The sequence below is a fragment of the Salvia miltiorrhiza genome, chromosome 8 (genome assembly GCF_028751815.1).
Source record: "Salvia miltiorrhiza cultivar Shanhuang (shh) chromosome 8, IMPLAD_Smil_shh, whole genome shotgun sequence".
NCBI lineage: Eukaryota > Viridiplantae > Streptophyta > Magnoliopsida > Lamiales > Lamiaceae > Salvia > Salvia miltiorrhiza.
This window is the reverse complement of record NC_080394.1, coordinates 14,655,696-14,709,431: the sequence shown is the minus strand read 5'-3', so window position 1 is coordinate 14,709,431 and position 53,736 is coordinate 14,655,696. Positions and strand designations below refer to the sequence as shown.

General features: G+C 36.0%; 5 protein-coding genes across 12 annotated transcripts; 2 read left to right on the top strand and 3 right to left on the bottom strand.

Moving 5' to 3' along the window:
- The first annotated feature begins 6,304 nt into the window (after positions 1 to 6,304).
- LOC130998109 (glycine-rich cell wall structural protein 1-like) lies at positions 6,305 to 12,777 on the top strand. The gene is made up of 2 exons (XM_057923543.1): positions 6,305 to 7,205; positions 12,773 to 12,777. The coding sequence occupies exons 1-2, from the start codon at positions 6,305 to 6,307 to the stop codon at positions 12,775 to 12,777; spliced, it is 906 nt and encodes a 301-aa protein (XP_057779526.1).
- Positions 12,778 to 15,630: 2,853 nt separating this feature from the next.
- Positions 15,631 to 17,526, bottom strand: LOC131001291 (F-box protein At2g02240-like). The gene is made up of 3 exons (XM_057927644.1): positions 17,038 to 17,526; positions 16,309 to 16,418; positions 15,631 to 16,214 (listed from the first exon to the last, which is right to left on the bottom strand). The coding sequence occupies exons 1-3, from the start codon at positions 17,296 to 17,298 to the stop codon at positions 15,818 to 15,820; spliced, it is 768 nt and encodes a 255-aa protein (XP_057783627.1). The 5' UTR covers positions 17,299 to 17,526; the 3' UTR covers positions 15,631 to 15,817.
- A 1,608-nt stretch (positions 17,527 to 19,134) lies between these two features.
- LOC130998108 (uncharacterized mitochondrial protein AtMg00310-like) lies at positions 19,135 to 20,077 on the top strand. Its single transcript, XM_057923542.1, has 3 exons — positions 19,135 to 19,149; positions 19,270 to 19,974; positions 20,072 to 20,077. The coding sequence occupies exons 1-3, from the start codon at positions 19,135 to 19,137 to the stop codon at positions 20,075 to 20,077; spliced, it is 726 nt and encodes a 241-aa protein (XP_057779525.1).
- Positions 20,078 to 21,264: 1,187 nt separating this feature from the next.
- LOC131001290 (glutathione reductase, chloroplastic-like) lies at positions 21,265 to 28,691 on the bottom strand. 7 transcript variants are annotated; one of them, XM_057927639.1, is made up of 17 exons: positions 28,415 to 28,687; positions 27,881 to 28,048; positions 27,234 to 27,298; positions 26,330 to 26,399; positions 25,554 to 25,625; positions 25,257 to 25,460; positions 24,885 to 24,958; positions 24,706 to 24,789; positions 23,736 to 23,823; positions 23,430 to 23,511; positions 23,102 to 23,178; positions 22,740 to 22,847; positions 22,552 to 22,616; positions 22,190 to 22,303; positions 22,000 to 22,099; positions 21,859 to 21,912; positions 21,265 to 21,576 (listed from the first exon to the last, which is right to left on the bottom strand). In XM_057927639.1, exons 2-17 carry the CDS (start codon positions 28,019 to 28,021, stop codon positions 21,481 to 21,483), a joined length of 1,494 nt encoding a protein of 497 aa, XP_057783622.1. In that variant the 5' UTR covers positions 28,022 to 28,048; positions 28,415 to 28,687; the 3' UTR covers positions 21,265 to 21,480. The 7 variants fall into 7 exon arrangements, with proteins under 7 accessions (XP_057783622.1, XP_057783621.1, XP_057783625.1 ...); XM_057927638.1 differs by having other exon boundaries at positions 27,881 to 28,031; XM_057927642.1 differs by lacking the exon at positions 28,415 to 28,687 and adding an exon at positions 28,272 to 28,398 and having other exon boundaries at positions 27,881 to 28,031.
- Positions 28,692 to 30,860: 2,169 nt separating this feature from the next.
- On the bottom strand, positions 30,861 to 39,186 carry LOC131001289 (uncharacterized). Of its 2 annotated transcripts, XR_009093897.1 has the most exons (19): positions 38,303 to 39,157; positions 37,402 to 37,512; positions 37,272 to 37,328; positions 37,106 to 37,182; positions 36,914 to 37,013; positions 36,301 to 36,374; positions 36,076 to 36,176; positions 35,874 to 35,977; positions 35,598 to 35,651; positions 35,449 to 35,504; positions 35,315 to 35,353; positions 34,641 to 34,782; positions 34,348 to 34,532; positions 34,032 to 34,099; positions 33,855 to 33,927; positions 33,437 to 33,498; positions 31,687 to 32,965; positions 31,276 to 31,612; positions 30,861 to 31,125 (listed from the first exon to the last, which is right to left on the bottom strand). XR_009093897.1 is itself a non-coding variant. In XM_057927636.1 (18 exons), the coding sequence occupies exons 1-18, from the start codon at positions 38,381 to 38,383 to the stop codon at positions 31,360 to 31,362; spliced, it is 2,916 nt and encodes a 971-aa protein (XP_057783619.1). In that variant the 5' UTR covers positions 38,384 to 39,186; the 3' UTR covers positions 31,127 to 31,359. The 2 variants fall into 2 exon arrangements, 1 of the variants encoding a protein (XP_057783619.1); XM_057927636.1 differs by lacking the exon at positions 30,861 to 31,125 and having other exon boundaries at positions 31,127 to 31,612; positions 38,303 to 39,186.
- Between the last annotated feature and the right edge of the window lie 14,550 nt (positions 39,187 to 53,736).

Here is a 53,736-nt window from a genome sequence, read left to right as displayed (position 1 = left end):
TTCTAAGAATGATGTGTAAAGTAAATTTATAATATAAAGTATTATTTTTGGATCAGACCATTATTAATGAAACAGACAAAAAAAAAATTTAGACATTATCAAAAGAAATTTTAAAAATCTTAATCATGAAATATTCACCCCTAGCTAATAATCAATTATTTAACTATAAAATTTGAAAAGAAAAAATAGAAACCTAAAAATAATTAAAAAAACCCATGATCTACCAAAAAACAATATAATACCCATGATCTACTTTATGCTCTCATATAATATGCATCAAAAAAATATATAAAATATTAGAAAGTGAAATTTATAATAAAATGAGAAAAAAATGACCTAGATATAAGGGACGACTGGTACGCACAAATGAGGTGGGAATGATAGAAGAAGGTGAATAGGAATCCTCATTCCTTTGGAATAATTCCATTAAGAAGAGATTAATGATTCCTCCTAGGGCTGAGCATTCCGGCGGTTTGGGTTAAAACCGAAACGAATAAAAAAAACTAGAACCCAAACCGTCCATAAAATTTAAAACCAAACCAAAAATATATATTTAATAATTTATTAAAAATATTTTTATTATAGATGATAAACTTAAAATTTCATGTGTAAAATCTGAATTTAATTATTAATTATTTAATAATTATTTATTTAAAAATATTTATTTAATAATTTATGAATAATATTTAATTCGGACGGGTTCGGGTTGAAAACTGCACCATTTTTTCAAAACCGAACCCAAATCGTAACTGTTCGAAATTTTCAATTCCAAACCGAACCGCACCAGGTCATGCATAAAAATCGAACCAAACCGCCATTTTCGGTTAGATTTGATTCGATTTGACGGTTTCTGTTCGATTTTGCTCAGCCTTAATTCCTCCCCTCCCCTCCCCTCCCCTTAGTATTACTTAATCATAATTGTCATGAATGGATTTTTTTTTTTTTTTTGATAAAATTAACCCTACTTATTTTTGTTATGATAAATATGTATCTTACAAATACAACTTTTAATTAAAATTCAATTTCAAAATTGTGCGACGATTTTGTGATTAGAATAAAATCAACAGTTATTTGTATATTTTATTTTTTTTTTATCTTTTTTCCTCTTTCCTATTAATCCATAAATTACCAACGTGGCCCTTGAGGAATGCAACAAATATTTTTCCTTTTATTTTATTTTTCTTTATATTTTTATTTTTTACTTATATTTTATTTTTATTTTTGAAAATTTTGAAATATAAAATATTAAAAATATACATATATATCAAATAAAATATCACGAGAGAGGAACTTTATTTTGATATAAATATTGAATAAAAAACGTAAAAATTAATATTTATTTAAAAATAAAAAATTCTTTCTTTCTTTCTCCTTTTTTAAACAAGTCCATTTTTCAATAATTTTTTATTTTTATTTTTATTTTCAATTTCATTTTGCTTTTTCATAATATTTGTTAGAGTATAGGTTATATTCTATATGTTATTGTCAGACAATACACTTGTATCTTCTGTGTGATGTACTAATTGGTGTTAGAACAACGTGATTCCTATTATCAACGAGCGGATTTTAGCAGCATATATATTTTAGAGTCTTTAGAGTTATCTATTCGAATCTTCTGCATTCACACGACTTCTTATCTCCAGATTATTGAAGTCATATTTGATTAAGATTACGGATAGGCTCATCCATCCTCAATAGAGTTCTTATCGAGTTAAAGCTCTTGGCCAGAACACGCCTATCTAAAGAGAAGAGCTGAAAGATTTTTTATTTATTTATAGGAAAAGAGAAGAAAGAATGTTGCTGCTGCATTTTATTAATATTCTTGTGTGTTTTCCAGAATATATTTCGTGACTCTTGAGATTATACTGTACAAATGATCACACATGTACAGTAAATATAAATAAAATATTTAGTAAATGTAGGTATTAGAGATGTAACAAATAGTGATAATGATGGTTATGCATCTATCGATGTCCTTGAGGATATACTCCCTCCGTCCCTAAACATTGAGACCCAAAGGAAATGACATAAGTTTTAAGAAAAAGTGTGGTAATTGTGTTTGAGTGGAGATTGGGTTCCACCCATTTTTATAAATAGTGAGAGGAAAAGTTTGTGAGGTTATTTTCAAATAAGGAAATGTACAATTTTCAGGGACATCCCGATATAATAAGAATGTCACAATTTTCAGGGACGTGAGAAGTATTTCTTAAATCATCTGAAGTTCTAATAAAAGATATAATTTCAACCACTTACCCATTCTATTCTTACAACATCCACAATAATTTTTTTTGAAAGAACGAATAATAATTATTCCTACCTATATATTGTACAACATAAATTTTTTAACATCCATATAATATTAAGGGTTAAAGGCATGTAATATCATGAACTTAAGTCAAATTCTAAATTTAGCACGGACTTCAAAAGTTCTAATTTATATGAATAACTATACTCCGTGTTCAATTTTAACGTCGTTTTTCCCCCCAAAATTGAATTTTACGTGTCAATGACGTGGCTTGCCGCACAAGTTTCTGGGCGGTGAGCAAAACGCTGCGTTTTGCTCACCGGATTCTGCTCTTCTCCTCCAACACCCCTTCCTCTTCCCGCCGGCGAGCTTCTCTCCTCCTCCAACACCCCTTTCTCTTCCCGCCGGCGAGCACCTCTCCTCCTCCAAGCACGACGCACAGCTCGCGTCGCCGACTCCCGCTTCGCGACCTCTGGCTACGACACAGCTCAAGATGTGCCTTTGCCCTTCGACCTCCCTTGTTCCTCACTGAAAACCCTTCCTTCTCTGGCTCTAATTTCGAACGGCAAAGGGGCCGCAGCCAATCGGAGCCCTAACTCCCCAAACTCACCGCCTCTACAAACCCTACCCCCAATTCAAGACGAGACAATTCCGGCGATTGTAATGCTGCCATTCGACGCCGCCTCTCTTATCACTCTCCCCTCTCAGTCTCACCAATAGCAAACACTCAAGTTCGATTTGTATAGCAATAAATCAAGTTCAATTTGTATAGCAATAAATCTTCTTCTTCTTCTTCTTCTTCGATTTTCTTCTCTTCCCAGAAAAACCCACCTTCTCCGACCATGCTCGTCTCTCTCTCTCTCTATTCGGTGCTAAAATTGAACATGGAGTAAAGTTACATATTTAAATTGAACACGAAGTAAAGTTACACATTTAAATTGGACGTTTTTAAGTTATAAATTATGACGTGTCATTTGGAAGACACGCCATTGCCACATGGTTCTGCCGAAAAACAAATCGATGTTAAATTGAACACGAGGTACGTATAGTTAGTCATATAAATTGAAATTTTTGAAGTCCTTGCTAAATTTGGAATTCGACTTAAGTTCATGATATTACATGCATTTAATCATAATATTAATAAATATTTGAATTTTAAATATAAAAACTACTTTAAAATAATATTTATTCTTAAAAATTAATGTCTTAAAATAATATTTATTATTAAAAATAATATCTCTATAGATATGGATTGGGCGTGGAAAGCCTATGCATGCATTTCGCCGACAGTTACTGCAGGCTCTTTGTTTCCAGTGGCAAAATATTGATTTTTTTTTTTGAGAAACAGCAAAATATTGATTTAATTAGGCTTGTATTTAGCAGTTCTGTCATGGAGTAAATTTTAATTTACAAAATTTGTCGCATTTCAAAATAATCCTTTTCGGATGCTCGCCTAATATTTAGGAGCGTTTATTTTGTATGATTGATTATATATATGATTAAATAGTCAAGTTAAACAGAGAATTATTATATATTTCATTTTGAACAAGTCTATATATTTTACGAACAGATCAATATAACTAACGAACAGACGTATTTAGTAAAAAAAGAGAAAAACTAGCCACCAACAGGATTCGAACCCGGGGCAAATTGCTGTTCATGCGGTACATTGATTTGTTCGTAAAAATTGTAGATTTGTTCGTTTTTATTTCACGAATTCTCTATTCTCTAAATATTTAACATTCTCTGTTTAACTTTTCTCTGATTAAATATTTATATATATAAGAATATGATATATCTAATCTCATCCTTTATAAAAGATAAGAATCAAGCAAAAGTAGCTTGAATGATAAAAATAATCAAGGACCTTGGGATATTCCAAAGATGCAATTCATCAAAGTAAACAAACAAGGGATTGACCTTACTATTTTTATCTATCAGGGCTAATCCTCCAAAGTAAACGCGTCCTTAGAGTTTAAAGAATTTAATTAAATGGATAATTTTTTTTCTTAGATGAGATTTGCTCTACAATTTATTTTGTTCCACTTTGTCGCACTCTTAGCCCATGTTTGGTTGGGTGTTTTTGGAGGTTGAAAAGTGATTCAATTAATTGCATTCATTACTTGTTGTTTGGTTTGGGTAATGAGTTAACCATTACCCTTACTTGAGGGTAACCCAATCACCCTATTTGTTTTGAGGAAAACAAAAGAAAGAGAATCTCTTACTAGTGATTCATTTCCATTGTCAAACCAAATACTCAATAAAAGTAATAGTTATTGTTACCATTCCACTCCTTTATTTGATTCTATTCCCTTTCCATTCCTCCACTTGGACCAAACGAGCACTTAATCTCTCTATTTTATAATTATTTATTACAGAAATAAAAAATATTATTATATAATAAACTCTAAAAAGTATTTATCACTAAAAATTAAAATTAAAAATTATATATTCTAGCTTTGAATTAATTAACCCAAATAATTCATTATTAATTTAAATATATATGAAAAAATAATTATAAATCCTAGATGAGTGAACCCTTAATTATCTTAAAATTATATTAAAACATACTCCTCCGTCCCTTTTATAACATCTCAATATTCTTTTGGAGTTGGTCCATTTATAATGTCCCAACCCAAAAAAAGAAATACTCCATTTTGGAGTAAATTATTTTATCCATTCTCTCTATCTCTTTTTTAATTTACTTTATATTCATTTATTTTTTCTACTATTCTCTCTATCTCTCATCAGTTACTTTATCTACATTTTTTTAAATTTTTGTGCTCCATTTTTTTGAGACGTTATAAATGAAACGGAGATGTTAAATTAAAATTAAAGAAAAAATAATTTAAAAATTATAACAAATTGAGGATGATCAGACACAATAAATCACATAAATTGTGGGACTGCTAAGTTTTTTAGATCACAACCATGTTGCTTTCCCTCTTACCATCAAAGATATATTGTAACATGTGACAGGTGAAAGCTCAGTGCTGATCAGCTACAAACATCATGCATTATTGGATAGTAGCTAGCTAGATATAACTGAGAGCTAGCTATGGCCGGAAACCGTAAAGAGCCAAATATTAAGATAATCACTTTGTTTAACTATATATTAATTCTAATCGTAAAATATAATAAGTATAACACTATTATCTAAATCACATTTTATGATTTTATTTTAATATTTATCAATAAGCTTTAGTTAAACAAAATGATTATTTAGATCTATTAACACTAATTTCAATTCTTCTAAAATTGGGATTAGATCTCTATCTCACGGTTTTCTATATCACAACAAATTATATACCCAAATAATAGAATAATAATTTCTAGAAATCACATATTATAAGTTGTTAGATGTTAAAAATAATTATAAATTCCAATTAATTGGATGGCTGAAGTCTAACAAATAATTGTAAAATTATTTAAACTATTAGTACTAAAGATTGAAAGTGGAGGGCAGAAAATGAAAAGGAGTTATGAACATACGAACAATTGATTGTGGAACACGATGGACGGGGCAGCCCTAAAATTTCACGGGCCCTAGCCTAGGCAAAAATATAAAAAGGAATTTTAATTGTTGCAGTGGTCTTTCATATTTGCATAACTTTAGTATAAAAGTGCAATAAGTAAAATATAATTTTATCAACTTTAATTTTGTAAAACTTATTTCTCTCTAAAGGTGACAAAAATATTTTATATAATAATAAAAATATTAGGAAAGCAATATAAAATTTGAACAAATTGAAGAAGTGAGATGAGAAAGCATAACGTGAAAGGCAAGCGTAGAAGGGTGTAGAAGTATGAGAGAGAGGCCCAAAAGTCAAATGAAGAATCATGATTCGAAGAAGTAAATTTGAGAAGAAAGAAGCAGCAGGGTGACAGTTGAAGCTAATAACTCAGTTGTCTCCGTCTCATGAACTACACACATTTAATTCATACGTAGCGCTGAACCTACCATGTGCCTAGCCTAGCTCCACCATTTTTATTTTTCTTATCCACTTCTATAAATAATGTGGGATTATGCATCACTTGTGCATGCATTGTGTTAAAATTATGAGTGCATTTTCGAGTATTTTTGTTGGTTTACTGGTGGTGGTTTTGGTTGTTGAAATTGTTCATGGCGATTTGAAAGGAGATGTGAGTGATGAGAAGTTGTTGCTTCGACGTCCTTTTCTTGGGAGGGGGATTGGAGGGTTTAAGCATGGGATTGGTGGAGGAATAGGTGCTGGTATTGGAGGCGGCGGTGGCCTAGGAGGGGGTTTGGGAGGCGGAGGAGGACTTGGGGGTGGTCTAGGAGGAGGAGGGGGTTTGGGAGGCGGAGGAGGTCTTGGGGGTGGTCTAGGAGGAGGAGGGGGTTTGGGAGGCGGAGGAGGACTTGGGGGTGGTCTAGGAGGAGGAGGGGGTTTGGGAGGCGGAGGAGGTCTTGGGGGTGGTCTAGGAGGAGGAGGGGGTTTGGGAGGCGGCGGAGGTCTTGGGGGTGGTCTAGGAGGAGGAGGGGGTTTGGGAGGCGGAGGAGGTCTTGGGGGTGGTCTAGGAGGAGGAGGGGGTTTGGGAGGCGGCGCTGGTGGTGGATTAGGTCATGGAGGAGGTCTAGGGGGTGGCATTGGACACGGTGGTGGTCTAGGAGGAGGGGGTGGAGCTGGTGGAGGGGGGGGTTTAGGAGGCGGCGCTGGTGGTGGATTAGGTCATGGAGGAGGTCTTGGAGGTGGCATTGGGCACGGTGGTGGTCTAGGAGGAGGAGCTGGTGGAGGCTTAGGTGGGGGAGCTGGCGGTGGACTTGGTGGTGGAGGTGGAGCAGGCGGAGGTGGTGGACTTGGTGGTGGAGGTGGTTTGGGAGGTGGCGCAGGTGGAGGCTTAGGTGGTGGGGGCGGATTAGGAGGGGGCGGCGGCTTAGGTGGTGGTGGTGGTGGCGGCGTTGGTGTTGGTGTCGGTGTTGGTGTTGGTGTTGGTGGAGGTTTTGGTGGTGGAGGAGGATTAGGAGGTGGAGGAGGAGGAGGTTTTGGTGGTGGTGGTGGTGCTGGTGGCGGCGGTGGCTTTGGTGGTGGCGCGGGGTTCGGAGGTGGCGGCGGCCACTAAACTTAGTCGGCATATATATGGCATTTGCAACAAGGGGTTGCAGTTGCATATTGCATGCATGTGTTTAAAATGACAAATTTCTGGTAATTATGTATGAATTTTCCCCTTCTTTTCTAAATATGTTAAGAACAGCAAATTCGAGGCTTTGCTGTTTGAATTAGTGTATTTGTTTCAACTGTTTCGAATTTCTTTGGAACATCATAAACTATTTAATTTTATAATTTCATGAATGGGGTGTTTGCCTTAAATGAAATCCATTAATTTTGGGTGAAAAAAACAGTAGTTGAATTAATTGTGGTCGATGCACAATTCTTCCCCCGTAACTAAAAACAAGAGCCGTTGGTATATGTATTTAATTGTATGTATTTATTATATATAGGGTGGAGAAATAGTAAAAGCGATTATATTGAAGACTTTCAAATACTCTATCTGTTTCATAAGACAATGTCATCATTTTTGATGGCATGATTTTAATAAATATTAGAGGAGCGTGTCGTAAGTGGGGGTAGGGATCCACTTTTATTATAGTATTATGATAGACAAACAACAAAATAGAGATGGTCTCTTGCACATCCGGACATACCATGCAGACGTACGGATTAACTCTATCTAGACCCGCGCTCATACCCATCGATCCAATTTGACCCGTCCATTTTTCCGCTCCAATTTTTTTCGATTAACATAAATGATATTTTTACTAACACAAATGACATTTTTATTTAAATATAAATGATACTTTGAAAATGATGTTTTTTTATAAACGCGACACTTTTAATAACATAAAATGATACTTTAAAGTTATGCAAATGATATTTTTGTAAATGACATTTTTTTATAAAATTAAATGGTATGGGACATATTTGACGCGATTTAACCAAACAAAAGGAAACCCAATTGTATTAAAATGCCTACTTTAAGAAACCCAATTAGAGCAAATTCAAAGAATCTAACATAAAAAAACGTAAAAGTTCAAGATTCTGAAAAAGTTTCGATATGCATCACGGGACTTCTTGATGTGCATATATATGAGGCAAACTCAAGAAGTATAGGAAGAGTTTTGACGACATTATTTATTTATTTTTCCATAGATTTAACATAGCCATCACATTCATACATCGCACGTAACAATATAGCGTCTTAGCTTTTACCGTATTTCATTTTTCCATGATATATAGAGAGGCAAGCATCAATAATTTGAATTTTACCTTAGTCATAATTATCAAATCATAAGGGGAGTTGGGACCCACCTCTTTATGCGACAAATGCACAAATCCACAAAAACATAACTTTAACTAGTACTATTCACTTCTCACTTTATGCATATCACTGAATCATTCACTGATTCTTCAAGCGCCCACCTCAATTATACACACAAATCCCAAAAAAATAAGATAAAATGCAAATTAATGAAAATGCTGTAATATATCATCATTTTGTAATAGTAACAACAACAGCAATACTATATATGTATATATATTAGAAAAATAATCGGAATTCGTTTAATTATCATCTTTGTGATATATGGCATGGAAATAAACATTCGGTTTAGAACGTGATCCGGGTAATTAAATACATTGTTTATTGTATATATATATGATAAAACCCTAATTATTGTATAAGAACATTAATATGCCCTCACCAAATCAACTAATTGGATTATCCTTTGTACAAACACACATGAAAATCAAATCAAAGCAACATATAATAAAAGATTTAAACACCACAACAAATATCCATAAACTATCCGAAACTAAACATATATGATATGCTATTACCTTGAAATTAAGAATCTGAATCTTGAGCAGCAGCCAATTGAAGCTCAATAATTTAATCCCCAAAGTAAGTTGAAGGATTCAATTGGACTCGGGATTGGGACCACTGGGAACTTCATGCGCAGCCGCACCATAGAAATCTTGATTTTTGTTGAAACTATTCTTGGAAGAAACGGTGGCAGTTGTAGCAGGAGCACTACTACTGTCTCTCTCATCACTCAGCCGCCTCATCATCATCGGAGAGAGAGTAGGCTTGTGCTTGTGGTCTGAAGCTTCCAAGAATGATGGAAGAGAGAGAAAGAGCAGGATTAGAAGGAGTGGGAATGGAGCATGAGATGCCATGAAAATGTGAGGAGAGAGAAAATCCAGCTGCACCCCCCAGTTGCCCACCAGAGATCAATATCCATGAACCAAATAGGCCTCTCAAGATTTGAACAAATAATTTTATTTTTTATCAAGATCGAAGCCAGATGGTTTTGATGCTGGGAGAAGGGTTTTCAAATGGCTAACTTAATCAAGCATGGAGATATGATGTTTCACCATTTCGTCTACTTTATTTATTTTTCTGCAAATTCAAATTAAATCTTTTACTTGATAATTGCACTAATATAGGTAACCTAAGTATACGTGAATGTCAAAGTTTCACATCTTTTGTCGACTATATTTCGTCGTCTTGTAATATTTTATATATGCCGCAACAATGGTTCGTATCTTTTTTCTTATGTCTTATCTTATCTTTTCAGTACTATGACAAAATAGATAAATCAATCCGTTGAAATCAGTGTAAAATTAGTTGGGGGTTTTACATTGCAACCAATTTTTAGTTACAATTTTTTTGAGTAAGTTACTTAGATTAATTCATGTACTCCCTCCGTCCCAAAGGAAATGTCCTCTTTCTTTTGGGCACGGTTATTAAGGATGCATAATCTGTCTAATCTAGTAGAAACTGAAATGATGCATAATCTGTCATTGAATCTTATATGCTACCTAATCTAGTAGAAACTGAAATTTCCTTAATATTCTACTAGATTAGGTAGATTATGCATCCTTAATAACCGTGCCCAAAAGAAGGAGGACATTTCCTTTGGGACGGAGGGAGTACTATATATCAAGATTTAAACGCGTATTAAATTTTATTGAGGATATTAACTACCTGATCATGAATAACTTGCTCAATTAATCTTCATTTAATGAAGTAATTAACAACCTAATAATTGACTTAGATTCGATATTTACACAAAAATAAAGAAAATTAAGAAAAGCTCCACTGGTAGAGTAGAAAGTTGAAATGACAGTACTATATTTTTCACAAATATATAACTAGGGTCAAGTTTGTGAAAAATATGAAAGTAAAGTAGGGGGAAAGTGGGTAAGAAAAGGGTGCAGAAAAAGACACCAACTTTAGCTTGTTGGACTATAGCCTCTCTTGTAATTTGACTTGGACTTTGCATTGGAAAATTACAAATTAAAAATGTTTTCTTATGTAGTATGGCGTGGCTGTCACATTTGTATGTTGTATATAAAATATACGCATATGTATATATAAAATAAAGCCATGCAGAAAGCGAAAAACAAAAGCAAAATCAAAGGCATGAGTGGGGTTAGGCTTGTGAAAATTTTCAGCACTTGTCTCCTTGATTGAATGCACACATCCCCACTACTTTCAAACTAAACGGGCTCACGTACCTGTATATATATGTATGTAATTAAGGTTCTAGTGTGTAACTCTTTTAATATATTTATATTGGATTGAGTTTTTGTAGTATCCAATATTTATATAGTATATAAATATTGATCGTTCATTTTATTCATGTGGCATATTAAAAAGGCGAGTAACTGAGGCTTTCAGTATTAAAAGTATGGAAGGATAAAACATAAATAGTAATTTCAGGCATAAAACGCGCAAGTCTATCATTAAATTCACGTAGATTTAGACTTATACATATTTGTGTTTAGCTATATGCATATTGTGTTCAAACAACTTTCTGTAAGACATTTTAATTTTTTGGTTTGGCCACCGGTGCATGGTGCTCGTACGAGTCCGGTGGCTTGCCACTGGCGCACTCCGTTGCCACATGTTCCTCATCTCTGTTCTTCGATCCGCTGAATAGCTCACGCCAACGACTGACTTAGTCGTCGTTGTCCGACGTCACTACCCCACCTCCGACTCACGGCCAACAATAGCCTAATGCTGCCTTCTACGTCATCACCACCCCAAATCCCTAATCGAAAAAGTGTCATTGTCACAAAATATAAATTGCCTATAACATAGTACTTTATTTTAACGATAATTTTACAAATAAAATATTATATATTTATAAGATATATTAATTTATTAAGTATTACACTAAATCTATTTGATATATATCTAGAGCTATTTAATAAGACTTGTAAATAAATATATATCCAATAAAATATATTTAAAATAATATATATATATATATATATATATATATTGATTCATGAGATATACATTAAAACTCTATCCGATTTTATAAAAGAATATATTAATTTATATATTTTTTTAATTTATCAATGATTAGATTTATATAAAAATTCTACTATTTGTTTTCACCTTCCATCGCTATGTTAAAAAATATATTTATGGTTTCGCTTCACTTTTCTACTAACAGAAATTAGATCCAACAATGCTATAACAACATATTAATTCATTAAATATACATTAAAAGTCTATCTTTATTTTATATTAACCATGAAAAGAATGATTTTCAAAAAAATTGATATATTAATTAAAATATTATATTAATATGAAGTTCATGTATTGTGTTCAATGCACACACTCTCTGCCAGTGCATATTAAAAATGCAAAAAAACCCTAAACAATTAAATTAATACATCTTCACATTTTTGTCTTGAAAAGTCTCCATCACATTTTGCATTTTTATATATCCACATAAAAATAATGTGTCATCCAAATTTAAAACTATATATATACTATGACTGCATGCTCTTGGATTCAATTAATCTAAATATGCCTTTTGTGGAGTATATGTTGGTAGGCCTATAGTGGAACAAAGGGGCTTCCCCTTCTGAAAATACATACATTTTCATCATCTTCTCCATTAAAATATAACTCCTGCGAAATATATCAAATTTCATTTACTTATTTCTTCATATTGTGGACCTATATCCAATCCAATTATATATATATATACTAATTAAATCTTCTCATAAAAAATGGGAATATGAGAATAATAATATACCTAGTTGTGACATAGTTCATATAGTATTATAAATTAAACGTTATGAAACTTCATATATAGGTATCTACACTATATATCCACTTTCTTATGTGTGTGCGTGTGATCGTATTTCAGAGAATAATATATGGTGTAAATGAACACCTATTTCGTTTAACAAAAATTAATAAAATATCCACATTAAAAAATACTATATAAGTTGAATGAACAAATTTACCTTTAACGAAAATGAAAATAAAACCCTAATAAAATTAATTAAAGTAAGAAATAATACAAAGCTGCAAGATTCGAGATCAAAATTTGACTTCAAGTTATCATTTGTATGTATCCGGAGTCCAAATCCTCAATTTCTTCTACCATAACTAGCTATAAAGATGACAAATTGTGATAAAGGTAAGTAAGTTATCAATTCATGATTCTGATAAACTATGATTTTTTGCATTCTTTTTTAGGGTGAATTTGATGTAAATTGTAGGAAAAAAAATCAGGTTTAAAACAAGCTGGAAGCTTAATTTTTTTAGAGCATCCACATCGTCAAGCTTTAAGCGCCAGACCGAGCCAACAGCTGTGGAGGGCCGCGCGTTGGCGAACCGAGGGGGCCCATGTTCGGTGCCTTTGTTGGTGCTGGGCACAAACGTGTTTTGGGTTAGGCGAGTGTTCAACACGTGCTTAATTCAAAAAAAATCTATTTTTTTTTTCAAATTTTGACAATTTGTGTTTGATTATTATTATTATTTTTCACCGTTGAAAATGGCAACAACTAGTGTAGATTTTTTTATTTTTAATTTTTCTAGTTTCCTTTCCTTCCTTTATATATAATACTTCTTTCTCCCTCAAATTTTTACAATTCTCTCTTCAAATCTCAATCTATCCTTTCAATTTTTATTTCAAAGTTTATTCTCTCAAATTTATTTGAAACAATGGATCACCAATTCGACGATTACTTGTAGAAATACGCAAAAGGCTCGGGTGTGCATACTACCAACCCGATGATGGGGTTCGCCCCTTTTTCTGAAGCTTCTAATGTTTTTGCTCCGAGCTATTTTCCAACCCTGGCGACGCCACCGCCCGTTATTGAAGTCAAAGAGGTGAAGCCAAAGTCTTCGAAGCACCGCCATCGGGTACACGAGCGCTAAGACAAAGCTCATATGCGTGTTATGGGTGGAGGCTACCCACAACTCAATTTTGGAAACGTCCCAAAAGACTCTCCAATATTGGGGAACTATTGCTAAGAGATTCAACACACTCAAACCAGAGGGAGCTCATGTTCGTGAGAATAGACATATCAAATCTCACTTTCAGCGCGTCCAAAAGAATGTTAAAGTGCGGAAGCAATATACGACAAATGCAAAGCCAATTAGGGTAGCGTGATGAATGACGAGCAAATAACTGAACAAGCACAAGAAATGTATGAGGCCAACAATGGAGTCAGATTCAAGCATTTTAAAGCTTGGATGATCTTGCACGACTGTCATAGATTTGCATCTCAGAGCGAGGATGTACACTCCTCGAAGAAGTCAAAGGGCTTCGAGGGATAAGCTACAACAACATCTTCGGAGCCAAGTATCACAACGAAGCCCCAAGGCCAGAAAGCGGCGAAGCGCGATAAAGGCAAGGGGAAGAAGGAAGAATCCTCGACGGAGAAGGCGCAATACTTTAAAGCACTGGACCGCACCGCAGACAACATTAAGGAACATGCCATCCAAACTAGTACCATCGCCGAAGCCAAAATAAAGGCTCAAGAGTTGAAAAAGGAGGCGATCGACGTAAAAATCCTCAATGCAGACACATCGAAGATGTCAGAGGCTCAATTGGCATTGCACAGGACCATGCTCCAAGATGCGCTTAAGCGTAGAAGATTGATGTAGGGTAGATTTAAATTATTGTAATTTTTTTAATTAATGTTGAATTTTGAATTTTAGGAATTTAAATTATTGTAATTTTTTATTTTAATTAATGTAATGTTGAATTTTTAACTTTAATGAAAAGTATAATTTTATAATACAAGAGTAAAAATGAGATTAAATGGAAATAGATATTATAGTGCCACTTATAGAGCCAATGTACTGTAGGTGAGGACCACCAATTAGCGTATGCCACTGTGGATGCTCTTATATTGTGAAATGTTGGATTGTTTTGGTGTAATTTCATAAAAAAAAAAAAGAGTTATACTCCCTCCGTCCCGCGAGTCTTGACACGTTTGGGTTCGGCACGAGAATTAAGGAGTTGTAGATTAGTGTTTTAAGTGTGTAATTAATAAAGTATAAAATTGATAAACTAGGAGAGAGAAGGTAATAAAAATGATAAAGCAGGAGAGAGAATATAATAAAGGTGATAAAGTAGGAGAGAGAAGGTAATAATTATTGCCAAAAAAAGGAAACGTGTCAAGATTCGTGGGACGGCCCAAAAAGGAAAACGTGTCAAGATTCGTGGGACGGAGGGAGTAATTAGGAAGAATGGTATGCATGAGAATTGAAATTCGGCTCGATATGAGTTTTTGGAAGGAAAAAGAAGGATAAAAAATCAAACTTTAATTGAAAATTAATATTATGGGATTTGTCTTTGAATTTCTATCTTTTTGTTTCGTTGATTATATTTTTTCTATGACTTGAGATTTATTTTAATTTTGAATATGTTTAGCTAAAATTCATTATTTTAGGGATTGGATTAGGTGGATTTGCGATGGATTAATTTTTGATTTAATCGATTACTTGTTGGGTTTATTACTTTTTCTTGTTCTTAGTTATTTTGTGTGTTTGAATGATTGATCAACGTTGAACATGTCTATTGTGTCAAGCTAAGATTCGAGAGATGAGGTTCGATACTAAAATAAGAACATGAAGCACATAGTTTCAAAAAATCGAAAAGTTGACAAGATGTGTGAGGGCTTTTAGACCTTGGTGCTTTTGGGAGTTAAATATTAAATGTCATTCTAAAGAAAAATAATATTAATTATCTCAGTTCAATAACGTTGGTTTAGGTTTATTTAAGTTAAAATAATTCCATTTGACTTTTTATTTTATTTTTTATTTTTTTATTTATATACAAACGGGCTTCTATTAAAGTCCAGTTAAACAAGTTCTGAATGGGCCGGGCCCTAGAAGCCCTCTACGATGATAAAGAACTCATGATATGATGTAACCATAAAAACACTCCTCTGCTTCTCTCTCTCCGGCTGTATAAATGGGCTCTACCGCTTTAGCCTTTAGCGTTGTAACTATATTCTACTTCTCATATAATCAATGAGACATCAATATGACATAATAGTTTTTAAACTTTGGTTAGTTAATACTTAATAATCTTCCAATACTTGTTAATTTGAACAATAATTTCAACATGAGTAAATTTTGCTACATATAATTACAACAAGATTTTGAGGGAGAATTGCCACAAAGAAACATTTAATCACATGGGAAATTCAAATAATGATGGAGACTTAAGTCTCCCATTTTCATGTAGCAGCACCACACTTGTATTGCTCTTTGACCATTCTATTTCTATAAAGGTCGGAACTCAATACCTTCGACTATAAATCCGGACTTGTCGTAGGGGCTATTGATCTCGGTGAGCCACGCCTCCACCTCACCGCCGTCGTCGTCGCCGTTGCCGTTGTAGAACCTTCCCATTTCTATCTCCAACCATCCATCTCCTCTCATGTTTCCTATTTTCCCAGTTTCTCTCGATTCAATACGCTCTTTTTTGCTACCATTACTCTTCGATTTATCATTCTGAATTAACCTTATTACTGTGTTTGATGATCTTAGGCCTTCCTTGCTTTCTAGCCAAAACACTAAATACGCTGCATAGCTTGTGTTTTTCGACAGGATTTCAGTTTTTATCTTGCCTTGAATGTGAATCCATCCTATGGATCTTAGCTTTGCCACTTCTGAGAATCTATTAATTTCAAAACAAAAAGTAGGAGGAATTTTATGAATTTATTTAAAAACTTAAGTTTGTTTAGTAAGAGTTTCAAGAAATTAAATTAAACCTGGACATTGGGTTTGGCATGAAATCCCAACAGCCTTTCCAAGAAATCATAAGCTCCCTTGCTCCAACCATGAAACACTTTCTTCCACTTGTTTTGTCGATGGAAAAGCTCTGTTTAGAATAAGTTCACAAAACATTGTTAGTATACACGTGAACGTGATGTGTATCAAAATCTCATATTAACGATGAAGTATTATCTCCGATATACTAAACCCGAATATAAAAATATATAGTATATTTTTTTATTAGGTGACTCACTACTCCCGGGTGTGAAATATGGATATGAGTATTAATCAAATAGCAAGTAACAAGTCGAGTCAATAAACTTGACTTTTTGAGTTGAATGGTACGACCATTTCACATAACATACCTAACTCAGGAAACTAGATTGACTCGAATTATTGGTGAGAACTTAATCAATATTGATAATGTTTTTAAATCTATGCAATTTGCAAAGTAAAATTTTGTACATGGACTAACAACTCCATTAGCCATCATAAGTGATAAGTTTTGGAAGCTACCAACACTTAACGATAATGAACAGTAAGATGAAGCTGAAAATGTGTTTGGAGTTGGTATTTCAGTTCAGAAGTGCACGATATGGTTGTATAAATGCTGCAGAATCGTAGGTAGAGTTAGATAAACGCCTTATTCCATATAATTCCGAAAAATATAGTTTAAGAAATTGGTGATTTTAGAGTTTTATTTGGTAATGAAAGGAAAGACTTACCATTTTGGGTTGATGAATGAGGATAGGGAAGTGGGAGAGGGTGAAATAGAGGTCTTTCTTGGTGGCGTATTTGAGAGGAGAAACTGCTTTGGAGATGATATCTTGGTAATCAAGCGGCAAGAATCTGTCCCAAACGAGGTCGTTTTGTGCTACAGAATTGAGCTCTTTCGACACAACCGATGATCTCGAAGCATCCAAAGCTGAAGTGTGTGACAGAATCTCTGATATGCAGCCCTCGGGCAATTTTGCAAACCAATCCATACTACCTAAACTCTCTCTAAATGGTGATCAACTATATATGTGTGTTTGGTTTTATATAGGAGCAGAACTAAAAACGGCCTTCACATTTTTCTTGCTAAAATTGAAAGAAAATTATCACACACGCGTAATTGTTTGGTTTGGTTTGGTCTGAAATTTCCAAGTCGCTTTCTTACCTAATTTTACTAGGCGGCACGGAAATTTTGATCGTGCCATGTACCAACATCTCAATATCATCATTCACTAATCATGCCATTTTATTTAGCTTCATACTTAAGCTACATGTATTGTAAAAATAATGGAATGAGATTAAGTACGGTAGCACACTTGATGTCCCATTTTTAATTTTATTTATTTTCTTATTTTTTCTTTAATTTCAATTTTGTATGCTTTAGTTTGATTTTGTGATTATTAACTAGGATTTATTCCATTAAATTAGGATATATAATTAATTTTTATCATTTAATTTCATTTTTATTAGCTAATAATAGGTTGATAAATTCAAAGTTATGGTATATACTTTTTTATAAAATTTATTTTTTTTCATAGTATTATACTCCCTCCGTCCCAATAGTAATGTCCCACTTTCTTTAATGGGACGTCCCAATACAAATGTCACATTTCATTTTTGGCAATATATTCTGTCTCTATACCTAATATTTAAATAATTTCCACCAACATATTTTATATACTTTTTTACACATTTCTTAATCTTTGTGCCCAAAAGTTATAAGACACTACTATTGGGATGGAGGGAGGGAGTAATAAATTTTATTTTTATGAAAAATATTTTTAAAATAATACTCCCTCCATCCACGAAAGAAATTCCTAGGAGGGAGTGACACGGATTTTAAGAAAAAAAGTTGTTTAGTGTATTGAGAGTGAAGAAAAAGTTATTGAGTGTATTAAAAGTAATAAAAATGTGTTATAATTAATATTGGGAGTTGTGAAAAAGTGAAAAGTAAAAGTAATTATAAGTGGTGGGATGTAGTCCAAAAATAAATAAAAAGATTTTTTATGGACGTCCTAAAAAAAAGGAAGTTCTTTCGTTGAATCCTCCCAAAAATAAATAGTAGAAGATACATTCCTATCTAGAGTGCATCCATTCGAATCAAATTTTTATTGTGATAAATCTTAAGTGAGAATCAATAAATTATGAGTAGTTAGGAATTAATAAAATTATTATTGAGGATTCATAAATCCTAATTATATTTAATTAAAGTGAATGCACCGTATATTTAGATGTACATACATTTTTGTCAAATAGTAATAACAGTGGTAAATTTTTTTGTTCTTTATCTTTTTTTAGTTACAACTCACACACACTCATGCATATTAGATGACTCGAATCCGATAATTTTATTCTTATCTAAATAATTATAGTTGGCTCTTGTCAATAATTATTAAACATTTTAATCAAACCCCAATTATGTTAACAATTACGTTAGCTTTAGTGAAACTAGTAATAATATAATAAAAGTTATATTCTTTCTGTCCCACTTTAATAGGTTCACTTCTTTTGAGTATGAAGATTAAGAAATTTATCTTTTAAGAGGAAAGTGGTAAGTACATTTTCTTTATTCAAAATAAAAAACGAGCATATTCTAGTGGGACGTCTCAAAAAGAAAAATGAGTCTATTATAGTAGAATAGAGGAAGTACTATTATTAAATAACAACAATTATATCACCCTTCTAAAATAAAACAACATTTGTATCGGTTAGTTGGAAAATGAAAAGTCCATTCAGCAACTGCGAATATTCATGCAGATAAATAATCATTCAACACTCCTGTAGAAGAGTAATTTTCAAAGTCAATATCGAAAATAATCATTTGAATCATGTGCAATTCCAAAGTAATAATTAATATACATTACACTTCATTCTTAGTATTTTCGAGGGGGTTTCCAAGAAAACGCCATTTTTGGATTTTAGTCATATAAAAAATAATACTCTATTTTATGCTTAATTCTTAGTGGTGGTGGGGTACTAAAGTGGGGGGGCGCAGCAATGGTGTTGGAGATTGGAAGTTTTTGGTTGAAAAAGTTTCAAACAAAGTGGCAAGCTGGAAGAAGAGACATCTTTCGCTGGCAGGACGAATTACTCTAGTCAAGTCGGTGTTGCAATCCATCCCGGTTTATCAATTATCCCTCGCTTTCATACCTAAAGCGGTGATTAAGGAACTTAATTCACTGTTCTCAAAATTTTTGTGGGGAGGAGGTACACAGACGTGCGGTATCACCTGGTTTAAGTGGAATGCCTTGTGCCTCAATAAGGATTCAGGTGGTCTGGGGTTTCGGAATATTGATTGGTTTAATCAGGTCCTGTTAAGTAAGTGGCTCTGGAGGTTTTTGGGGGAGGGGAAAGCTTTGTGGGTAAGGGTGATCAAATCGCTTTATGGGGAGCTAGTGTGGGGGGAAGGGGGAGAATGTTCGGTGGCGGGCAGAGGTGGACAGAAAGGGTGGTGGCAAAAAATTGTAGATAAGGGAGGAGGAATGAGAGATCGGTGGTTCATCAATAATTTGAGGCGAAGAGTTGGGGATGGGCTTGAGATTAGCTTCTGGGAGGATGTGTGGGTGGTAGACAAACCCCTTAAGTTTGTGTTTCCGAGATTGTATAATTTGAGCCTAAACAAGAAAAGGCTGGTTGGTGAAAGCGGGTTTTGGGAGGGAGGGTCGTGGGTATGGAGGTTGGAATGGAGGAGGGAGTTAAGAGAGAGGGAGAAAGGGCTTGAGGAGGATCTCCGGTTGGTGATTGCTGATTCTGTTCCTTGTGTAGGTGTAACAGACGGATGGAACTGGAAGGCGACAACAGATGGATGCTTCACAATCAAGTCGGCATATGAAATTGTGGCAAAAACAAGAATGGAGCAACAAGTTTTACCTTTGGAGATGGCAAAGGTTTGGAAGGCCCCAACACCAAATAAAGCCAAGGTGACGGCATGGAGATGTCTTAGAAACAGATTGGCAACATGTGATAATTTGAGTAGAAGAAATGTCCAGATCAGCGTGGAGGAGAGATGGTGCAATGCATGTGTTTCTAGTGAGGAAACGACGGAACACCTGTTCCTCCATTGTCCGAAAGCAGCGGCGGTGTGGGACCAGATCTTTCAATGGCTCGACATCAAAACGGCAAATCCGAGAGGTATCTTTCAACACTTCATTTCTTTCATTGCGGCTGGAAAAAATAAGAGAGAAAGAAGACTGCTTCAAGCTTTGTGGGTTGGAACAGTGTGGTTGCTCTGGGAAAGCAGGAATGGTAGTCGTTTTCAGGACAAGGCTTGGGATATTGATAGACTTGTATTACAGATTAAGGGGAGACTTTGGAGTTGGAACGAGGCCTACAAAATAGTGGAGTTAGGAATTTCTTTTACTTCTTGGTGTTCCAAAGACTTCAAACTTGTTTTATTGTTTTGATTGGCATTCCTGATGCCTTGATCCATTTTCTTTCAATAAAATTTTTACTTTACTGATCAAAAAAAAAATAATTGAAAATTTAAGTGAGGAAATGCGTCTAATAATCATCTCAACAACCCATCTTTTACCAAAGAAAAACAGCGACTTAAATAAATGCCAAGAAGTTGGAAAATGAAAAGTCCATTCAGCAACTGCGAATATTCATGCAGATAAATAATCATTCAACACTCCTGTAGAAGAGTAATTTTCAAAGTCAATATCGAAAATAATCATTTGAATCATGTGCAATTCCAAAGTAATAATTAATATACATTACACTTCATTCTTAGTATTTTCGAGGGGGTTTCCAAGAAAACGCCATTTTTGGATTTTAGTCATATAAAAAATAATACTCTATTTTATGCTTAATTCTTAGTGGTGGTGGTGGGGGGGGGGGGGGGGGGGGGGGGAAATTCAAGAAAAGGCCATTTTTGAATTCAAGTGGCAAAACATGTACAGATTGAAGATGATGGCATTTTTCATCATAAAGCCTCTCAAGATCACATTTTCACCAAATTTCCCCCCAAAATCCCAACTTAACAAAAATATCATAAAAGTTAAGGAAAATGGTTAGTATTATGAGATTCCAACTACAAAATGCAAAACCAAGTGCAATGGCCAATATGCTTCTGCTTACTTTTATATTATCTGCTATTTTTCCTTTTTACTGCAGAAAATATGATTTTGTTGTGTAACAGAGTATGAAGTATTGGATCACATATTCATCCGTGTCTATAGGTTAATAGTCTTGGGCTTGGTAGGAGAAACGCGCCTCGTCACAGACCGCATGGTCACGAACTCCTCTGCGGAAGAAGGGTGAATCCCAATCTAACACAATATAAACAATATGTTAGCAGCTCTGAGATGGTCACATGTCGTCTGCTTCGTGGAAGTTCAAGAAAACAGACATACCAAGTCGTAGAAAAGTTCAATCAACGAGGGTTATAAAAGGCATCCATAATCAGACAATCTATAGTTACTTGTGTATTGAATCAAATAGGAGATGGTTCTGCAATTTTTAAGGATAGGGATATCTGTGTAACATCGTTTGGTGTATTTTCTTGTGGATTGTGATGCAATTATATGTCTTTGAATATCTGTGTAACTCACCGTGCTGTCGAATTGTGCTTTTGTTGCTCCACACTTGAGTGCAACAGCAATTCCCTATATGGAGAGAGAGAGAGTCGTGATCAGGTCAGAAACAGAAGTCGCTGTGGAAAGACGAGAGACAGAGATAGAGGAAGAAGTTACCTGCATGATCTCAGGAGCATCAGGTCCACACATGGATGCTCCAAGAACCTTATCAGTCTCAGCATCAACCACCAGCTTCATGATTGTTTTCTCTTGTCGTCTGCACAACCATGGATGTCATCAAAAAACCATGTTTATTCAACTCTCTAGGATGACATTCAAACATACAATCAACTTTCCAAACGCATACCCAGAAATAGTGTTCTTCATTGAATTAAATGTAGACGTAAAAACCAAAATGTCACCCGTTGATTTCTCTAGAGCCTGTTCCTCACTCAGGCCGACTAAAGACAGTGGTGGTATGCTGTCAAGTAAGAAAACAACACCTTCAATGTCAATGGCTTAAGAAATCAGATGAAACAAATAAATGGACAACAGGAAGTACTTAATAATCATAAAAAGTTTCATAAAAGCAATAGACAATAAGGATGTATGAAGGATGCATTGGTAATCCATTTATTTACTATATTCGTCTAATATCCAATACCAGGATGGAAAAAATAAGTAAATAAAATTTGCAAAGTAAAACATCTGCTATGAAGATGGTAATACCAGAACACAGCACAAGGAACGTTGTCATAATCAGGTGTGGTAGGCTGTCCACCAAAGACGGTTTTCTACAACAGTAGAGTAAAGAACAAACATTTCTATCAATGATGACAAATTTAATTAGAGTATCATGATGTATCCGAATGTTAGTCGAACACATGGAACTTCAGGGTGAGAGAGAGAGAACATACGGCAAAACAGGTTCCTTCCATCAAAGCAACGGGAGTAAGATTCAATCTGTTTGTAACATCACCTATGGCCCATATGCTGGGTATGTTCGTGCAGGAGTAATCATCGACCTGGCATCTAAGGTTAAGTGAACTACAGAAAACCAAACACGAAAAACTACAAATAGCAGTTTCCTTAAACTACGACCAAGCTGTGAAATGAAATAGCCATAGTCAAGCCATTACTTTTAAACATCTGCAACGATCCAATGCAAAAGTTTGAGGATCCAACTTCTTGTTCAAATATATATTTAGTCAATAATTTTCAGAAGTCTTTACCAATAAAGAGAGAATTTCACGATTATGTGTAACAGATAAAAACTCACCTTCACAGCGCCAGTTGTACTATCAAGCTCAACTCCTACAGATTCCAGATTTAGCCTTTTAGTGTTTGGGACCCTTCCTGTAGCCAACGAGTAGAAAATCATCACCAACGTCTCATACAGGGAAAAAATTATACCAACATTAAGTTTATTTCCAAGAACATATGTATATTTCAACAAACTATACAATTTCAGAGCCACATGTTCAAGAGCAGGTTTCAACATAAAAAAGCTCAAGAAGCTACGTACATTGCAACCATATTATTAGCAGCATACCATAAATAAAGTTACCACCACCTCGTGCACATCAGTGACGATGTTCAGAAATTACCTGTGGCAAAGAGTACAACATCGGCCGTAATTTCTTCACCATGGCTGGTGAGAATTTTTATACCATCTTCTGTTTGAACAAGCTGAATCACCAATTAATTGTGTCACTATGGGAACAAATAGATAAGTCATTATCAATAACAGAATGAACTTAAATATCAAGCATACAATGTGAATACAACACATTTTTTTTTTTTAATTTTCAGTGTGTGTTTCCTTTGGCAAATTTCTTCCATTGCATTTCCTTTTCTCGCTATGTTTGTGATTTGATGAAATTGAGAAGTTGAGTGTACAAAATATGTGGCACCTCAGTTATTGTTGTCCAAGGATGCATGGTGATTCCCCTAGCTTCTAGATTTCTCGCAACCAGTGCTCGCATCTCATTATCGAAACCTCTGAAAAGATTTTAGCAAGAATGGCATGAGATCATCGTATCAAGTATAAGACCAAACACAAATACACACACACACACACACAAATAAAAGAAACAGAAAAGGATGATCAGATGGGGAGTTTTAATTGGATAACATGTCCACAACCATAATTAAAGAGAGAAACTACAAAATGGGACTTATCGGATCCCCTGACTAGTGGTGCACTAACACAAATCAACACAACAGTGAAGCATATCTATCAATTATTCCATATGAAGGAGAGGAAAGAAAGGGACGAAAGAACTCTGGCAACACTGCTTTTAGTTCCACCTAAATCTTCCTCTGATGTTAAGGGAAAGATAGAGTCTTCATCTAAATAAATGTGTTGATAATATCAAATTCCATTTGTACCATTGTGTCCTTACATATCAAATGATTCTCATCTCTAAAGTAATATTTTAGGTTAAATAGCCATACAATTTAGTACAAAAGTCATTCTAAGTAAGGGGCATGTTGGAATTATATTAAATTGCGATGACTCTCATCTGTGAAAGCTTAAACTCTTAGATGAAGGGAACAGTCTGCGCAATCTCTCCATAGATTTAAAGGTAAGTAAGCCAATGCAGTAACATGCTTGTATATATCAAGGGGGCGTTTACTTTGGAGGATTAACCTAGATAGATAATAAATAATTTAGGCTAGTCCATTGTTTACTAAGATGGACTCAGACTAAGGATATCCAAAGGTCCCTGATAATTACTATCATTTGAGCTAAGTTGCCTGATTCATTATCCCATTGAAAGGGTAGGATTGGAGAAATCCTAGTAATTAGGATATCCAGAAGCTTCACACCGGCAGGTAGCTAGAAATCACAGAAAAATGATTTAACAGAATTATTTTCACCTTAAAGGAAGTTCTTTTCTGAAACACAGATCAACAGCTACACCCATCCCTCGCCATATTGAAGCAAACTCAAGGGCAATATACCTGCATTAAGAATTTGAGATAAGTGATGGTCGTCACTTCGATTTCCATGCAGCCTATATGAATGTGTTAAAACAAAGTGTAACAGAGATAGTCACCCTCCACCAAGTATGACAGCTCGCTTAGGCAACTCTTCCAAGCTCAATGCCTCATCTGAAGTTATGGCTAATTCCTGCAGTGAACCACAAATACAGGTGTACATCATGGCAGTTCAGGCAAAGTTCGCCATAACAATATTATGAGAAAAAAGGGGCACTAAAACAAACAAACAGCTCGTGATCACCTAAAGTAATCTATATAACAAATACAAGTTTAAACGCAGCAAGTAAAAGTGAGTTTGTACTTTGTACTCTCTACAAATAAAAGAATCAGTGAAACAAATAGAGATAAATCCTTAAGATCAGGTTCGTGGACATGAATTGGAGTTAAGATTGAATGCACTTAATCATAATGACAACAGTTACACTCACCTGACCTGGAATATCTGGACGTTGAGCACGGCTTCCAGTTGAAATTAGGATATGCTTTGCAGAATATCTTAGTTTTGTCCCATCGATTTGAATCACTTCAACGTCATTAGGACCTGCAACCCTTCCCTCTCCTTCAAATAGCTTAACTCCAGCATTTGCAAGTAAACGCTTGTATGTTCCATTTAACCTAACTATTTCTTTTGTCTGCAAGTTGCAATAAAAGATCAACAAAATGCATGAGATAAAACTTGAAATCAATTTATTGAGTTTGAAGAATATCCAGTACGTTCCACATACCTTCTTGTGCAAGTGTTTTTTCCAATTAAAATCAATCCTCTCATTTAGCTCCCATCCATAATTCCTTGCGTCCTGCAAGCCCAATGAAGAATTAATTGAAAACATGCACTATTCAATAGGTCAAAAAACAAGATCAGATCAAATTCTTGATAATTGATTTAATGGATTGTGGGACCAAACCATACTAATTCAAGATTTCAAATAACTAGATCAGAATATTTGATTCTGGAATTCAAGATTTAGTATATCTTGAAATACTTGGCTATGCGGTAGTACAAAATTATAAAGGGAAATGTAAATATAAATGAAAAACAAAAGGTAATTTTTTTATCAGGAAGCTGAATTAGCAGTTTTTACATACACTTATAGTTGCATGACCAAAATAGATATGCAAATGCAAAGTACTAAAAGGTCAGATATAAAGCAAACAGGAGCAAGTAATAGACATAAATATGAAATAGGAAATCTGTAGATTCTATAAGAGTTTTTGAAAATGAAACTCCCATAACACACCAAATTCAGCAAGTAAGAGAACCTGAATAAAGAATGATAATTTACCTTTGACAAAGTTATTGGAATCAAAGTTCCCCGATTCTAAACTACCAACTCACTTTAGTCAAAGATAAAGAATTGGATAAGTAATGAATTACATAGATCACTCAAGGACCAAAATTATTATGAAAAACTAAAATAAATCGACTCTAATGATAACTCAGAAACTCTTACCAGAATACAGATTTTCTATAATTCATTCACATTACTCGGTCAAAACTCACCTCTAGATCAGACCCAAAAGAAGCACCATAAAATAAAATCTTTTTGGGAACACAACCACGAATGACACACCTGAAACACAAACAAATAGTTCTTTAGCTGCATTGCCAATCTCAAAGTTAATAACTTGTAGCTCATGTACATGAGACAAACTAATTAGATCAATGAATTGTAATTCATAAAACTTGACTACTTTATAAATGAATGCCATTCTTCATGCACAAGCAGTAAGGCCAACAATTTTGAACCAGCTTAACAATTATAGCTCGGATATGTCTAACAACATTTGCTGCAATAGATATCATCAATATAGTATCTGATCAGTTAGTATTATCTGATTAGTTAGATAGCTTAAATCAATACTCTCCCAGCACCAACATGCATACTTGTACCTTCAACTGAATATTATTCCTTTAACTTGGGAAGCTTGTCCGGAGCATTCTGAATGCAACTAATACTATACAAAATCCAAACTCAAAACGCAACTAAAGATGAGAATTTACAATTTGTTGTATAGAAAAGATCCAACTGGTTAAAACTAGGCAAGCGATCCTCACGATAGCATAACAAACATCTACCCTTATTCCGCTGCTATAAAATCAGAAATAACTGAAGAGTCGAACAGATTCATTAGCACATGACAGATCATATAACTACTTTTTAATGTAGTCTTCCTAAACATTACTATTTTCTAGATGATTGCCAGGAAATTGTGCACGTCTATCAACAGGCTGGATAATCATTTACAATAAAATTAAATTTTAAAGAGGATTTCTCATAGGTTTTGACCGACACCAAGGAAGTGAACTCCAAAAAATGCAGGAATTCAAGCAGATACTCTTTGTCAATCTATCATAACAATGCATCACGTCAAACCTAATGAATCTATTATATCTTTTGACTTACGTTCCGCCAACTCCTCCTATAACTTCAGAGCTGATAGGATGAAATGGAAGCTCACAGATCCCAACCTGTTACAGCATTTAAAGTCTTTGAGTGACAGATTACTTATAAAACATTGTGTTTATCAAAAGGACTTAACAGCTTAAAAAGAAGAACAACACTTGTATCTAAACAACCTTAAAAGATATAAACAAGGAAAGTAGATAAGTAGGAAAACACTCAACTATAACTAAGATATAGATCACACATCTCTGGCCCCATAGAGTTTGAAGAAAAACCGGCACCGCATTTCCCACAATCAATGAAACCACATTGATGCATAAACCGACACCACATTTCCCACAATCAAATGTATAACAGCCTATCAAGGCTTGCAGAAATGGAAGAACTTAACCGATTTGGCCGAGCTACAAGATTGTGAACACACTTACAACTAAAATCAGGATTATGATAAACAGGACAGGGGATAACATTAACATCTGCCTGAAGGAAGAAGAGATGTCTACTAAAGTTTTGTAGCATAATTATTGGATTTCACTAGGCAGTTTATTTTGTTGCACCATAAATGTAGACCTCAACACTAATGTGAACTGTCAGAATACGCAACATGTACAAACAGAAACTCATAGTTGCATTCTCATTGTTATTACCTTAGCTCCATACTGAGCAGAGAATCGCGAGGCACGAACTCCTCCACTTCCTGCCCCAATCACAAACAAATCGAAGTCGTAAAGAGCCTCCCCTTCATTAGATTCATCCAGATCCCCATCACCTAGCATCTTCCTCGTCATTTCCACAACACTACACACACGAAAAATCTATCAAGAATGACTAAGAAACCAGTAATGAAGTGAACAAAATGAGGATATGAGACCAAACCGACACCACAATCACATTCTGATAAACCTCAATGCCCCATCTTACACCGAAAAGTTTATTTCAGTTCTGGTGGAGAAACAAACCCCAAAAGCTAAAAAAAATGAAAAATGAAGCCCAGGAAAAAAATGCGGAGTTTGGAAGAATATGCAGTTAACGGATTACTTCAACTACTCATCTGCCTCTATCTCCTCTCGCATTCAGCGAAAGAAAGCACATTTGGATTGTAGTTGAAGCAAGTTATTCAAGGTTGCAACTTTTTGCACACATAAGCAAGAAACAAGTTAGAAATAGATCGGCCGACTCACATTGATTCCTCTTGCTCCAAAAGAGAACAATGTCCAATATTGATCTGGACAAATCTTGGGGAAAGAAATGGAACAAAGTATCAGATAATTAATGGGTTATTAAATAGAGTAAAACAGAGCATAAAGGTAACTTTGTGAGGCGCAAGTTTAGAATTTCATTAGCAAAATTGAATGTGATGACGACAGAAATGGGTATGACAGATGTTTGTTGATTTGTCCCACTGAAAGCTGTTGGCACTAATGCTACAAAGTAAGAGGAATGGAATAGAATGGATGGAGAGATACTGTCCGTAATTAATTACCGTTGTATTTAAATTTTTTATACTCCAATCATTCATCTGTATGACTAAATATAGACATGCTCTACTTTCATTTTTATTTGAAATTATGAAACTCTATTTCGATATACTCCTATTTGATTTAATAACTCTCATAAATATTGCCCCCAAGGGGACACACCAAACGGTGCCTACCAGATGGAGTTCACTCTTCTACAGTTTTGTGTGTATCACTGTGTACCACGCTGAATTTATCTATTTTATAATTGTTTTTTATAAAAATAAAAAATATTATTATGAACTCTAATTAATATTTATAACTAAAAATTGAATTTTTTAAAAATTATATACCCTAACTTTGAATTAATGAACCAAAATAATTAATTATTAATTCAAATAAATATAAAAAAAATAATTACAAATCATAATTGGATGAGTGAACCCTTGTTAATTATCTTTTTATAATATTAAAGCATAATAAATTAAAATTGAAGAATATAATTTAAAATTATAATAAATTTAGAGTGGTACATGGTGGTACACACAAAATAGTGGGACAGGGGATCTCATGAGGTGCGAACTCATGTCTACGAACAGTGGGATCTAGGGATCAAACCCCACCGCTCCTCCTCCCCCAAAGTAAAAATAAATAAAAATAAATAAATAGATAAATAACTCTCATAAATATGGTTCAGTGTAAACTACATAGTTATTACAACAAAGAAGTTTTTATTTAGAAATTATATTCTTTCGCAAAAAATCTGCAATTTACAAAATGATGACAATATTGAAATATATGGAAATACATCATACATCAACATTTTAGTGATACATAGACCTAAAACAATGGCACTTTTCTAGGTTTTATTACTTTAGCTGTAATGTCAATTACCATTTTGCTAATTTCGTCATTTTTAGAGGATTAGAATTTTAGCATTTTCGTATTTTATTTGACAATAAATAATTGAAGTTAAAAAAAAAAACAAAAACAAACCTGGTGTCGTATCATAACTTAACGCAAATCATCAATCCATCCTAACCAGCTAGGAAAATTTGAAGTCTAACAAGCTGGACTATGTAAAGTTCTTGCAAATTGCGCAAGACAATGAGCGCCACTATTTACCGAACGATACATGTGATTCACCCGTATTAGAAAATTCTCTCTGGCCACCTGAAGAATATCACAAATATCACTAGGAAGGTATCGATTATCTTCTTCTGGGGTCGCCATAGCACTTGCTGCTAGCATAGAGTCCGTGAAATTTTCAACACTCCTCAAATTAGACCCTATGATGATTTAATAAACTTTAATTTAATAATTGAAGTTTATTATATCATAGGGTCTATAACTATTTTAAATAATGATTTTTTTTTGAAATAATGTATTTTAGTATCATACATGAGTCATGACAGACTGAATATACAATACATAATTGAATATTTAAAATATTTACATGCTCTAACAAATTCAGGATGAAGAACAATCCAAATAAAAAAATTGAGAGACAAAATATCTCTCTTTAACGAAAATATCTTGGTTTTTTTTTTTTTTTTGGATAAGAGAAGGAATTTATTAAAAAGAAAAACGAAGGTACCAGCAGTACCAAAAGAAAATTACAACATCACAGGAGTTGGAACACCCGCAATCCAGCCATCAAAGCTCAAATCAGAATTAAGAAACCCGAAGATCTTACCCCAACCCCACATTCTCACCTTAATCTCCGAGACCACTTTGGAAATTTCCCATCCTTTTTCTTCGAATCTGCTCGCATTTCTACATCTCCAAACGACCCAAGCAACACAACACCACAGCGCCAATAGGAATTTCCAACTTTCTTTCCGGTTTCCAAAGTTGGTAAACAGAAGGAAGTGTGAAACCACGCTTTGTGGTTGCACGAAAGCCATCTAAAGATATCATCCCAAACTTTTTCAGTCTTTGGGCAGTGTAAAAGCATATGGTTAATCGTCTCCTCGCTATGAAAGCACGCATTACAGCCGGTATCAACTTCATTCAGCACAATGTTTCTTCTTCTAAGATTGGTCGCACGAAAATATCTTGGTTTGCCTTTCGCTTGTCTTCTTTGTTGGCGTTTTTACTCTGATTTTCAAAGTTTTTGGATCTGCTCGTGGTTTCGCTTGATTTTCACGTTGTAATTATTTGCCTCTCATGATAATAAACGAATACTTATTTTCCTCATACGGAATCTTTTCGTGGAGAGTTGTATACATACTCATATAATTCATTATATGTATCTTACATCTTAAAAAAATTGTTCAATAAATCGAAATATATAATAGATTCACATATTATTATGTATGTATATTTAGACTATGACAGAAACTCAACCCCTTGAAAAAGGCAGATTTTCAGTTGCTAAAACTCTGGACTCCGAAGCCATGCACAAAATTCCGGGTCCAATTCCTTGCAACATTCTTTCCACAAAGAAAATAATCTTTAATACGAAGAAGCCATAAATTATAGCATAAATTTGAAGTAGAATACAACTATACAATAAAAATGAATGAATTACAATAACGTCATACAAAATCCCCTGTTAAGAAACAGGAAGCATTAACAGTTACCTTAGACACTTCCCCTTGAATCCTCTTCTTCTGTTCCAAGAGAAAAGCAAATATAGATGAGATTAGTCATTCCCTGCCGGCCGATCAGCACGAACAGTGGAACACTGCGTTGCCAAAGCACCACGGCTTCTTCCCTATCTTGTTCTCGATGCAGGACGAATTTGCAGTATCGGAGGGTACGTGCAATCTGTCCATCGCCATGACCGTGGGGGCTTTCAGGAGCGTCTTGGACGTGGACAGCGCCCACTGCATCGCCCATATGGCCAGCGGTCTCATGTATATGAGGGAACGGAAATGCCCGCCTGTCGTCCACCCTTCTGGCGTCTGAAAAGCGTACCTGCTCGAGCAAAGACTGGATTAGTCCAATCCTCACCTCGTAGACACAAATGCAAAAGTGAACGCATAGCTTACCCATATCCCTCATCCGACCAGCCGGCGAGGAATATGCCCTTCGCGGTGGTGAAAGCCTGCTCCGTCATTCCAGCGTGGATCATGGTGGCAGCCGCGGCATACGTTACACCGGTCCATACTTCACGAGACTGCATGCAACTTTCATCTACCTTACCACTCGGATGCATCCCGTTGACCGCCCCGATTCTGCCTCCTTTCACTTTCATGACATTGAAATCGTGGATTTTCTGGAGCGCGCTTCGAATCTTGCGCTCATCGAAAAGATCGGGTAAGCCCGACGCGGCCGTGTACCACTGCCCCGCGAGTTGATCGGCTTGGATGGATTTACTGTTACTGCTAGACCCGCTGTCGTAGTTGAAATACGACCCATTCCATAGTTTCTCCTCGAATACGGCTTTCGCCTTTACGAATTTGTTCTTGCACTTGTCGGCGAAGGCTTGGTCGCCTAGCTGGACAGCCATTGTCGCAGCAGATTGAAGTGCGGCGAGCCATAAGGCGCCACAGTAAGCACTTATGCCGTGAACGGTCCAAGCGTCGTATGTTTGATCCGGGAACCCGTCGTTCTCAATCATACCATCGTCATCCCTATCAAATTGGTCCATGTAGTCGATTGCAGCGCAGACGGCAGGCCAGACATCCGCTCCAAAAGAAAGATCTCCTGTCGCAGCGAAGTCTCTGTACACCTGAAGAACAAACTTGGGGTTGAGATCCTTCCATCTGCTCGTGTCGTGTATGTTGTACGCGTTCATCTCATGCCACGGATCGTGAGTTCCAAGATCATGAGGAACGGCTCCTTTCACCTTGCGGATCCCATAATTCCCCTCCGCTAAAAACTTGACTTTTCTTCTATCCTCAAACAGCACGGCATTGGCAAAGTCCCGCTGAATGCTGAGCTCGATCTTAGGAAACAGCTCGAGAAGCGCGAAAGACGCATAGAAGTGGACATCGTATGTGCACCACATGATATATTCCACGCCTTCCAAATACAGAAACTTGCCTACATCATCCTCATCATTAACGGGCTTTCCCAACTTAATAGGGGAAGTCGTAAGGGAGTTCTCTCCACCGCCACTCCCACAAGAGCTCGATTCTTCTTCGTCCGAAGATTCTCTACCCCTGTTTCGATCAACATCAACAGAGGCATCGGAATCTTGAACAGCAGTCTCCTTTACAAGCCCGGCTGATTTGTGAACTATTCTCACTTGTTTCTTGTTGGATCTTTTGTCGTTAGTAATCACAGACTTAATACCAACTGATTCCTCAACTGGTAAGCTCGAGTCTACACAAATAGTTACAGGAAGAACAGCAGAGATGTTAATACGAAAGATGGAACTCGCTCTCGCAAATGAAATTGCTTCTTCATATATATATATATATATATATATAGGGTGTGGTTTTAGAGAGAGAAACATTATTTGTGAGAACGTGAGAACCATCAAATCTAATGCATCCACTGTAAAAATTAATGCATTCGCTGTTAAAATTAATGCACTAAAAAAAATAAAAAAAAATTGCTCCTGATGCATCCACCGTAGATCTTAATGATCAAATGACTGAAAATGGTTCTCCGTTCTTCTTTTATTTAGTGGTTCTTTCTTGAACATCTCCCTATATATATATATAACTTATTACTTATTTCTTATGGAACTTGCTCTTGCAAATGAAATCTCTTTTTCGTATATATATAACTTATTACTTTAGCTTTCACATGTAAAAAAGTACGTAAAGGGAGTTCAGGAAGAATATATACCAATCCAAACTGTTCCACCGGCAACTAGAAAATAGAGCTCATTGAACAGAGTAAACTTGTACCTGCAAACAAATGCATGACATTCAGACCATTGAGTTGAAGACCAATCACAAGCCATATAGCAAATTCTCTTGAACGAGCACTTGGAAAGAGATATCGTCCACAGGGAAATAGTGGACGAAAATTTTCATAGGACTATCTCAGCAGCAGGAATGCTATTTTATGTCATGACAGAGGGAAAAGGCGGAATCTCGGAATAGTTAAGAGGAATTTGAATGTCTATATGCTAACATTGTGTCTGTTAACTGTTATGCACCGTTGGTCCGTTATACAATGAAAATGTGTAGAGAAGAAAAATACTCATATGAGAAACTTGAGGGCCTGAGGCACTAACAAAAGAAGTTTGACCGTTGCTTACCATTCCGGCAGTTTCTCATCTTTAAGAATAGGGTTTTGCCATTTTTCAATCTCTTCTTCCCACAGCATATATTCTAAAACAGTACCAAACGAAATAAAAGGTTAATTATTCCAATGAGTCAAGTACACATTTCAACAATTTTGAAGTGAATGATAATTGAGGTAATGAATCACTCACTTGTTAGAGAGTCGTGGACCAGGTCCTTAGCTGCATTTTTCGAAGTGCCGTAGTATTTAGTGTACCTCCTGGTCCATGGAACAAAAGAAGAAAGGAAAGGTAAGAATATGCAACAATGTGACTGGATTTCTTGAAAATCCACGTATTTGATCTCACTAGTAAAAAAGTAAGAAGGATATAAAAAAGAATGCCAACTCAAAAATAGAAATAAAGCAAAACTACGGTACTGCAGCTGAATACCGCAGACAATGAAGATAAGAACCTTTACATGTAAGCAAGCAAACATGTAAATAACATAAAAATTGACTGCAATTACCTATGATAGGACTTCCCCTTGCAAAATTTAACTTTAGGAGACGACCAAGAAACAGCAAATGCAACTGTGCACTTTCCATGAGGTTCAACCCATGTAGAAGCAGAAACTGCAGCACAATGGGTCTCCCCAGGTGAGGACGGCATGCTAGGCCCATTGCTCGAGTTCTCTTGATCAAAGTGCCCATCCTAAGTATGAAGATGAATAAAAAGTATATGAATTAAATCTAAGCCAACTGTTAGGTAAGCGGAATTAAGCAAATAAAAATCGAAGCAATATGTAACAAATTGGCATACCTGCACCATTTTACCCCACATATCTTTTGCAGTTACGCAGCTTCCTTCGTTTAGGCCAAAACAGGGCAAAACTGAGACGCTCACATTCTGGGTTTCACAGGCAGCAATCGCATAAGTCACAGGAGGGTTATCTTTTGCCGTCCTGAAAGTGATAAATATTACAATCATAGACGTATTAGTCATTGTCCATTTAGTTAAAAATGGAGAACATCGTGTGCACATACATAAGTTTACATCATTACTACTTTACATTTGAAGGGTTTATTCATTCACGTTTAATGAAGCAGTCATGCATAAGTCCAAATATAAAGCAGAAAATAATTTGAAGACAATGTGCACATAAATTCAATCAAGAACTCTCAAAATCATTAGATAGCACTGTTTCCAAATTTAACTGCAGTAATACCATACTAACATAATAGAACTCTCTATCTCAGAAAACACTAAAGAGCCCAAAACTTGCTTTCCAATAAAGCTCCAGCCCCAAATTTACTAAACTTGATATTCCCTTAGTTAACAGTTAACTCATCGATCTTCCAGAAAATAAATTGACTTTGTTTTAGATTAAAATCATAAATTTCTTTATTGGGGAAAGAATCTGAAAGTTTCACTCCAACATCTAAGAAATTATTCCAGCCAACCATCACATTTAAATAAAAGGTACAATGACTTGCTTGTGATGTAGCAGCACGCCTGATACTCCATCTTCACCACTATAAAAAAAAAAAAAACAGAGGAAAAACAAGCCAAATGTCAAAATACAACCAATATTTGAATGATTAAACAATACACCATAAGATAGACTTACATAAATGGCTCATTGACATGATCTCCCGTTAGATGAGAGGTGCCTCCAATAGAATTCTGCATTGAAGAGAGAGATTTTGCTAAGTACTCAAACTCAGCCGCACCGATAATGCCAGAACTTCAACTACTATCAGCACATGAAAAACTCACCGCCCACGTAAAAAGAAGGCTGACTTTGGCCCTCTCCTTCCCTGTATTCACCAACTATAGAAGACACAAAAACCAAAATAAGCAAAGGACAAATCCGTACTCCTCAATGCTGAGGCGGTTATATTGTTCGGTAAATTAGCAGAATATTTGCTGAGATACGCAGCTGTGCAGAGCATATTGAAAACAAAACATTTCCACAACCATATTAATCATAAATTGACAAAGGAACCTGAAGCACAAAGTAAAGGGTAAATGTTTAATGCAAAATTGACATACGGTGTACACAAATACAGATGTGGGAAGGCTGCTCTCTCGATAATTATGAGGTATAAATGGTGATATCTGCCGACAAGATATTTTTAACTCAGGGTCTGGTTCACCTGTCAGAACAAAAACAAAGTATGAAACATAGCGTATAACGGGAATGGCCAAAATCGACACATCTACCAACCAGAAAACAGTTGAGGTAGCAAGTTACCATCATAAACTGTCCACGCCCTGGGGAATAGAGCATGATATGTAGAATGCTGACCATTTAAATTCCAACCCCACGATGATATACCTTGATCACTTGGCTTTCTGTCAAAAAATACACAATGTTAGGTATATAGGCTCAATTATATCTCCAATAGTAACTCCTTGAAAATGAGATTTCACTACCATGCACAGCTTGATGTACTAATTACACTGTCACAATCCTTACCCTAAACCTTCATGTCTGCCAGGAGATAAAACAGATGAATACTTCTTGTTTCCTCCATCACGAGATATGAAGATCTGCAGAGTTAAAAATATTAGGTTGTGATGAAGATAAATAAGCACTATGGATAAAGACAAAAAAAAAATGACATTGTCTGTTCTTCAGATTAAGCTAAATTTTGGCTAAGATTTCAAGGTATATTTCATTTTTCAAGGGGGTGCCAAGTCCCACTTCACTGCACTTCCAGAAATTCAGCTCAATAATAGCATTGAATCTTGATGGCATTTTCACGCATGTTAATTTCTTTTCTACGGATGTAGAAGCCAAAACTTCAGCATGTAGTGACTAGTAAGACAAACCGCAAACCAGTTAACAAGGTCAAAAACTCAATTTGAATTTCGCATAATGAATTGAGTTTTAGACCATTTCTCCTCAACAAACAAAGTCAAAACTTTTTATTGAAAAAAATTGTTTTCTGAAAATCATGAACGTCTCGGGCATTGACAGTTTGTTGCTTCTCTGTCTACATGTTCACTATTTCCGTTAACAATAGGAAGAGATATGCTCATCAGAAGCAGTAACTACATTAATGATTAATTAAGGAGAAGGTTCTTACAGAGAATTGATTGGCCATCACCGGTGAAGTCTCGCATGTACCAGGAAGTATTTGAAAATGCCTGAACTCCCCCCTGAAACCTCTAGATATGCTACCACTTCTGTACCGGGCATAGACGATGGTCCGTTAAGGTTCCATAACCATTACATGGTCAGCGAGAAAGAGGAATGCTGGAATATAAATACTGCTTACCCCATCCCACCTAGCGGCACTCCTTGTGAGGCAGAGGGTTTGCAATGTTCTCGAGTAAAAGGATCTATGGGCGCTTTCTGAACAAGGAGAGCAAAAACAAAGTAAGCTCATTGAAGGATGCTGAAAAGGGACAAGATGTTCAAAGGGATGGGTGATGGAAACTTACTCTTCCATGGGATGCTTCTTCCCTAACGTAATGCCATAGTCGTATTCCAAGTCGAATCTACAATGGAGAACCAATATGTCAATGATGAGTCAAGAATTGGGAAGATGTACTAAGAGATAGTGTCGCTTACCATTTGTATGGCTTCTCTAAATGTGATGCTGAATTCTTTAAGGATGCTGGCATGGCTGTTTAATTTTCTTCTCAATGCGTGTTCGGGAGGGGCAGCACCTTCGATATCAAACTGTTGCCACAAAGGTTTCAGATCACTGTGATGCTTATATACAACGACTACTTGCAAAATGTATCAAAATAAAACATCATATAGATGAGATTTTCAGTTAAAATTTAATTCCAGTCTCTACTAAATCTCCACCTCAACAAGAATCAAGAGAAGAAAAAAAAAAAGGAACAGTGGAAATTATAGATATAAGATAGACACAAACAAAATTCTCAGGATTCCATTAAGACTAGAAAGGACCCTGGTCAATATACAATTAGATCTATGCAATAAAATAGCTGATATTATTAATTAATGAATTTATTTTCTTCCATCCAATGCCAATCAGCTCTCTCAGCACATAAATGGTGAACCTTGCAGGAGAGGACTTTAGAGATGATCATAATACACTGATTAACCAATCTACATTGTAATATTCCCTGCTATCTTTGAACAGAAGAGCATCGGATATATCTGATTCTTATTCTTTGTGGATATGCACCCAAAATGAAGGTGTCCCCAAACAAATATGAGCAAATGAAACGCAATATTAGTTTATATATATATACGTGTACAACAGCAACCAATAATAAAGAAGACCAATTGTTATTCCCAACTAATTTGTTCTGCTATTTGTAGCTCATCCAACACTTGGGAGTAACTCATAAAAACACGCCAAAATTATAGTACTTAATATGTAAAAGTTCAGAATACACAAGCCATCGATCATAATATCTCCAAGCTTGAGTACCGTAATTGCACTGACTATTAACTGAATATAGAAATCAATGAGAACTTAACAAGAAAAGCTTACCAACTGCAAAGTTGCTCGATTAATGTATTCTTCCGGCGGCCATGAATTTTTTCTATAATGAAAAAGATTTGCACCCACCATTCTCACTTTCCCAACTCAATATACAAGGTATCAAGATTGGATTTCTATCAAGAATTCAGACGCCCAATCCCTTGGACTGGTGGCCAAACAGAAAATTACCCTTAGTTAAATTTTGGGGACGAGAAGAACCTTATAACACAAAACTTGGCGTCGAATCCTCCCAAAATCCAATCTTTAAGATAACCCTCCTCCAATCTTTAAGAAGAAACAGAAATCCTCACTTCTTCTTCTTCTTTTCTTAAAAGTTTCAAGCTTGATCGCTAATAGATGAGGTAGAAAGTAGACAGCAGAAAAATCCCGGTTGGATAAGGAGGGTGGTGGTGGGGGGGATCGAAAATCTCGGGATTGGGATATGGAATTTTTCGGGAAAAACAAAAAATAGTAAGGAGAAATAAAAGGGAAAATCTAGTTTAGTATTTTTTGTAGAGTTGTTTGTTGAAATAGCAGAGGATCCACCACCTGGAAGTATGAAGCTATGCTGATTGCCAGGTGGGTCTTAAACAAATGATGACTACGTACACTACCACCTCAAGCCTGCAACTCCGCCTCTCTCTCTCCTCTCCTTCTCTCTTACTATATATATAATCTGGTGAAAGGCTTCTGTAGTTCTTAGGGGGTAAAGAGAGAGAGATGAATTGGAAATAGCAAGATTTAAGGTATGTAAAAAAGTTGACTTGTTTTGTAGTTGCATCATATGATTGCATCAGTCTTGGATGGAAATTGTTGAAAAAAGACGCCATTTTAGTGGTTTGCTGTTCACTTCCCATTTTGGTTGGCGCAGTCCAACTAATTCTCTCTCTTTCCGTTTGTTTGGTATCACGGACCTATCCATCCCTTCTTTTATTTTTTTTATTTTCCTTTCCAATTTTTTTCATATTTTTTCTAATAACCAAAAAACAAAAAATTACGCACTAAAAAATAGTAAAAATCATATTCTATTTCACAATGCTCTTATCAAAAATGTTATTGTTGGGTCCCTAAGGGTTGAAAGGACAGGTGTATGGGGGGAAATACACATGTAGGCTATTTTCGAAAACAAGGTTACTTAAAATTAACACCTTTGTTCTGAAAGACAGTTTGACTGATTTGAAAATGCACGCTTCAGATGACAAGGGGTTGCGACTGATACTGAAACGAAGGTTCAGTAGGTGACTTCAATAAATTGATCTGGTCAATTAACTTCAGTCCAAGTAAGGCTTCAGTCGTAAGTAAAATAGAGTGGAATTACTTGTTTAACTAACTATCAAAAGATTGATCAATTAAACATATAACTCTAGCAGCGGAATATTAAACTTAGTGAAATAGTCCTAAAAGATTTTCTTCACAGAGAATCTCTTAGTTACTCTTTTAAGTTAATCAGTATTAGAGAAACAGAGTTATGCGCAAGTACTGAATATAAAGCAAGTAAGAACACAAGGGATTTTTACGTGGTTCGGAAAACAACGTTCCTACATCCACGGCCAGATGATTAGTCTGACAATCACTCGATAGTGCTTACGGGTGCACAGCAAACCTGGCTGTAATGCTTACGGGTGCAAAGCAAACCTGAACAACTGAAACAACTATTCAAGTACCAACACACTGGGTTGAATTTCTCTTTCTCCTCTTAGTGCGATAACACACACTAAGAACTCCGAGTCAGAACACTGGTCTAAACTCGCTCTAACTTCAAACGCTTAACTCTAAACAAAGAGAGGTTTGAACTTGTTTTCCAACTAGGATTACTTGAGAGCAGACTCTCGCATAATCAGAATCTAGGCTTAGGATGTATATGAGATATATGCCTAGAAATCTAAGAGAGCTTTGATGATCAGAGATTCTGATGGCTTAAGCTTTGATGACTCTCTTCTTCGATTCAATCTTTCGTAAATGGTTGAGCTTGGGTAGCAATTTTTGCAGAGCTTCAGCTATGTAATTGAATCGATAAAGATTTGCGGTTGATACTCGACGCTATTTATAGATGGAGTTTCGAATAGTTCCGTTGGAGAGAAGGTCTTCGAAATTCCTGCCGTTGTGAGATGTAGTTACTTCATGGGCTGAGGTGGCAATCTTTGCAAGCTCATTCACACTTGAATTTGAATCGGTGTTGTCTTGGAGCTTGTTACTTCTGCAGCTTTACACGAAAAAAAAGAAGTTTGGTCCTTGCAAGGACGGTCGTCAAATTCTCTGCATTTAATGCTCCGTACATGGCATTTAATGCTGCATGTTTGATACTCCTTGGTTCAATCGAGAGTAGAAAGATGGTTGGCCTTCTCGCTTTGCTTCAGTTCTACGATGACATGAATCCTTTGAGTAGCTTCTGACTGGAACTTGCATTCAATCTTCAGTCAGGGAATGTCTCATGATGCTTCAGTCGAAATGACTTCAGTTGCGCTGTCTTTATTCATCAGTCAGCAAGCTAGAGTTCTATTCTAAGCACTTGAACTCTAACACTTGAGTTTAACGAAAAAGACTAATGCTATAAAAAGAACCTAAGAAATTTTGATATCATCAAAACAAGGGGAATGATATTCCATTCATTTCCCCACAGTTTAAAAATATTATCAAATAATGCATTAGTCGAAAACCATAACCAATATGACAAATATTCCTTCGAAAAAACTATTGATGATGATTGTATTGTTGAATTTGATGCTGTAAATTGGATTTTGATGATAATAGTGCTATAAAGTTATTGTATTAAAACTGAATAAAATAGTATTAAATTAATAGGGTTACACCTAAGAAAAGAAAAAATACACTTGTGGAGCAGACAATTTGTATTTGGAAAACAATTTGTACAAACAGACACCCCATGTGCTGCAATGGCGAGTGAGGAGGTTTGGAGGGTGGTGAGGAGAAGGGGGGCTGAGAGGACCGGAGCAGAACGCAAAGTGGAGAACCAGCAGAGCAAAAACGTCCATAGGTATCCGAAGTCTTGGAGGAATGGAGTGTGTCGATCCACAAGAGATGCTAGACCCCAAACGAGAGCGGAGAAAGTTTGGAACCACGCGAAAGACCCGCAGAGTGTCACCTTCTTTTTCAACAATTTTCCCGAAGATTGTTTTGATTTCTTGAGGAGGAAGTTCGGTACAGTTAGTGTTCCAACTGACATTTTCCGTCCTAATAAAAGAGATAAAAAAGGGAAACCTTTTGGTTTTGTCCGATTCGAAGGAGTCGAGGATACCGAAGGCTTGCTTGTTAAGTTGAACCAACTGTGGATTGGCAGCTACAAAATCAGGGTTTATAAACCAAGGTTTGAGAGGGCGGTGAGAGATGAAAGAAAAAAAGGGATGGGTGCTGAAGGGGAAACTCGAAGGAAACCGGATGATTTTCAGTTTCTGGACACTGCAAAAAAGAAGACGGGGGTGTCGTTTAGAGAGGTCTTAACTGGTGTCACAGAAGGTGAACCATGCACAGGAGAAAAGTTGCAATACAAAACTACGGAAGAGGATACAAAATGGCTTGAAGGAGCTTTCACAGGATTTATCAAAGATGAATTCTCGTGGGATGAAATCAAAGAAGAAATCAACTGCGAATGTGCCGGAAAACTGAAAGTGACAACGATGGGAGGAAGTTTAGTGCTCATTCGAAGTATTTCTGAATCGCCAACAGAAGAAGCTCTCATGGAGTTGAACGAATGGAGTGAGTTTTGGTTCCTTTGGAATAAGAAATGGAACTTCGTGGATGTGTACCAACAACATGCTATTTGGACGAGATGGATTGGAATCCCACTTCATGCTTGGAATTCACGATTCTTCGATACGGTGACGGCAAACTTTGGGCGGGTGTTGAAGGTTCATGATCTAATGAAAGATAGAGAGAAACTGGATGAAGCTTTGATCCAGATATCTACGGGTCTCAAAACCATTGATCAAGTCTGGGAGTGCTGGATCAATGGTGCTTGTTTCACTTTACGTATTGAAGAAATTCAGGAGAACCCCCTTTCGTCTCTGATCGGGGAACCGGAGTTTCATGAGTCGGAGTCGGAATCGGAATCAGGTTGGTCGGTCGGGGGGGAGTCTTTGGATCCGGCAATCGCTACCATCGGAGAGTTGGACGACATCGGCGAGGGTGAACGCGACGTTTCGGTTCTCCAAGATTTGGTCTCTTCGATTCCTTCGCATGAAACCATTGCAGACACGCCAGTCGCGGTTACCAATGATGAGGCGGCGGTGTTGGTAGATTCAAGAAAGATTTTGAATTCGGTTGGGGCCGATGGATTGGGCCTGTCTTATTGTAGGGCTGGGCTGATGGATCTCCCTATTTCTCAAAGCCCATTATCTGTTAAGGGGAGTCAACTATGGGCCGACACACCAAAAGACCAGGCCAATTGCCCAAACGGAAGTGAGGAAGTTCACTTCATTTCCTCGGCTTTTGTCCATAATGAAAAGGGGCCCATTCTTTTTTATGGGGGACTGGGCGAAGCAGACGACAACAGAGAAACTCTTGGAGCGAAAGAAACAGAAGAAGATATCGAGAAGACAGAGGAAGAGCCTTGGACCGAAAAGGAAGATTCTCCAGTTAGCTTCACAGGTGAGGGGAGGCAGCCATGTCACAGCAAATCCGCTGGCCCTCGTCTCACAAAAGGAAAAAAAGGGAAAGGCAAAAAGAAGAATAGAGCGAGGGAAAAGGAGAAATGGGTTCGATTTATTTCAGAATTAGAACCTCTTAATGGAAGAGAAAAGAAGGAGGCAGGGGAGGAAGAAGTTGGGGGGACTAGAAAAGGGACGTCATTGACAGTTGGGGAGGAAATCTCGGGCCAGAAAATTTGGGATTTTGGGAAGAAGCTGGGGCTTTCAAGTCAAATTCAAGAAGAAACGTTCGTTCGACAAATCGAGATGCAAGGTAATCTTTCTACCTGTGATATTGCTGGGAGTTGTCGGAGTAATTTCTCATGAATTTATTATCTTACAACATTAGGGGCTTGGGGAGCATCGCGAAACAGAGAGATGTTACTGAAATTGTGAAGGGGCAGAAAATTGATATGTGTTGTTTACAGGAGACAAAGATGGAGTCCTTCACTGATTTTTTTTGCAATTCTTGGTGGGGGTTTAATAATACAGACAAGGCGATTAGGAATTCAGAGGGGAGGGCTGGGGGAATTGCGTGTTTATGGAACAGGGAGGTTTTCGAAGCAAGTAGTACTTGGGATTTACCGGGGGCTGTGGTTGTTAATGGAAGGTACAAGGAGGGCGGTACTTTGTGCTGCATCATCAATGTTTACGCGCCAGTTGGATCAGGGGAAAAGAGGGTTCTTTGGGATGCAATTGGTTCTATTGTGGAACAGAATGCGGATAGAAGTGTGTGCATTTTGGGTGACTTCAACGCAGTCAGGAGAATGGAAGAAAGGGTGGGCAGTGGGGAGACGTTTGGAGCATCGGATGCGAGGCATTTCGAGGACTTTATTAGGGGGAATGATCTGGTGGAAATTAAGACACAAGGACGGAAATTCACTTGGCACAAACCCAACGGCAAATGCAAGAGTAAGATCGATAGATTCCTTGTTAATGAAATGTGGATGTTAACTTGGGAAGGAAGTTCTGCACGCGGCCTTCATCGTTCGATCTCGGATCATTGCCCGATTGTCCTCACTACCAGAACCGAGGATTGGGGACCAAGACCTTTTAGGTTCCTCAATGCTTGGACGAATCACCCTGAGTTTGAGGAAGTTGTCAAGCAGGTGTGGACGGGGACTGACCTTCAGGGATGGAGCTTTTTGTTGTTAAAGAGAAATTGAAGAAACTCCGAGAGGCCTTAAAGGTTTGGAATCGAACATCCTTTGGCGAGATTGATAACAAAATCCAAGAACTGAAGAAAGAGCTACAACAGAAGGACGATCTTGATGAGCAGAACTGATTAGGAGACTCGGATGCTATCAGGAGAAATGAGATCCAAGCTGTTCTTTCTCTTCAGCTCAAGAACAAGCAGACGATGTTACAACAGAAAGCTAAACTTAAATGGCTCAAAGAGGGAGACTTTAATTCCGGTTTCTATCACAGGGTCATTAAAGGGAGGCGGATGAAGAATGACATTGGCGGACTTCTCTTTGATAATTCTTGGATTTCCAAACCGGAAGATGTTAAAGTCAGGGTGAGGAATCATTTTGAATCCTTATTCAAGAGGAAAGAACGACAGTTGCCTGTTTTTCCCACGGACTTCATGAGAAGGAAAATCTCCGATGAGGAGAGGCATTGGTTGATTAGAGATTTCGATTCTGAAGAAGTTAAAGAGGCGGTCTGGAGCTGTTCTGCCGATAAGAGTCCAGGTCCTGATGGATTTAACTTTTCATTCTGGAGAGCGGCGTGGCATATTGTTAAGGAGGACATCTTCCAGGTCTTGAAGGAATTCCACGCGAGCGGTAAAATTCCAAAAGGTGGTAACGCTTTCTTTATTGTTCTGATTCCGAAGAAAGAAGGGGCTGATACGTTGAACGATTTCCGTCCCATCTCGCTCATTACCAGCTTGTATAAAATCATTGCCAAGATCTTGGCGGGGAGATTGATGAAGGTGATGGGGTCGATCATTTTGGATAATCAAAGTGCGTTTGTGAAAGGTCGGTTCATCCTTGATGGGGCAGTCATTTTGAATGAAACAGTCGTTGAGGCAAAAAAGAAGAGACGGGGTCGAATCTTTTTCAAAATTGACTTCGCCAAAGCCTTTGATTCTGTACAATGGGACTTCTTGGATACTTTGCTCGACAGACTGAATTTTGATGGGATCTGGAGGAAATGGATTAAAGCGTGTCTTCAGTCGGCCTCGGCAAGTGTTCTGGTCAACGGGTCATCAACGGGAGATTTCAAATTGGAGAGAGGTTTGAGACAGGGCGACCCGATGTCACCCTTCTTGTTCCTTATTGTCGCGGAAGGGTTGAACGAGTTCGTTGAGAGAGCAGTGGATAGACAGCTTTTGTTTCCAGCTAAGATTGGCAAGGACGAAGTTCCCATTTCACACCTCCAGTACGCAGATGACACTATCTTTATTTTGGAGGCTGATGAACGAAACGTGGAATCCCTGAAAAGTCTGCTACTTCTCTTTCAGTTTGTCTCGGGCCTTGCCGTGAACTTTGAGAAGAGCAGCCTGATGTCGGTGGGAGTGGATGAGACAGTTGAGAGGAGTTGGGCATCGTTTCTTCAATGAAAGATTGGCTCTTTTCCCTGCAATTACTTGGGAACTAAAGTCGGTGGGCGAAGCAATGGTATTAGCGAGTGGAAATTCTTGGTGGACAAAGTCTCAAACAAAATTGCAAGCTGGAAGAAAAGACCTCTTTCGTTAGCAGGAAGGATCACTCTCGTCAAATCGGTGCTGCAATCCATCCCGGTTTACCAACTGGCCTTTGCCTTCATTCCTAAGACCGTGATCAAGAATCTCAATTCTCTGTTCTCCAGATTTCTTTGGGGAGGAGGTACACAGCCGGGGAACATCACCTGGATTAAATGGAATTCCTTATGTTCCAGCAAGAAAAATGGAGGCCTGGGGTTTCGAGATGTGGAAAGGTTCAACCATGTTATGTTAATTAAATGGCTTTGGAGATTTTTGGGGGAAGAGGGAGCCTTGTGGGTGAGAGTGATTAAATCTCTGTATGGGAAGGTTGTGTGGGGAGAAGAGGGGGAATGCTCGGTGTCGGGAAGAGGAGGGCAGAGGGGGTGGTGGGCAAAAATTGTTGAGAAAGGAGGAGGGAGAAGCGCTAGATGGTTCATCGATAACCTTCAACACCGGCTCGGGGATGGGATGGGCACTTTGTTCTGGGAGGATGTGTGGGCTACTAACAAACCACTCAAGTTTGTGTTCCCGAGATTGTTTAACCTTTGTTCGAACAAGAAACGGCTGGTCGGAGAGAGTGGGTATCGAGAGGGAGAAGAGTGGGTGTGGGCGGTGGAGTGGAGGAGGGAGTTGAGAGAGAGGGAAAAAGGGCAGGTGGAGGAACTTTTACGGTTTGTTTCTGCTTTTGTCCCTCGTACAGGTTCAACTGATGGATGGAGTTGGAGGGCAACAACCGACGGCAACTTCACAACAAAGTCGGCATATGAATTGTTGGAGGCAACCAGAGAGGAGCAACAGGTCCAACCGTTAGAGATGGCTAAAGTGTGGGAGGCCCCAACGCCGCATAAAGCCAAGGTGACAGCGTGGAGATGTCTTAGAAACCGCTTAGCAACCTGCGACAATTTGAGAAGAAGAAATATTCAGATCAGTTGGGAGGAGAGATGGTGCAACGCCTGCGTTGCTGGAGAGGAGACGACTGAGCATTTGATCCTTCACTGCCCGAAAGCTACGGCGGTCTGGGACCAAATTTTTCAATGGTTGCACATCAAAACGGCAAATCCTAGAGGTATTCTTCAACACTTCACTTCATTCATTTCTGCTGCCAAGCGAAAGAAAGGAAGGAGATTGCTCATTGCGTTGTGGGTGGGAATTGTTTGGATGCTTTGGGAGAACAGAAACGAGAGTCGATTTCAGGGTAAGGTTTGGGATATTGATAGATGTGTTTTACAGATTAAGGGTAGACTTTGGAGTTGGAATGAGGCTTACAAAATTTTGGAGTTGGGTATCCCTTTCACCTTGTGGCGCTCAAAGGGATTTTATCTTTCTTTCCTGTTTTGATTGGCATCTCTGGTGCCTTGGTTCTGCCTTTCAATAAAATTCACTTTACTGACCAAAAAAAAAATAGGGGTTAGAGGAATAATTGGCACTATCAATTTCGAAAATACCGAGTAGACTTTGGGATAGTTTACGAAATTTTTTTAGCCATTCTTGAAAACTTAGAAAGATGAAAGTTTTTTGGGAAGTCTTTTCTTACAATTTATTCTTTAAAAAAATTCTTTCCTTATTACTCCCTCCTTCCCATAAATCTTGACATGTTTGATTTTCGCACGAAAATTAAGGAGTTGTAAATTAGTGTTTTAAGTGTGTAGGTAATAAAGTATAAAAGTGATAAAGTAGGAGACAGAAAATAATAAAGTGATAAAGTAAGAGAGAGAATGCAATTAAGACTCCTTATTTTTGTACTAATTATTACCTTATTTAAAAATGTGTCAAGATTCGTGGGACAGTTAAAAAAGGAATACGTATCAAAATTCGTGGGAGCATATCTTCCAATCACAAAGAAAAATTATCGGTCCAAATATGAACCGAGAAATATGAATCACAATTTTCAAATATCATCGGGAAGCAATTGGGCTTCATCCTTCGAATTTGCCATCACTCTTATCGTGAGATAAGAGTTCGTGTAGATTTCAATAGGTGCAAAATTTTTATATTTGTATTATAAGCTCGTGGAGGAGATGGCTTCCAGGTGGAAGTTAATTAATACTCCCTTCATCTACGAAAAATATGCATATTTTACCTTTTTTTTATTTATCTCTAAAAAATATATACAATATTATCATAATTATTTATTTTTTATCCTTATTTTATATTTATTTAAAAAAAATATTATTATCTACTATTATTTTTTATTAATTAACTTATTATTTATTATAATTTTATAATATAGTAATATTTAATTGACAGTTATTAAAATTCGTGCCACACGCGGAGAGAGTAGTTATTAACTATCATGACTAGTTAACTATCATGATTGTGATAGGTATAACTTTGTTGCACCCTAAATATATAGGAAGGAGTTATTCTATAATTTATTAAAATATAAATTAAAAATTATGAATTTATAATAAATTTGTGTGTAATTTTATTGTGAGAAGTGTTGAATTAAAAAAATAAAAAATATTACCTCTATAAATCTGGAACACAAAATTGTAAATTTATTGAATTCACTCAATAACATGATGAATTTATATTTTAAAAAAAAATACTATTTAATAAAATGATGGGTTCGCATTATTTAAGAGCTAAGAATATCAAACTTAGTTAAATCTAAATCCAAATAAAATAGGAGAGGTTTGGGCAATTTTTTTAATCTTAATTTATATTTTAACATTTAGTTTTTGGCCTAATATTACATCTACGTAATCAATTACGTCCGCAAATATTACATAATTTCGTATTCTGCTCTCACAATTTTTAAAAGGTTATTGATAATTGGTCTTTTCAGCAATTTTCTAGTAGATATATACTTTTCAACTTGTGAAGCAAATAAGACTCGTGAAATAGAAATTACAATGAAATAGGAAGTGTCATAGCAGGCCAGTTTTAAACGTTCGCCAACAATAGATACTTATTGATAAACCCATGTTCCCTCCATCCCGGTCACGAGTAGCTCAAAACTTTTCAGTATAAGAATTAGAAAGAAAATATAAATTTGTTAAAAATAATAGGATCCATATTTTTTTATGTGATAAATTTTTTTCATTTATGAAAATAAATCACTTATAGTGAAACGGCCTAAAATAAAATACAGACCACTTTTGATGGGACAAACGAGTATAATTTTGTGTTTCTAAGGTCAATATGATGTTAATTTTATAGAGAATTGTGTAGTATTTATTTTCAGTGTATATTGATTAATTGTCGAGAACTTATTACTCTAATGTGTGTTTGAGTGAATTTTCAGAAATATTGAAACTGATCGAATTAAGAAAAATGATATGAATGAAAGTTGAAGTTCATCTCAATATGAGTTCGTGGTTGCAAACGGATCGAAATTTGGACCACGTACGAGAGAATGACCCAAAACAAAAACATTATGCAGAGCTTAGATTTGCTCGTGGTTTGCACACGCGAGCATTGGCCTAGGCTACGCGTTTCGCCAATTTAAGCACGTTTCGAGTGCACAACCGCATATCTTCGGTGTCCGGGGCCACGGGTTTGCTAGATTTGACCTCGATTTGACACGATTTTTGGCTTGTAGACCTTCCTCCGCACTATGTCCTCCTAAACACATAATTCTAACAAAAACAAAGAAAATTAAAGACTCTCTAAAAATAAATACAAAAAACGAGCACAAATATGAACTCATCCCCGTGTTATTATGAAATTGATCAAGAATTGGTGGATGAAGGGAGCACATCTTGATTAGGTAACTGATCATTAATTAATTGAGTAGACTAAGATCAACAAATACATCAAGATTATAGAGTTTATACGATCAATATTATGGGTACTGGAGATTGAAGTAGATTATGGTTTGCCTGAGTCAATACCAGGTATGTCTATGACTCAATATTTCTTGATTTAACACACACACACTAATTAGGTGTCTTCGTGAGTGGTATGTCAAGATGGTTAACTTGCATAGGGTGTCTCTTATCTGTTACTTAATACACTATAAGGATAAATTTAACTAGGGATGAGCAAAAAATTCGAAACTAAATAAGTTAAATAACTGAATCAATTTAAATCGAAATTTTAAAATATGGTTCGATTTTTTAATTCGGTTCTATTTGAATTTTTTAAAATCGAACAAAATCGAGATTAAATTATATTTATGTAAGTAATATATATATATATATATACATAATATTTTAATAATAATTTTATAAGTTCTAATCCTACAAGTAAAATCCGCACAATTCCAATTTCCACATCCCTTTTTTTGTTGTTTTTATGTTTTTTTTGGTTTGTTCGATTTTTTTTTCTTCAGATTTTTCGATTTTCTCAGTTTGTTTGATTTTTTTTTTCGATTTATTTAAGTTTTTCGGTTTGGTTCAATTTTAATTTTAAAATTTTCGGTTAATTTGATTCAATTTGATTTTTTTTAAGCCAAATATAATTTGGTTTGGTTTTGGTGAAAAATCGAACTGAAAAATGAATGCTCACCCCTAGATTTAACTGTAAATAAGAGTATGTGTAACAAATGAGAATGGGGGCACCATTATTAATGTTGAGTTTTTTTTTTAACACCTATTAATGTTGAGTTTTTATTTGTTGATTTATTGTCTTGCCCAAATTCTACTTTTATTTTGATTATCTCTTTTAGTGTTTCAGTTTTCTTTCTCTTTCCCACTTGACCAAGATATTGTCCTTTGAGGCTACGATAAAGTCTTTCGTGTTCAAGGCGATACATCCACCTTCCACCTTTTTAGTTTTAAGACCGTAATCATGAGAGAAAACTACACTAACTCTTCGTAGGATCGATCATATACTTATCACTAGGTTAAGTTTATCTTAAGCATAAGAGAATTGTAAATTTATTTGCACGAATTCATAACAACGACGGTTTCGTTAGTTATCTATGTATAAGGAATATTTATACAAACGATAATTAATCTTTTTGTGAATACGAGTGATGGGTACTATTTTTTTTTTTTTGATCAGAAAAATTGGGATTTCATTAACAACCAACAAACCGGATCACAAGGTACCAGAGGTACCAAGTGTACAAAAACAGAATGAAAAAACAAGGGCAACTGAAAATAACCCAACCAAAACAGCCTCACGAAATACACCTAGAAACTCGGACATCTCAGTCTCCAATCCACAACAGACCAATGCAGCGAAAGATCAAAAGAAGGGGTTGAATAGGAACATCAGTTGAAACGCAAGCTTTAGGTGTCAGAACATCAGTGATGGGTACTATTAATATATAATTTGGAAAAGAGAGAGAAAAAAAACTATCAATTTAGAAGTATTAAGATAAACTGAGTTGAGAATCGAGAAAGAAGAGTTGATAATTTTCCATTTTCGTAGATTGAATTCATAGAATAGTACAACTGCTAGACTATTTATTTATACAAAATAAAATTAATAATCAAAATAATTCTAGAATCTACATAAACTAACTGCCTAACTAACTCTTGTAACAAACATCTAACTAATCTTTTTTAACAAACTTGAATGTTGACGTGGAGAAGCTTGACCTGCAGGCTTTGATAAATAATATTCGAATACACCCCATGAAACCTAATCAGGTTCAACAAGAGTAAGATTCAAACGTTCGCAAAACAAGCGAAATCGCGAATATGCAACTGCCTTGGTAAATACATATGCTAAGCAGAGATAATATAGCCCACTTCAATAGTTTTATCTATTACTTTATCTCGAATGTAGTGAATATCTACCTCAATATGCTTCTTCCGAGCATGAAAAATAGGGGTGGCAGCCAACGCAATAGCACTAACATTGTCACACCAAAATTTATGAGGGGCTGAGAGCGCAAGACCAAGCTCCCACACAGAGAAGTAAGCCAGACAAGATTAGTGGTGGCATTGGCCATGCTTCAGTGTTTTGGTTGTAAATTTATCATGGGAAAATGAAGGATAAACAAAATTTCACCATTTAAATTCTTCATTTATTTTCCCACATTTCCTACTTGACACTTACTCATTCCTCATTTACACTACAAAGGAGGGATAATATTATCCCTCCAAAAATGGAGGGATAATATTATCCCTCCTTTGTAGTGTAAATGAGGAATGAGCAAGAGTCAAGTAGGAAATGTGGGAAAAGAAATGAAGGATTTAAAGGGTGAAATTTTTTTTATCCTTCATTTTCCCATAATAAATTTGCAACCAAAGAGAACGCACTCTTAATAAGCAATTCATAAATATACTTATCCTAACACAAGGCAAATTGACCAGCAGAGTGATGCACTTCAATCCCAAAAAGTCACTCATATATAGCCACTCAAAACCACAAAACTCTTTAAACTCATACGCTCTGATATCATATTAAGATAAACTGAGTTGAGTATTGAGAATTTTTTTGTTTTGAGGGGGAGAGTAGAATTTTTTTTATTTTCATAGATTGCATTCAACTGACTATAAAAGAAGAAAGACAAGACTATTTGTACAAAATAAAGTGATAATCGAAAGAGTTCTAGAATCTACAGAAAACTAACTACCTAATTAATTAACTCTTTTAACAAACGTCTAATTAATCTTCTTTAACAAACTTGAATACTAACTTGGAGAAGCTTGCACTACATGCTTTGCTAAATAATATTCCAATAAGGAGCTATATATGCATGTATTTAAAACTTTTTAATTTAAATAAAGTCCTCCATTATAGTTTCAAATGATTCGTGGTTCGGATAGTTATCATCTTCTTCTTTCATGTCTAAAATATAGATATAGATGATGTGTAAGTAATTATTTCAAGTTCTCAAACTATATGTAATTGTACATATAAAATTTGAAGTAATAATAATAATTCATTGTATTATGAAAAAAAGAAAAGATCACCTTAATGGAAATTAAACAAAATGAAAATTTATACAACTAGTCAATGATGTCGGTACATCTTAATGCTCGCTCGCTGATAAACTTGTCGTGTATTGCAAGTTGCAACGGTCGAGTTGAAAAAAAGTCGCCACTAGTCCACACAATCATATATGTATATTGTGTGTGTATATACATAAGACTATATAATTAAATCTTAAAATTATCATCTATATCTATATTTATATATAAAGAAACAGCATACTTTAATATCATTTTTTCATGAGACACTTATTATACGTATTAAATCGATCTAGTGCATTTTATTAAAAGTGTCCATATATACCACATCGTTATAGAGTACTAAATACTCCGTATATGTTTTGTAGAATTTAAAGAAATTTGTTTAGTTAATTTTGTTGCTTGATCAGATAGTGTATTCGTTCTGACTTTTAAATATTGTTCATCGTAATTTAATATAAATCTATCCTTTAAAAAAAATAACTTTTGCGAAAAGGACGTACACTTGAACTACCCTTCGCCACTAAAACATGTAACACAAATACACATATAGATAATGGCATTCGCTGATCTCAAATTAAATTAATATACTCATATTTTTGCCACCAATGACATGTGATGGCATAAATAATAGGAGCCAAAAAAAAACTTTAAAGAATAGAAAAAAGAAGAATCCTGATGTGACTTTTTTTTTATTGTTTATTACATTAATTGGTTAGAGTTTTTTCGCAGCAGAGTGGTCGGCAATAATTTATACTCCATGCCAGTTCACAATCTTCTTCACACAATAAATTTATTAATGTGCAAATGTGAATGCTTTACGATCATAATCAGCATGCTATAGTTTAATAGATAAATCCTTCAACATACACATTGTTTTATTTATGAGTTAAATTATACTCTTTCATTTGAAACGTGGCGTTCTCACTAGCAAATGGCATTTTTTATTACTGATCATGCATTATTGCAAATTGATCATGCATTATTGCAATTGAGTTCACTAGCAAATTGATCATGCATTATTGCAATTGATGCAGGAGTAATCGGTATTCTCTCTCCACTTTGGGAGCATGCGCGTAGCCCACGGGCTTTGACCCGTTTGTCCTCCTTTTCCCATTAATCGGCGACTGGTTCTTCTCCGGCGTCGCCACATCCGTCTCCCAAACGAGTCACACGACTCTATGTTTTACCTTGGCAACTACGCAGCAGCAGTTGATCTCCGCAGCAGCAGTTTCTCGGACAGCAGGAGAAGCCGCTCCAGCCTCCGCCACGCTGAGCTCCGGCCATCGGCATCCACAG

Bases quoted from the DNA above. Each gene is read 5' to 3' on its own strand.
- LOC130998109 (XM_057923543.1), top strand. From the start codon at position 6,305: ATGAGTGCATTTTCGAGTATTTTTGTTGGTTTACTGGTGGTGGTTTTG.
- LOC131001291 (XM_057927644.1), bottom strand. From the start codon at position 17,298: ATGGATTGGTTTGCAAAATTGCCCGAGGGCTGCATATCAGAGATTCTG. The intron at 16,419-17,037 runs GTAAGTCTTTCC...TATTCTAAACAG, and splicing joins TCATTCATCAACCCAAAATG to AGCTTTTCCATCGACAAAAC. The intron at 16,215-16,308 runs GTTTAATTTAAT...TGAAATTAATAG, and splicing joins ATGCCAAACCCAATGTCCAG to ATTCTCAGAAGTGGCAAAGC.
- LOC131001290 (XM_057927637.1), bottom strand. From the start codon at position 28,021: ATGACGAGGAAGATGCTAGGTGATGGGGATCTGGATGAATCTAATGAA. The intron at 26,400-27,233 runs GTAAGTCAAAAG...TTTGTGTTTCAG, and splicing joins ATAGGAGGAGTTGGCGGAAC to GTGTGTCATTCGTGGTTGTG. The intron at 23,179-23,429 runs GTAATTTCTGAA...CGTTGGCTACAG, and splicing joins TGTTGTACTCTTTGCCACAG to GAAGGGTCCCAAACACTAAA.
- LOC131001289 (XM_057927636.1), bottom strand. From the start codon at position 38,383: ATGGTGGGTGCAAATCTTTTTCATTATAGAAAAAATTCATGGCCGCCG. The intron at 37,513-38,302 runs GTAAGCTTTTCT...TTGTGGCAACAG, and splicing joins ATCGAGCAACTTTGCAGTTG to TTTGATATCGAAGGTGCTGC. The intron at 37,183-37,271 runs GTAAGTTTCCAT...CTCCTTGTTCAG, and splicing joins AAGAAGCATCCCATGGAAGA to AAAGCGCCCATAGATCCTTT.